At 37.5% G+C, this 72089-nt stretch overlaps 3 protein-coding genes and 1 non-coding gene across 4 annotated transcripts; 3 read left to right on the plus strand and 1 right to left on the minus strand.

The window, feature by feature from the left end:
- The first annotated feature begins 2971 nt into the window (after positions 1-2971).
- LOC133798809 (small nucleolar RNA R71) lies at positions 2972-3078 on the plus strand. Its single transcript, XR_009876028.1, has one exon. It is a non-coding gene; the product is annotated as a small nucleolar RNA R71 (small nucleolar RNA).
- A 6193-nt stretch (positions 3079-9271) lies between these two features.
- LOC133795468 (uncharacterized) lies at positions 9272-12358 on the plus strand. The gene is made up of 2 exons (XM_062232918.1): positions 9272-11726; positions 11832-12358. The coding sequence occupies exons 1-2, from the start codon at positions 9272-9274 to the stop codon at positions 12356-12358; spliced, it is 2982 nt and encodes a 993-aa protein (XP_062088902.1).
- Positions 12359-26153: 13795 nt separating this feature from the next.
- On the minus strand, positions 26154-30446 carry LOC133793825 (uncharacterized protein At5g08430-like). Its single transcript, XM_062231088.1, has 9 exons — positions 30252-30446; positions 29798-29877; positions 29331-29518; positions 28083-28923; positions 27790-27893; positions 27460-27519; positions 27112-27162; positions 26854-26924; positions 26154-26540 (listed from the first exon to the last, which is right to left on the minus strand). Exons 1-9 carry the CDS (start codon positions 30359-30361, stop codon positions 26387-26389), a joined length of 1659 nt encoding a protein of 552 aa, XP_062087072.1. The 5' UTR covers positions 30362-30446; the 3' UTR covers positions 26154-26386.
- Positions 30447-52724: 22278 nt separating this feature from the next.
- Positions 52725-53448, plus strand: LOC133795469 (uncharacterized). The gene is made up of 2 exons (XM_062232920.1): positions 52725-52844; positions 53023-53448. Exons 1-2 carry the CDS (start codon positions 52725-52727, stop codon positions 53446-53448), a joined length of 546 nt encoding a protein of 181 aa, XP_062088904.1.
- The last annotated feature ends 18641 nt before the right edge of the window (positions 53449-72089 follow it).

Consider the following 72089-nt stretch of genomic DNA (forward strand, 5'->3'; position numbering starts at 1 on the left):
TATTTTCCAATCAGGAGGTCGAATAATGGGTGCAGTAGTTAACAAATTTTTTAATTTTTCAAAGGCAACATGGCAATTATTATCAAAGACAAAAGCATTTTCTTTTCCAAGTAAATGGCATAAAGGCCGAGAAATTTTGCTAAAGTCTTTTATAAATCTTCTATAAAAACCGGCATGGCCTAAAAATGATCTAATTTCTTTCACAGTTTTAGGTGGAGGAAGTTTTGAAATAAGATCAGCTTTAGCTTTATCAACTTCTATGCCATTAGATGAGATTACATGACCTAAAACAATTCCTTTTTTAACCATAAAATGACATTTTTCCCAGTTAAGCACAAGGTTTTTCTCTTTGCAATGAATTAAAACAAGTGAAAGATGGTGCAAACATTCATCAAAAGAGGAACCAAACACAGAAAAATCATCCATAAATACTTCAAGAAATCTTTCAACCATGTCAGAAAAAATCGAAATCATACACCTTTGAAAAGTCGCAGGTGCATTACATAATCCAAAAGGCATGCGACGATAGGCAAAAGTCCCAAAAGGGCATGTAAAAGTAGTCTTTTCTTGATCTTCTGGGGCAATGGGGATTTGGTTATATCCCGAATACCCATCAAGAAAACAACAATATGCATGGCCAGCTAATCGTTCAAGCATTTGATCAATAAAAGGTAATGGAAAATGGTCTTTTCTAGTAACATTATTCAACTTCCTATAATCTATGCACACTCTCCACCCCGTTTGTACTCTAGTAGGGATTAATTCATTTTTCTCATTTTCAACAACCGTGATCCCAGACTTCTTAGGCACAACTTGAACTGGACTAACCCATTGACTATCAGAAATAGGATAAATGATACCTACGTCTAACAATTTTATGACCTCTTCTCTAACTACTTCTTTCATATTTGGATTTAACCTTCTTTGACATTCCCGAGAGGTTTTAGCATTCTCTTCTAGATGGATTCTATGCATACATATGGATGGGCTAATTCCTTTAATGTCTCCAATGGTCCAACCTATGGCTTCTTTATGTTTTCTAAGGACATCTAACAATTTACCTTCTTGTTCTTTGTCTAAAGCAGATTCTCCTAGAAAAACATATTTTAAATTTTCTGGTAAATGTTTAAGGTCTAACTTTGGAGACTCAGAAATTGATTGAACATGATCTAAGGGTAAAAAAGGTTCAACTTTGGTTTCATTTAAGGGTATAGGCTTTACCAAAGAATTCACATCATCATTAGAGTCATCAACATGCAAGTTCATACCAAAGTATTTTTCACAAAAGTCAAGTAAGTCAATTCCATCATCTTCACATATGCTATCTATCATGTTAACTTCATGTATTTCCTCACACTCAACAGATTTAGCAACATTAAAAACATTCAATTCAACAGTCATATTTCCAAAAGATAATTTCAAAACACCATTACGACAATTTATGATTGCATTAGATGTAGCTAAGAATGGTCTACCTAAAATGATAGGAATTTGAGCATGCATATTTTCCACAGGTTGAGTATCAAGAACAATGAAGTCAACAGGAAAATAAAATTTATCAACTTTTATCAAAACATCCTCTATAATGCCTCTAGGAATTTTCACAGAACGATCGGCTAATTGAAGAGTTATAGAGGTAGGTTTTAGCTCACCAAGACCAAGTTGCTTATAAACATAATAAGGCAATAAATTCACACTAGCACCCAAATCAAGTAAAGCTTTGTTAATAAAATGATCACCAATAATGCATGAAATTGTGGGACACCCAGGATCTTTATATTTAACAAGACTCTTATATTGAATAATGGAACTAGCTTGTTCAGTTAAAAACGCCTTTTTAGGAACATTAGTGTTTCTTTTAACAGTACAAAGATCCTTCAAAAATTTAGAGTAGGCAGGAATTTGTTTAATGGCATCTAAGAAAGGGATATTGATACTAACTTGTTTAAAAACTTCTAAGATGTCATTATATTGGCTGCCTTTTTTAATTGGAAGTAATCTTTGTGGGAATGGGGCTTTTGGAATGAAATGATGGATTGGAGTTTCTTTGTTTGATGAGTCATTGAGATTAGAACTAGGAGGCTGACTCTTTTCTTTTTCTTTTTCGTTTTCAACCTCGGGTATGTAATCGGGTTTGACAATTTTCTTTCCAGACCTAAGAGTTGAAATTGATTTGACTTCTCCATTATGACTTGACTTTCCTATCTCATATTGACCTTTTGGATTAGGGATAGGTTGACTAGAGAATGTTCCTTTTTCTCTATCAGCTAAAGCAGTGGCGAGTTGTCCTACTTGTGTCTCGAGTTTGGTAATAGATTGAGATTGATTTTGTAGGATTTGTTGGGTGGATTGCATAAATTGTTGTAAAGTATCTTCTAAGGAAGGTTTTCTTTGTTGCGGATATGGTTGATTTTGTGGGGCATGAGCTTGGTTTTGTGTGTTGTATTGGTGCCCTTGATTCATTTGGGGTTGGTTTTGTCTCCATGAAAAGTTTGGATGGTTTCTCCAATTTGGATTGTAGGTGGACGAAAATGGGCTATCATTTGGTTTCCCATAAGAATGAAGAGCATTGGCCTCCTCAGAAAAGGCTTCTTGGTAGGAAGGGCATGATTGGGCATTATGGCAAGGACTAGAACATATAGAACAAACATCTTTTCTAGGTTGAATTGGAGAGTTTATAGTTTGGCTTATGGCTAAAGCTTCTACTTTTCTCGCTAATTTGTCTAAGGATGTTCTTAAGTCTAATTCTTCTTTTACTTCATACCTTCCTCCTCTTTTTGGTGAATTAGTTGACCTAGACCTAGGATCAAAATAATTCCATTGTTGTGAATTGACAGATAAATCTTCAAGGGCGTCCCACGCCTCTTGTCCTTGAAATTTTAAAAAATTTCCAGTATGCATAGATTGAATCATTTGACGATTAGAGGGAGTCAAACCATCATAAAAATATTTTACAAGTCTCCATTTTTCAAAACCATGATGAGGACATTTTAATAATAAATCTTTAAATCTTTCCCAACATTCATAAAACTCTTCATTATCTTTTTGAAAAAACTCGGAGATTTCTCTCCTTAGGCTATCAGTTTTAGACATAGGAAAAAATTTCAGTAAGAATTTATTATAAAGTTGATCCCATGTAGTTATATACCCCGTGGGAAATGAATTTAACCAAGCTTTTGATTTATCTTTTAATGAAAAAGGGAACAATCTTAGTTTGACCGACTCATCAGAAATTTTTTGAAATTTAAATGTTAAGCAAATTTCTAAGAAATCTTTGACATGCATGTAAGGATCCTCTTTATCTAACCCATAAAAAGATGGCAATAATTGAATGATTGCGGGTTTAAGCTCAAAATGCGTAGCAGAAGTAGTAGGTAAAACAATGCATGAAGGAGCATTAGATGAAATAGGTGCAAAATATTCAAGCAAAGTTTTTTCAGGCACAACATTTTCATCAACAGGATTAGCAATAGGTTCCATGATGCTCAAATTTTTACTAACATTTTCAATTTCAAACAAAGATAAACGTCTTTTTACTAATCGTTTTTTAGAGTTACGTTCCCAATGATGCATACAATTTTCACAAGCAAGGCAACAATGAAAATCTCAAACAAGCAATTTTCTGATGTGGAAGATCAGTTAAAACCGCAACCACAGAGCATACTTAGAATTTTTAGAGATTTCACAACAATATAATTCTTATGGTTTACTTGTCCCCAGGCCTATTTGATTCCACTTACTTGCGCACTACTAACAACTCCCCGAGGTTAATTAGTAGAGGCGGATTGGGAATTTTGTTCAAATTTCCTTTAAGCAAAAATTGCTTATGGTGAAAGGACAAGATTTAGGTTTCTCTTTTTTTTCTTTTTTTTTTCAAGTATTTTTCACAATGTTACACTAAAATATTAAAGAAGACAAAGAAAAATAAGGCAAAAATTAAATAAGACTAAAATTTAGGCAAGAGTAGGGAGGCATAGCATGCCATCAACCATAACAAAATTAAGGTAAAAACGAGGAGGCACAAGTGCCATCAACTTAAACATAAGATAGAAGACTAGGAGGCAAAATTGCCATCAACTAGTAACTTGCGGAAATTAAATAAAATAAAAATTACAACAATATAAATAAAGAAAATTACAACAAATGTTAAGAGGCACAAGTGCCGTCAACTAACAAAGATATAAAAGAAATAAAATTACTACAAAATTATAAAAAAACTAGGAGGCACAAGTGCCATCGACTACAAAAATTAAAAGGATAGATAGGAGGCACAAGTGCCGTCAACTAAAAAAAAACAATAAATATAGAAATATAAGTATATATTTTTTTATGGGTGGTTGAACCGTCCCAAATTTTTTTTTTATATATATTTTTTTAGTTTTTATAGATATATATATTTTTTTAGTTTTTTTTTTTAAGTGCAAAAATTAAAATAACTAGTAGAAGAATTTACTAACCTTGAGATAATTTTCGTTTCTTATACTCGCAAGCGCACGAATCGTATTTATCGAATAGTTTTCGTGTAAGCACGAGATCTAACCCAAGGGAGTTGTCTAAAATAAAAAAGAAAACTATTTTAAGTCAAAAGTAATAAATTCTAACCTAGTTCCAAAGATTGATGAGTTTTAATATTATGAACATAAAATAAAAGATTGAAAAATAAAGCTATTTAAGAGAATAAAAATAAAGCAATAATGAGTTGAAAATAAGTATTAAAAGAAAAGATTATTAAGATACTAGAATCCACACAATGTAAGTTTAATAATATTTATTAGTATATTGATTCCCAAGTTTTAGTGATAGTTAAAATAATTTAAACTGTCATTTTCCAAAAAGATTTATAATTTTAAGCACAAATGTCTCATAAAAAGATAGGATTTTTATTCACTTTTCAAAATTATAATTTCAAAGAATTTAGTGTAAATCAATCTAATGAAGTAACAAATAAATCAATGAACATTATTTATAAGGCAAAATATAATATTTTTGTTCTAAGCATGGATGTGTACAATTTAATGACACATCTTACACAAAGAATATTATGTTTATGCACTAATGAGGAACAAAGTGTAAATATGTTCTAACAATCTAAAATACAAGATATTTAAGATGAAAGAAATATATGTAGAAGAAAAATCCATAAACTTTGTTGTATTACAAGGGAAATCAACATACAACATAAATATTACCTAGTTACAAGTTGCTTCATCATGATCTTAATAATCTTATGAAAAAGATTAGAAGCACATAACTAGCATAGAAATTACAACATAAAAGACATACATACTTGCAAAATGCTCTTGAAAAACCCAAATGGAAGAGAGAATGGTAGAGAGAAAATGAGAGAAAAAGATGGTAACCAAAAACATTAAGCACCCCAAAATGGTCTTCAAAACCCTTATTTATAGCCAAAATGAGATTATTAAAATAATCAATTTAAATTAAGTAAATTGATTAAATTAATAATAATATGGTAAATATGGGTAAATTGTAGGAGTGATGATGATTTTGGGGTAAAAAGTGTGTAGAAAATGGGTAAAAAGGTGGCATTTTTGTCATAGGGGACAAAATGCAATTTTATGGGCTCAAGAGGCTGATTGAAGGCAGGCGGCTGGGCTGTTTGTGCCAGGCGTGGAGCTGCTGGGCCGTACGGAAAAGGCAGCAGGCGTTGGTGGCAAGCCCACGGTTTGGGCTGGGCTGAAGGCAAGGCCCAAAGGATTAAAGGATGCTACACGTGAAGTGCATTGTTTGCATATATGAGGAGATGCTGAGTAAATGGCCAGGCGCTTGGTGCTGTAGCAAGCGGGATGCTGAGAGAAAAATGGGATAGGTGGCAGCAGCTGGTTGAAGGAGGGAAGGCTCAGCTGGACACGTGGCGCGCGCTGATTGGAGGTAGCAGTGGGCTTGGGCTTGCGGTGGCTGGGCTGGTGGGCTTCTATGCCATTTGATCATTTCTTTTCTTGAAAATGCCATTTTTTTTCCTTAATTTTCAATGCTTTTCAAGAGCATAAATACACCAAAATCCCTAACAAAAGAAACATAAATTAAATCAAATTCAAATATTTTCAAATTTAACATAAATCATATTAGTTCATTGAAAATATTAATTAAGACTTAATTTAATTGAACATTTAGTTTCACTAAAACAACATTTTTTTTATACCTCAAACTAAACAACATTAATTCAAATAATTAACTACAATATTTTAAAACAAAATAACTATAAAAACACACAAAAATCTATAAAATCAAAATAAGACTAATAAATTCAAAATTACTTAAAAACTTAATAAATTACTTAAAAACTCAAGAATTAAGCAACAATTAGCACATAAAAAGTGGTAAAATAACTCTATTTTGTAGAGTTATCTGTGGGAAAGTGGGCGTACAACCCACAATGATAGGTTAACACATTTGAATCATGGAGCGGAATGACTATTCTACCCTCCGACTGAAGTACGATGGGATTTGATCCCTTATATAAGGGTACGTAGGCAACTTGAGAGGGGGACCCGAACTCTCTACAGAGAAGACACCCTAAACTCAAGCTCAATCCCAAACTTTTCATTCACTCACCGCTCAGACCACCGTCTATTGTCTCCACAACCAACGCGAAAAGGTTACTCACAGCTGTTGGCGGTCCCGTCACAATTTTATCCTCAACAGTTTTGGCGCCCACCGTGGGGCCCCGACAGTAATTAACACCTTTTCGTTGCTCAACACTTTGCGAAAAGTATCGATGGAGACACCCTGTGATACCAATGCTCAAGATCTACAGGCGCAATATGATGCTTTGCTTAATCAGTCCAAAATTGCGAATGAAAGATTGAAGGAGTTGGAATCCGAGAACACTTCTATTCACCAAGAGAATGTTGATCTCCAAGGAATAGTAGAGGTTCTCCAAAGGGAAAACACTACTCCACCACTGGACGCACAGGCCTCCGGGCGAGGGATAGAACCTATCCGTTTGTTTGACAACACACCCCTGTCTGCTATGGGAGAACATCGCGTAAATGGCTCAGGGACCATCATACACCCCCAGGATGGAAACAGTGGCCTGCCTAAGCGCACAATTACTACTGTTCAGGCAACAGAGCATGGCCTTTTATCTATACATCCTACTTCCACCACTACAACGATGAGTGGAGAACTTCAAACAACGCAAGACCTCCTAAGAAACATGACATCAAACCCGAATGGGGTGACCACGACCAACCAAGAAGGACTTATCTCCACAGATGCTACTAATAAAGACATGGTGGTACCATGCCACTCGATTGATAAGGGCCTTAGTGTGACACCAGATTCTATGGACCCGGCAATAATGAAGAGGTTTGCGGAGCTAGAGTCCATGATCCAACGGATCCCTGGGTTGCCAACGCCCATAAAGAAAAGTGCCGCTAATAGCTTTGCAGATTCGCCGTTCGTGGACGCTATAGCCTTGGTGGAGATGCCCAAGAAATTCAGCTTTCCAATAATGAAGATGTACGACGGTACCACTGACCTAGACGACCATGTTGCTCAGTACAAGCAATGCATGTTGGTTGCTGCTATACCTCGAGACTTACGTGAGGCTTGCATGTGCAAAGGTTTTGGATCAAGCTTGGTGGGACCTGCACTTCAGTGGTATATAAATATACCCAACAACACCATATCTTCCTTTGCTCAATTGACGGATAGTTTTATTGAGCAATTCGCCAGCAGTCGCAAGCTAGAAAAACAGTCAGATGACCTTTATCAGGTTATACAGCGAAAAAGAGAGTCTTTGCGTGAATTTGTGGGTAGATTCAATAAAGAGAAGGTAGCCATTCCAAATTGCAATGAGGCAACTGCTACGTCCGCTTTTCGTAGAGGCTTGACTCTTGGATCAGACCTTTACAAGGAATTGACGAAATACCCATGCAAAACCATGGATGATGTACTTGCAAAAGCATGGGCACAAATTCGCTATGAAGAAGATGATAATCGTGTTCACTCACCCCCTCGCTACGAGCAGAGGGACTTTAAAAGGACCGCAAGGACTGAAAGGAGAAGCAGCGAAAGCAGAATAGATCCTTACCCACTTCCGAGCAAGTATTCATCCAGGAGAGACAACCAAAGATCTATGGATCGCTCAAACCAACGAATGGGAGAAAAGCTTAAACTTCCTGAGTACACTTTATCTGTACCTCCTCAAGAGGTAGTCTCAATAATGATAGGAATGGGAAGCACAGTGCGTTGGCCAAAAAAGATGAAGGCTCCAGCAGATAAGCGGGATAGGAGTAAGTGGTGTGAATTCCACTCTGACCATGGGCATCTCACTGATGAATGCATAGCACTCAGACTAGAGGTCAACGAATTGTTGAAGCGTGGACACCTGACTAATTATCTATCAGAAAAAGGAAGATTGACAATAGAAGGAAAAAAGAATCAGGAGCCAAGGTCTCAGAAGAGCCCTACCCCCAATAGACCACCAAACAAAAAGGTGGTGAATTGCATTACAGGAGGATCTGAGGTAAGTGGTATAACATATTCTGCTGCAAAAAGACATGCACGTTCGACGACAAGTGGGGAAGTTTTACACTCTACCAACACAAATATTGACCCAAACTTGGTGATAAGCTTTACCAGCACTGAAGCTACAGATCTGTTGAACCCCCATCATGATGCTTTAGTGATCTCAATTAATGTCGCCAATTGCCTTGTCAAAAGGGTGCTAATCGACAATGGAAGTTCCACAAATATCCTCTTCCTGAATGCATTGCAAGAGATGGGTATTGATGAGTCAAATATTACCAGCTGTTCCACAATGCTTGTTGGATTCAGTGGAGAGCACAAGAGTTCGATTGGGGAGATTGATCTTCCAGTCTACGCTGAAGGGGTGAACATTTGTGTCAAGTTCCTCGTACTCGAATGCGCTTCTGCTTATAATATTATTCTGGGAAGACCATGGATACACGACATGAGAGCTGTGCCATCTACCTATCACCAGATAATTCGTTTCCCAACCAAATGGGGTGTACGGGAAACCAATGGAGAATAAAAGATGTCACGATATTGCTACAGGCAAGCTCTCAAACACGGCAAAGCCACTTTATAGCAATTAGAGCAGCCTCGACCGGGATCGGAGGCTGACCATTCGTCAGTTGAAGAAATAGAAGAAATTCCAATCCACCCAGACTACCCTGATCACAAGGTGCAAATTGGTTCAAGGTTACAACCAGAAATTAGAAAGAAGCTCCTTGATTTTCTTGTGGCCCACCATGATCAATTTGCGTGGTCTCATGCAGACATGATCGGAGTCAGTGCAGATGTTATTACCCATAAGCTAAATGTAGATCCAGACAATCTTCCAGTGAAACAAAAAAGAAGAAAGTTTGCTCCCGAGAGAAACCGAATTATAAATGAAGAAATTCAGAAGTTGCTTGACATTGGTTTTGTTCGTGAAGTACACTGCCCACAGTGGTTGGCTAATATCGTTGTAGTCCCAAAAAAGAATGGAAAATGGCGAGTGTGCATCGATTTTATAGACTTAAATAAAGCTTGTCCGAAAGACTCATTCCCTTTACCACACATCGACATGATGGTAGATGCTACGGCTGGGCATGAATTGTTGAGCTTTATGGACGCGTTTTCAGGCTACAATCAGATTCTAATGCACCCAGAAGATCAAGAGAAAACTTCTTTCATTACTGAACGGGGAACCTACTGTTACAAAGTAATGCCCTTTGGGCTAAAAAATGCAGGGGCTACTTATCAAAGGCTCGTGAACAAGATATTCACTGAATACCTTGGAAAGTCAATGGAGGTTTACATTGACGACATGCTCGTCAAATCTCTCAGGGCTGAAGATCATGTTAATCACCTCCGACAATCATTCAAGGTTCTACAACAGAATGGAATGAAGTTGAACCCAACCAAGTGTACGTTCGGTGTACGTTCAGGTAAATTTTTGGGGTATCTGGTTACTCAAAGAGGAGTTGAGGCCAATCAAGACCAAATCAAATCCATTATGGACATCCCTTCTCCACGCACTAAAAAGGATGTCCAGAAGCTAACTGGTATAATAGCAGTGCTTAGCCGATTCATCTCCAGATCATCAGATAGGTGTCAAAAATTCTTTGACATCCTTCGAAAGAACAAAACGTTCCAGTGGACTCCTGAGTGCGATCGTGCATTACAAGAGCTAAAAGAATATTTGACGCAACCTCCTCTTCTGTCTAAGCCATTGGAAGGGGAGATTCTTTACTTATACTTGTCAGTGTCAGTAAGTGCAGTGCTAGTTAGAGAGGAGGAAAGGAAGCAAAAGCCAATTTACTACACAAGTAAGGCCCTACTTGATGCTGAGACAAGCTACACCCACTTGGAGAAATTGGCATTGGCCCTGGTAGTTGCTGCACGAAAGTTGCGTCCATACTTCCAATGCCACCCAATTGTAGTTCCCACTACTTTTCCAATGAAGTCAATTCTACATAAGCCCGAGCTCTCAGGTAGATTAGCAAAGTGGGCTGTGGAGCTTGGAGAACACGACATAACCTTTCAGCCTCGTACAACCATTAAGTCCCAAGTCTTGGCAGATTTTGTGGCTGATTTTTCCCCGTCCATTCAAAAGGAAGCAGAAGGAGAAGCCATGTGCTTGGACAAAGAAACATACAATGATGGGTGGACCATGCATGTTGATGGCTCGAGCACTACTCACGATAGTGGTTTGGGTGTGTCACTAAGATCACCTCAGGGGGATGTCTTTGAACAATCTTATAAATGTGGCTTCAAAGCCACCAATAACGAAAGTGAGTATGAGGTACTCATAGCTGTATTAGGATTGGCTATAAGCATGGGAATAGATAGCATCATCGTCTACAGTGATTCTCAGTTGGTAGTAAATCAAATGCAAGGAGACTACCAAGTTAGAGACTCAAAGTTAATTGCCTACATGACCAAGGCTAAGGAAATCCAACTCTCTTTCAAAAGATGTGATATCAAACAGATCCCTAGAGACCAAAATGTACAAGCTGATGCCCTTGCCAATCTAGGATCCTCTATAGAAGCAACAGAAGAGAAGAAGATCATGCTTGTTTACTTAGAGTGGCCTGCTGTTTGGAAAGGTCACCAAGAAGCCTTGGATGTGCAACAAACGAGATCATGGATGGATCCCATAATTGATTATTTGAGAGAGGACAAACTCCCTGAGAATAAGATGGAGGCTTGTAAACTTAGAGTTAAAGCAGCAAGATTTTCTATCATTGAAGGGACATTGTATCGAAGGTCCTATACAGGCGTTCTCCTTAGGTGTCTGACCCCAGAGGAGGCCAAGCACGTGTTGCAGGAATTGCATGAAGGAGAGTGTGGAAACCACTCCGGACCACGAAGCTTGGCTCATCGAGCACTCACTGTGGGTTACTATTGGCCAACCATGAGAGCAGACACAAAAGACTATGTCAGAACATGTGACAAATGTCAACGATATGCTCCCGTCCCGCATCAGCCATCAGAGCCCCTCCATCCCATTATATCTCCATGGCCTTTCATGAAATGGGGAATGGATATTGTGGGCAAGCTACCAATGGCACCTGGACAGAAGGTGTACCTGCTTATGGTGACAGATTATTTCACAAAGTGGGTAGAAGGAGAGTCTTTTTCGTGTATCAAAGACAAAGAAGTAATCAACTTTATCTGGAAGAATGTGATCTGTAGATTTGGAGTCCCAAAGGAAATTGTCACAGACAATGGTTCTCAATTTATCAACGGTGTGTTCAAAAGCTTTTGTGCGGACTAGAATATTCAACTTAACTTTTCAACACCGAGATACCCACAAGCCAACGGTCAAGCTGAATCCACTAACAAAACCGTAGTATCTACACTCAAGAAGCGACTAGAGGCGGCAAAAGGTAAGTGGGTTAAGGAATTTCCAGCTGTGCTATGGTCTTACCGTACAACAGAAAAGACTTCCACTGGTGAGACCCCTTTCTCTTTAACTTATGGTTTCAAAGCGGTCCTCCCAGTTGAAAGAGGTCTTGATACCTTGAGGAAATCTACAGCAAATGAGGAGACTAACTCTAATCAAATGGCAAAAGAGCTAGATTTACTTGACGAAAAAAGAGACAAGGCCAATTTAAGGATAGCATCGTACAAGCAAATGGTAGCTCGACATTACAACAAAAACTTGAGGACTCGTGCATATAAAGTTGGGGATTATGTCCTAAGGCGAACTTTTCAGAACACCAAAGAGGCTGGAGTAGGCAAGCTTGGATCCAACTGGGAAGGACCCTACCAAATTACTAAGGTGGTGGGGCAAGGAGCCTACAAGCTACAAGCAACTGATGGAAGGAATGTTACGAATAGTTGGAATGCATGTCATCTCCGACCTTATTTTTACTAGTTTAATTTTGCTTCCATTTGTACAAGGGGTAACCACTTCGTACTCTTTCCTGGCTAAGATTTTATCCTCAAGGGAGGTTTTGCTCAGAGAGGTTTTAACGAGACAAAGCTTAACCCACAGTGTTGCCCTGCACGAAACACTTTTTGAGATTTTGAGTTAAATTTTATTCATAATTCATTTTGTTGTTTGCATGTTTACATCTTTAGTATATTCAACTTTGTCTCATCTTGTTTATTTATAAGTACGTGAGCAAGAATAAACTTAGAAGCAAAGCCTCCAACATTTACTTCTAAGCTGGGGGCCAAGGATAATACAGTATTTGAAGATCATTGAGTTGCCTGTACAGACAACAAAGACTATATGTCGCTTGCACAGACCACAAAGATCTTCTTAATAATATTGTGTTTCCTACATACATGTTGCCTATACTGGCCACAATAATGTAGTGTTGTTGGTACAGACCATCAAAATCTGATGGTCCAAATATGGTGGTCGTATGAGATATTCTGTTACCTGTGCAGACCACGAAAGTCTAACGCTGCTAGTGCGGTACATCAAAATCTAGTGATCCTTCACGGTACTAAATTGTATATACAAATATCATCGATCATCAAAATGTAATGGCTTTTTGGGAACAATGCGTTGTCTACACAGACCATCAAAAGATTATGTCACGCGTACAGCCCATAAAAGTGTTTGTTGCTCGTACAAACTATCAAATTCTAATGGTCCAATAATTTTTTATACAAGCCTCAAAACTATCACCAAAGTGCTGGTTTCACTGAGTAGATGGTTTATACAGACCATCAAATGAGATGTAATTTATAATAAGCGTTTAGGTTCTTGTACGAGCCATAGTTATGTGTTGCTTGCACATACCATCCAAATATAACACTAATACAAGTAAAAGTTCACATAGTCACAAAATACTACCCATATATATGATGGTTCCACAACCTAGTAGATGGAGGAGTTTGTCAACATTTCAAAATGAAATAAACATAGTCTAAAAAGCAACAATAGCAAAATGAGAAGTAAAGTCAAAAAGGGTGCAAAGAAGCCCCGACAAAAGGCACATCGTAGTAGCGTGCAAACAACTCTACTCTCAAGCATCGACATCCATTTGCTCGTCAAGACCATCAGACTCGACTCCCCCAGCCTTGAGTTTCTCAAGTTCTTCATATTCAGCAATCACTTTGTCCACCTCCCATTGGTCCGCCTTGCCATCTCGAAACTCAACATAATGGTCATAACGAGTCTTAAGAATGGCGTGGTCAATAGTATCCATGCACTCTTGCCTTAGGTTCTCCACCTTTTGCTCTAACTCTATTTTGGCCCTCCGTAGCCCTTCAATTTCAAGTGATTTCTCCTTAGACTCATTTTTGAGTAAATCTGCTTCTTTCTTCATCCCGTCGAGCTTGGTCTAAAGATCACCAACCTTCTTAAGGGAAGTAGCATGTGCCTCCTTAAGTTCTTCAACTTTCTTTTTCTCAGCAGCTATTTCAGAAATGGCCTCCATAAGCCGACGAATTGATGAAGAAACTTCCTCTCTCAAGAACGCTTGAGCTTGAATGCTCTGTACAAGATCATTGAAATAATGAATGAAAGTAGATCTTTTGCAATCTTGAGATAAGCATGGATAAAACATGTATAATATACCTGAAATGTACGAGTGAGGGCAAAGTCAAAAGTATTACTAATACCCATGCTCTTCAGCTGTTTCTTATCTTCCGGAAATACAAACTTTGCAACATGTGGTAAGACAACTTCGGGGTCTGCATAGGCTGAAACATCGCCGGGAAGTTCAAACTTCAAGTCATCACACCAATCCTCTTCACTATACTTGCTCTGCTTTTTCTCAAGCTCGTGGCCCTCCAAGTCAACCACTTGTTTATGTGGAGAAGCAGATTCACCGAGTATAGAGAGGGGAGCCTCTTCTTCTAGATCAGACCGACAAGCTTTAGCCACTTTTGGTGGTTTGGCCTTGTCTTTAACTGTCTTTGCTTTGTTAGACTTCAATCTCTCGGCTAAGCGGGCAGCGGCATTGTTCGCAGAATTGATCACAAATTCTTTTGACATTTTTTCTGCAATTTGGTATAAATCCGGAGACAATGGATCAGTAAAAGCAAGGTTACCACCCAATTTCAATATCGAATATCTCCCTAGTAGGTGTTCACTGAATTTGGCAGGAGGAGGCACATGAGTACCTTTCTTTGAAGATTCTACAAACTCCCACAACCTCGTACAAGTAATATTCTTGTGGGAAAGAATTTTCCGCCAATGTCTTTTCTTTGCAGGGATAGATAAGATCCAATCAATAATATCCTGAGTATGAGGTCCGGGATCAACACGAGAGTTTTTCTTGAGACCTGCATAAAAAGAAGACAATGAGATTCAGTTTACAATATGCACAAAATAGAGCAAGGGATTAATACATACTCAAACACCATGATGTAGGAACTTTATGACCCTCGCAAAAGGCATCCTTTTCTGCCACAAACACATATAAGTCTTTCCAATCTAGATCGTTATGTAGACCCCCGACTAAATGAGCTTTGTTGGATCTTGAGACCACTTTGTACCTACCTTTCTCTTTATCATGCAACTTCAGGTAGTAAGTATGACAAAATTCTTTTAGCCCAATTGATTTTTTATGTACCTCACCCAACACCTCTAGACACATGATGATTTTCCAACCATTTGGCATCAATTGGGAATGGGCTAAACCAAAATGCTCAAAAAATTCTTGGACAAAAGGAGACATAGGAAACCTAAACCCAAGGAAGAATGCGTATTCATAAAAGGCGACATAGCCAGGAATATCCCAATCAATCCTCTCATGAGGTTTGGCTAGCCTCAAATCAATATGTTCAGGAATGTGATATTTTTCCCTAAACACAAGCAATGTTTCCTCATCAAGCCACAAGGGAGGAGATTGCAACAATAAGTTCTTTGTAAAGCCACTAGTGGCTTCCATGTCGAGTTCTAAATTTGGTGGTTGATTACATTGAGGAGCTCTCCTCAAACCATCACTACCATCCCCTTGCATAGCCAAGGTTACCAAACATAGATGGTTATTTGATGCAGAGACATCATCCATAAACCCATAAGAAATATCTAATCTTCTTCTCTTAGAAGAAGATGCAACAGTGATAGCCTTGGGGATGATAGAGTTTTCAAGGCTTTCAATTGACATAGTTATTGCATCCCAAATAGCAAAGAAAAGTAAAGAATGAGACTTTACCTTCAAAAACACAATCACATTATAGCTCAACCACCAACCACCACAAAATAAAATAAAAAAAGTGAAGAGAAACTTGAAAAAGTTTCAGTTTTGATAAAATAAATAAATAAACCCCAACGATAATAAGAAAAAAATATATCTATTTACCTCAATAATACTCCAGTCAGAATATTTTATAAACACTCTTTTGGGAGGTAGAGTCATTCAACGTTCAACTTGAAGAAGCAAAAGAAAATGATATTCTGGTGGCTTATGGAGAAGAAGAAATAGGCAGGAGAAACAAATGCAAAATGGTACATATATATTGAAAGGTTAGCTAATCAATATATAAATATTTTATTCCAAAATAGATATGAATATATATTATAGCATTGACATTTCAATGACATATTGAAAAGGAAGAAGTAAAAGCTTTTGACGTGCATGCTAAATGTATTTGAATATAATGTAAATATATTATGCAAGTTGTACTATTGGAGAAATGGAGGGAAATTGGTTTATGATTTATCATTTCACATATCAATCTGTCATTCGTACAGTACCATTCCTGTACCACCAGAGTATATTTTGGCTCAAAACTTAAGCCAATTTAATTTTTGTTTGAAATTCACTATTAAATATATATATATATATATAATATTAGTATATATATATATGATAAACTCTACTACTACCATCCTCATTCAACATCCGTACAGTACCGCTAATAAATTATATATATATATAAGTACCTTCTATTATATATATAACCCACATTACTACTATTAAATCCTATATTACTCATTCACACTAATATTATATATAATCTATTTATGGTGACTATCACCCTACAAAGTCTTTTTTGGCTAAATATAATTGTGGGCTTTACAGGCCACGGATATCAACATTGATATTTGTCTCTTAAGTCAAAATGGTCTCAATAGACCACATTATATGAACTCTATGTTTTGTTCTTAAATTATAGTGGTCTCTACAAGACACATGGTATATATATATATGAGCTATATTTTGCTTTTTAAATTATAGTTGCTCGTACAGGCCACGAAATGTGTAAAAGCACAGTTGGTCTTATGATACCAAAGTTGTCTCTACATGCCATATAGGTACTATTTTATAGGCCACAAAATTGGTAGACACACAATATTGGTCTTTTAAAATTAGAGTTGCCTCCACAGGCCACAAAATGTGAGAACACACAACTCGCATTATTCCAAAATTGATACGGTCTCTACAGACCATATGGTATATGGGTACTATTATTAACTCTTAAACCATACATTGCCTCTACAGACCACAACGTACAGAAACACATTGTATTATCAAAAATTGTCTCTATACACCAAATAGGGAACATTCTACAAGCTACGAGATGTGTAAACACAAAAGTTACATTCAAAAGATGATGTGGTCTCTACAGGCCACACCCTGCAAAAGATAATCATAATTTTAGCCAAATTTTTGTAAATGACACTCCAAACAAGATAAAGAAACTCATTGTAGTTTCTACAGACCGCATCTCGCTCATACATGATGATCATATATATATATACATAGTTCGTACATAACACATCTTGTACCTAACCATATACAAAATGAATAAATTCTTCTAAGTCTCTACAGACCGCGTCTTCATGATGAAAAAATTTGAGGTCACTGCACACCACATCTTGTAATAAAGGTATACAAGATGAATGAATTTCTCGTAGTCTTGACGGATGACAAAATCGGTGGTCAGACACCATCAAACTACTCTCCAAAGTAGCTATACTATTTTTTAGAGTGGAGGACAAATTGTATAGGCAAAAATCTCAATTGGGTCTTGGCCCAACTTAATGAGCCCATAAACTATGGATGTTGAACGCTAGGTTGTCCGTACAAGCCACTCCCTCCGTGGGATGCACAAGAGAACCCAGGGGCCCAAATATTAGAATAGGCTTTAGTCAAATTGCAATGCATATGGTCTGTACAACCAACCATACAAGCCCACTTGATTATGGGTTGTACAACCCACAATCATTCCTTAGACATACTTAGACCTCTGATATGGTCCAAGGGGTGGTAAGCCCAAGTGCATGAGGGCTCATATGAGTCACGTGGGCAGCCCATTAAAACCAAGTCTAGCCTCATAACGGTTATGCACACGACTTGTGGAGTACACTACTCCAAGACGGTTACAACTACTCCCACTCTTCTAGGACGCGGATTGATATCTGCGGGAAAGTGGGCGTACAGCCCACAATGATAGGTTAACACATTTGAATCATGGAGCGGAATGACTATTCTACCCTCCGACTGAACTACGATGGGATTTGATCCCTTATATAAGGGTACGTAGGCAACTTGAGAGGGGGACCCGAACTCTCTACAGAGAATACACCCTAAACTCAAGCTCAATCCCAAACTTTTCATTCACTCACTGCTTAGACCACCGTCTATTGTCTCCACAACCAACGCGAAAAGGTTACTCACGGTTGTTGGCGGTCCCGTCACATTTTTATCCTCAACAACTATCAATCATTTCCAGTCTCACTCAACAACTCCAGCTGCTATTTGGCATTCTAGATTAGGACATGTTCACTCTGACATTGCCAACCATGTTTTACTTCAATGTAATCAAGACTTCAAATATAATAAAAATTTGATTTGTTCTTCCTATCAATTTGCAAAGAATCACAAATTGCCTTTCCCTGTCTCTCAATCTCGAGCTACTGCTCCTCTAGACCTTGTTCATACTGATCTTTGGGAACCTTCCCCCATTCCAGCCATTGATGGTTCTCGATTTTTCATTCTATTTTTGGATGACCACTCTAGATTTTCAGGGCTATATCCTTTACATACCAAAGATAAAGCATTATCTGTCTTTAAACAATTTAAACTTCTTGTTGAGAATCAATTCAGTACCACTATCAAAGAATTACAATCTGACAATGGAGGTGAGTATCGTTCCTTTGTACACTTTCTGAATGCTTCTGGAATTCATCATCGTTTATCATGTCCCTACACCTCTGCTCAAAATGGCAGAGTTGAGAGAAAACACAGACATGTGGTAGAAACCGGCTTAGCTATGTTAGCGCGTGCCTCCCTTCCTTTGCATTGCTGGCTATATGCTTTTAATACTGCTATTTACATCATCAATAGACTACCTACTAAACTTCTCAATCTCAAATCTCCCTATCAAATTTTGTACAACAAAACCCCTGATTATTCTCTTTTTAGATCATTTGGGTGCTTATGTTTTCCCTGTTTAAGACCATACAATGATAACAAGCTTCAGTACAGATCTAAAGCTTGCATATTTTTGGGATACAGTACCAAACACAAAGGTTATGTCTGCCTTGACCCTCAATCTCACAGGATATACACCACACGACATGTGGTCTTTGATGAGAACACTTATCCCTATCACCTTCCACCTCCTTCAACAATTCCCTCTTCTTCCTCTCCTTATTCTCATACTCCTGCTATTCTTCTGTTGTGTAAAATCAATATGCAAGTGCATGTAATCTTAACAAGTAATAAAGAGTAAGTGAGATCGTTCCCACGAGGACTGTATACTAAGTACCAAAACTTAATTCCTATTTCTATTTGGCTAACAATAATTGAGTCACAAGAATTAACTAAAATTGTAAAACAAAAATCTAAAATTAACTTCAAGAACTAAAAATAAATAACGTTAAGAAAATTCAATGGATTAAAAACTAGGGCAATCAATTTGTAACGTCCCTAAGGTAGGGTACGTCTGCCACATACTCGTAATTCTAGGGTTTACGAGTATGTAAGGCACTTGACCAAAAGAATTAAATAAAATGATACGAAGAAATACAGAAAAATCTAAAACTTTTATATAAACTTATTAGAAGAAATTATTACACGTATGAATACTTTAAATTTAAGGCAGCCATATGAAAACTCTAAACCATTATTGCATTGCTACTGAGTCCGTGCTCCACAAGTTGTTCAACAGCTAAAGCCACACCTGGAAAAATGTTGGAAAATAACATAATGAGCTAACGCTCAGTAAGTAAATCTCATGCATATACATACACATGAATGTCGTGAGTTTGTAGTGCACATATACTAATATGCTGACTTATATACTTATGCATTTCATTTATTGCTCATGCACTTTCAAACTTTACTTTTATGCTCTTTCTTTTAGTTTAACGTTTTTATGGGCCCGATTTCACTTGTGCACACTGTTTGATTCGGCAAATGCCTGCAGGGCTTATAACAGATATCATATAGAATCCCATGGGTTCTCCTCCGGCTAGCCATCGTCTCAGCTAGGCTCATCATAACACTCATTTCATCGTTGCCATAGCTGCCATACTTATTACACATATGGAGGAGAAAGACGGGAACATGGCAAACATATCTAAATGGTCAACTTTGACCTAGCCCGCACTAGTGGGCGGCCACTATAAGCCTTAATAGACCTCCGTCTTCTTTACTGAACTTACTTGATTGCTTCATCGAAACAGTGGCACCCTTTTTAACATCTCATTATCACTTTGCTTAAGCCTTGTGTCATTAAAATGTTTAACTTTACATAAAACTTTTCAAGACATTTCATAACTTTTCTCATATTCATATGCATGGTCTTATATCACATAATAATGTATCACATAACTGTACATGCCATGCATACATGCTGATGCTGAAATGCCAATGTTCATGTTCATGATTCATGTTGATGGTATTCAATCAAGGCATTGTATCACATCTCATATAACTCAAAACATCTTTAGTTATAATACATGAAGCTTTGGGTTGGTGGCGTTGTTATACCTTAACGTAGAGCTATGGCTCAGGTCTAAGGTTTCCAGCCTAAAAACTTAAACGCTTCATATATCATAACATATAACAAATCATGAACATAGAGTAATCCACATATCCATCAACATAAGAACACATACTTGCACATAATTCATATCATTCTTAACCAAGTAAGACATCTTTCACATATCACAGAATTCATCAATTACATATCACACAACACCCTTATGGTGTTCATATAATCATTCTTCACATACTTATCATATGCATCATCATCATACCATACTTAACTCATCAGATGTACACAATCAATGTAGTCATGCATCTTACACTTAAGCACAAAAGGTGAGATTCACTTACCTTAGGTCCTTAGCTTATTTTAATATTGCTCAGCAAGAGTCAATCAATCAAATCCATACAAATCCTATTCAAGACACATCATTTATTAAATTCTATCAAAATCGTAAATATACACTATTGATAGTGTATATTAACAATACCAGAAACTATATAAATGATAATAATAATTATTATCAACGTAATGCAAATAACTCTTCATATAAAACAATGCTTTAAACCTTGCTCATAAGATAATGTACTCTTATGATAATAATAATAATAATCCCAACAAAAATAATAATTATCGTCTATAATTAAACTTATTTCGATATTAATAACGAAATACTTCAATAGCAATACGTATATGAATGTATATATTCAAATAATCATTTTATAAAAGAAATCATATTTTTAACATAAAGTTGCAATAATCAATATAATGATAATAATATAAATATAAATATTTATATTATTATTAATTAGTCATAATATCAATTCCAGTGATATAATAAATATACTTTCTCCAAAATTCACTGGTCTTACAAATATCAATAACTGTAAGAAACTAATATTTGATATTATTTTAATATTCAAATATTAATAAAAATATTAATATACAATAATAATGGTTAGATAATAGGTTTACTATAAATCATACTTTTCATATATATATATATATATATATATGAATCTGTATTCTTGATTTACTTAACAAAACAATAACAATAATAATTAAAATTAATTAATCATAATAATTTCCATATTAATATAGAATCAATTAAATATGTATTTTTATACTTTATTTAATATCTAATATTTTCTAGAAAATTGGACAGCACACCGGCTATAAAGTGGACAATCCCAAAATCAAAACCTGTATAAAAAATACATATAATCCCAGACAGCCAGTAAATTACAGAAAATATTCCATATATCAATAATATATAATTATATACTATAAATACATATAATAACAATTACTCTAATCCATCACAATTAAATCACAATATATAGGTTAAAGAAATTATACCAAAATGATCGGGTTCCACAACAAGTCAAACGATGATTTTCTGAGACTCAAAACGTACTTCAAAACCTCGAACGCTAAGTTTCGACCGTCGGTCTACGGTGGATCGCGGTGGCTCGTGGTGGGCCCACCACCCAACTATGGTAGATGTAGGAACAAGTTATTGGGTTTTGAAGCCCACAACACGAGGAGCACGATGGTGGTGACGGATCGACAAACGGATGCCCGAGGTGGCCGAATCGCAACTTTGAAGTCGCGGGGTGGCCGAACTTAAATCGAGTGGTTGAGGCGTTTAATCGGCGAGTGAGCTCTAGATTCCCGCGTGGGTCGATAGTTCGGAGGCCTCTGAATCCAACGGTCCGGCGCGTGGCTAAAAATGGTGGCCGGAAAGTACTCCTGCGTCGTCGGCAACAGTAATACGCAGAGGAGAGAGAGAGAGAGGGAGAGAGAGAGAGAGAGGGGTTTTCTGAGGAGAGAGAGAGAGGGGCTCGGGTAAAAAGAAAGGCTGAAGCCTTTTATTTTATTTATTTATTTATTAATTTTTTTTTAAATTACACTTGGACCCAAAATATTAAAATTCTTTTCAAATAAGTCCTTTAGCAAAACTTTCTTAATTTTATAAAAATCCCCAATTAAAATTATATGACATTCGGGTCCTATACTTGACTACTCAAGTTTCTCTCTCTTTAATCTCATTAAAAACATAAAATGATATTTTAAACACTATTTTTCCATTACTATTTCTTAAATTTGTAAACTTGTACATTTTATGTATTAAAACTCTGATTTATAATAAAAAATGTATAATGAAAATGTTGGATATTACACAATTTCATCAACCATCCTCTTTAATTCTAATTAACACAAATCTTACTATTCAATTTTTCTCTTGTGATAGCAGGTCAACAATAATAACTTATATTCGTACTAGGATATATAAGTCTCAATCTTATGCAAATTTTCTACATCTCTGTGATAAATAAACATAAAATAGGCATTAAGATTTACAACCCTAAAACTACACAGACCACACAGGTACTCTCGTCCTAATATGAAATCTATGTTTATTCAATTATAGCATATTCAATTCTCACTTTTCAGATTTCGAATCAAAATCATATATTTCATGTTAATGGTGATCAATCATTCACAAGCATTAGGTTCGAATTGAATAAATCACAAGATATTGAAATCATAAAACTTGTATTAATTTAAAATAAAGGTTCAAAATAAAGGTTCAGGAGAATCCATTAACACCCTAGAAAATTAGTTTAGTTCATGATCAAATCCATAATAACCATAGAAGAAATAAAAAAAAACATCCAAAATACAGAAATTCAGAGTAGAAAAGAAGAAAACTGTGATGAATTCTTCAATTCCACTTGCAACCCTCTACAATGTGCTTTTTTTTGCCGTCTCCTAGGTTAATCCCCTTTTAAAAACGTCATTAAGAAATCTTTTATAATCCCTAATTAATTATGTGAAAAAGGACAAAATTGCCCTTGAAAAATGCCCTAACTTCGGCTTCCGTACGGACTGGCGCCGCGGCGCTGCTGAATAGAGCCGCGGCTCTAGTGCATTTCGCGATCCAACATTCCTCTCTGACTCCTTGTAGCGCCGCGGCCCCAATTGATAGAGCTGCGGCTCAAATGACAACTTTATGTTTGCCTTCTCTGTAACTCTTAGGGCCGCGGCTCTACACCATAGAGCTGCGGCTCAAATTCCATTTTTCACCAAATCTTCAATTTGACCCCCGGTTTCACCTAGCTTTCCTTCCTTAGCCCGTTTAACACCGTTTCTTCAAAAATTAAGCGCTTTTCCTTCAATTTCAAACTATTTCCTTCATAACCACACTTAATCCTGAAAACACAATAAACATCGGCATAATATCGCACAAAACCAAATAAAAGATTAAAATTGCCTCTCAAAACACGCCATAAAAACATACCAAAACTAATCCTAACATCTTCCCACCTCTTTCACTCCCTCTCCCCCATCCTCTTCTACTTCATTTCCACCTTCTGCCCCTTCTTCCTCTCACTTACCTGTTCTTCCTCCTTCTCCTCCTCCCATTGAGCAATCACTTGTCATCTCTACAGAATTTGTTAATACTAGCATTACTAACCCTGTTGTGCAGAATCAAGTCATTTTGCCTGTGCAGGTACCTTCGGCTGATATAATTTCTGGCACCCATCTCAGCACCCTTGCCTCCTTCCAATGCGCATCCAATGATGACTCGTTCCAAGTGTGGCATTCACAAACCGAGGGCTTATGTTGCCTAACAGCTGCCATCTTCTCTTGTACCTCCTCGAACATACAAGACTGCTCTTCAATCTGCTCCCTGGCGTGATGCTATGGAAGCTGAGATTGCTGCCTTACACAGAAATGGTACCTGGACTCTAGTTGCTCCTCCTGCTCATGCTAATATCATCGATTGTAAGTGGCTATTCAAGTTAAAATACAACCCCAATGGCTCTGTTGATAGACACAAAGCAAGGTTAGTGGCACGGGGATTCACTCAAACTCAGGGAGTTGATTATTTTGACACCTTCTCTCCAGTTGTCAAGCCAGCTACTGTTAGAGTTCTTCTCACTTTGGCCCTGTCAAAAGGTTGGAAACTCAGACAAGTAGACATCCATAATGCATTTCTAAATGGAGAATTAACTGAACATGTCTATATGTCTCAGCCTCCGGGCTTTATCAATCAAGAAACTCCCTCCTATGTGTGTAAACTACGGAAAGCCCTCTATGGCCTAAAGCAAGCACCGCGGGCCTGGTTCTCAAAACTTAGTTATGCACTTCTCTCATGGGGATTCTCCAACTCCAAGTCAGATTCCTCTCTGTCTACTCTGCACACCTCCGTTGTTCACCTGTTTCTCATTGTCTATGTTGACGATATTATAATAACAGGAAGCTCCTCCCTCCATATTGATCAATTGGTTGCCAAATTACACCAAGCTTTCGCTATTCGGGACCTTGGTCAACTGCACTACTTCCTCGGCATAGAAGTAACTCATACCCCAAACCAAATCCACTTGTGTCAGCAGAAGTACATCACTGATATCTTAAATTCCACTGAGATGCTAGACTCCAAACCTGCTCCTACACGTGGTTCAGTAGGCAAACCACTCTCCAAAAATGATGGCAAACCTCTTGAAGATCCCACTGAGTATAGACGCATCATTGGCTCTCTTCAGTATGTCACTATGACTCGGCCAGACATAGCTTTTGCTGGCAACCAAGCCTGTCAATTTATGCAGCACCCTACAAATTCTCACATGTTGGCTGTCAAAAGGATCCTTAGATATCTAAATGGCACCAAGTCTCATGGCATTACACTTACTGCTGCTTCTTCTCTTCCCCTTGCTGCGTTTAGTGATGCTGGCTGGGCCTCCAATCCGGATGATAGGCGCAGCACTAGTGGATATTGTGTTTTCTTGGGTGACAGTCTTGTCTCCTGGTCATCTTCTAAACAGAAAGTAGTCTCCCGGAGTAGCACAGAGTCCGAATACCGTGCTCTTGCAAATGCTGCAGCTGACCTCACTTGGTTCCAGCAGTTATTTTCTGAACTTCGGCTTACAGTACCTTCTACTCCAATACTATGGTGTGATAACATGTCTGCTGCTCATCTAGCTTCAAACCCAGTTTTTCATGCCCGAACGACGCACATAGAGATAGACTTCCATTTTATTAGGGACATGGTCTCTCACAAACTCCTCATCATTTACTATGTTTCTTCTTCAGATCAGATTGTAGATATACTAACAAAACATCTGCTTGTAACTCAATTTTCTATTCTTTGTACCAAGTTAACGGTTCTTCACAGACCCATTAACTTGACGGGGGCTGTTAGAGGTTACACATAGATTAGTTTTGTTAGTTGTTATTTTTGGTTTTTCAGTTTTGGTTAGTTCTTATATCTCAGGGGCTTTCTTGTCTTTTTGTATTATGTTCATCTTCTATAAATAACAATTTCAGCTCTGATCATTTTCATAACGTGATCAAGAGCACTTTCTAAAACTTGTCTCAATTCTGTTCATATTTACATTTGTAAACTAATAAAACACAAAAATATTAAGAAAATAATAAATTATTATTTTTAATTTTTATTAAAAAAATACTGTTTTTTTTTTTTTTTTTAAATACATCCTTTGAATTTTTTTTTAAATATACAATCAATTAAGTATTTTATTCAGAAAAAAAAATCAAATATTTTAATAAATGGTCAATATTTTTGTAAAAAAATATGAAACCTCAATCATTTGTCCATATTGTTTTGTTTGTATTGTTCCATATAGATCATCTTGAATTTAGTTTTTTCTTATTTAGTGACATTGCAACTGGTCAGAAGATAATCACGTATATAATTTTATTTTTTTTAAATACTAGTTCTTCTAACCCTGCTGCATTATACTGTAATTTTGGATAGAATTTTCTCAAAGAGATATACAACTGATAAAATAGGAATCTTCACATTGCAAAGATAAAACCTGGGTAGGCCACAAACATGGATTGGATGGCATATACATAATTACAAGGGAAAAAGTCGTGGCTTCCAAAAAAGAATATTACCCCAAATACCATTTCAGTTTTGAAAACTAAAACATTTTCACCAATGGACCATAACTCAGCTTCCATTTTCTCAAAAGTACACAATTTTAGCCCCTGTATCATCAGTTTCCAGTTCTGCATTGTTCTCCAAAGCTTCAGCAATGACCTTGGGCACCTCTAGCAGTAATTTTTCCTGTTCGGATGGATTTTCGAGTCGTTCTCTTTGCTCTAAATACTCCAATAATGTTCAGAACCAAAAGGTCAAGGTTAAGGTCAACCTTTATTCTAGAAGAATGAATTAGCATCTTAAAACACATAAAATGAAACAATGGTAGTAACAAACTGTAAAACAGCATATACGAATTCGTGTTAAAAAATTATATTTTGTTAGTTTAGCTGAGCTGAGCTGTGTACAAAATATTTGTCTATTTAAACCATGATATATTTCCTCTTAATAGTGTAAGATACCTGGTGGGTATGGCTAATGCATGCAAGTCCAAAATAACAACTAAGGGCATATGTTACATGTTTGGAATGCAAGAATTAAACAAAGGATATTCTCTTCTCCGCCCCTTCTCATTTGCATGATTGATGCAATTCTTTAGGAAGATCAGCTCTCTCTTAATCCACTGCAGAGTAATTTACCATATACACAATCCCAGAGGGAGATCAAGCAGAAACATGAAGAAGCATATAAAGATTCTTATCTTTAGAAGAGTTAGTAGTCAAATTATGCAAAAGTTAAAGAAATTGTAGCTCAGATATTTGCATCTCCAGAGTTTTCTCAAACTAATGGTGTATTAGAAGAAAACATACTTGCTTAGTAATGTCTGCGTGCAGAATTTTGGCCTTCTCCTCAAGCTCAACCTGCAAAAGTTTAGACAATGCTTTTACTTGTTTCTCTTTGTTTGTTGGTCCATGTCCATACAAGGTTGGTTGGCCAATTTTTTATTTATTTAAGGGCAAGTAAAAATTTTAAAACAAAGGTTTTGACAGTAGATTTACAAAATGTGTTCAGTAAATTAGACAAGCCTTAGCCACTAAAACACATGAAGACAACTACCAGAAGAAATAGAATTATAACGAATGCAACATTACTAATTATCCCATCATTAAATATTTAAAAGTTTCTGCTATTGAAAGAGCTTGTACATCAGCACTTACAATAGTAAGCTTTTCGAGTGCACCTACTTTTATCTTTTCTCGCAAATCTTGGCATTCTTCCTGCAAACAATGTAGCTAATTTAGTTAAGTATTTCGGGTTAGAGCAAGTTAATGCAATAGGATAGAAGGCCAATGCACACACAGAAGGCTGTAACAACTTTTAAGTTCTTGTCAAGCTGATTAGAACATGAAAATCCAATGACAACTGTGCAGACCAATCACAGCAAAAGACTTCAATGAAATGACGAACAAAGCAAGCCATTTTTTAAAATCAAAATCCTTTTAATAAAATTCATCATTATTCAAACAAGGGATAAATAGTTTTGTTACCTCAGTGAAATCAGAATCTGAAAGCATACAAATACGAAAGTCTTCTATCGAATGCATACGAGAAAATTTTAGGAGGATTTCACCAGCAAAAGATCTTATTACACCTGAGATATAAAACAGTTTTATGAAACCAAACTTCAATTAAGATGGATGAACTGACACAGATACAACTTTTAGTACGAAAAATCATGTTTAGAATTAAATATAATGGACCCTAGTGTCCAATAGATCAGTCTAATATAACAATAATTAATGCAGTGCTTCAAGTGCATAATATTTCTTGTAGAAATTACCTGTTACAGGCAAAAGTTGGTGAGAATTCTTCTGTTGATAATCTCTGTGATCGGTTTTGACTCTAACAAAACTTCCAACTAATTTTTCTTCAAAATTTTCAGGCTGCTTTGATAACTCCTCCACTAAACTCCTCCTTAGATAGATCAGTTTGATATTATCAGAAACTATAGATGCAAAGCAGCTTCGCCTAACAGCTTCCTCTTCATAATATTTCCTATCAGGGCTAACAGTTCTCTGCTTTTTACATGACATAACAACATTTTGATATTTGTCTTGCAAATTTTCTTCATCTCCATCTATATACTCACTTGACTCTGATTTGTCCAAGTTCTTAGCAAAATGGGCATCCAAAAGGAAATATATTTTCTTCTTTATCAATGACTTCTTTCGGAAAACAGAATAGAGCCTTCCATCACAAAGAACCTTGCGTTTATCTTCTGGGTGGAAAAGACTCTTTTCTTGAATGTACACCTTGACGATCGCATCCACTTCATACTGGGACATTTGTTTGGTTGTATCTTTACCAATGGATTTTAGAAACTCAATAAGAGGTTTCGACCCCCATCCAATAAACTCTTGTTTCTTTGATATCTTGCTCTTGCATAATGGCTTCCGTTTTACTACATCTTTGTTGGATTCAACTACTATGAAATCATCATCTTCTTCACCCCAGTAAATTTTCGTTGAAACTGGACCCTGCTGTTGATTCTCATTTTTCTTTAGTCTCTTATCTGCAGCATGAATATCATCTGGAATCAAGCTTTCTTTCTCCTTAACTATGTCCCAATATTCTTTGAATAGGCCCTCACGTGTTTCTCTATCTTTGAAATCTATCTTAACCTGAAAAATCAAAAACAAAAAGTCAAATGAATGAAATAGCTCAAAACTGTGCTCGCATTTCAACCCCCAATAAAGAAGCTATGCTGCTCTAGCCTATGAACAAAAAAAAACACACTGATAAAGGGAAACTGTTGCAAGAGCAAACTAACTAAACAAACCATATCTGACGAAAAAAAAAAACTAAATAAATCATAAGTTCGAGTTTATAAGTTATAAACAAGTTGAGATAAATGTCAGAAACTTTAGTGACAAAAAGATTCTTGCAATCACTTCTAAAGGTAAGACAATATATATTATTCAAATATTTATTAAATGATAGCTGAAAAAAGTACAGCAATGGGAACGTTACAGGGAAAAAAGAGTGACCATGTATTTATTACAAAACTGTAGCATAATAATTTGCATACCCCATTAGAGTCATAAACCTCATCTTGCTCTGCAAGTAAAATAAGATTAAGACACTCCTTACAGAATCCATTATCATCCCTAACAAGTACAAACTCAGCAGAGCTAATGCACTTTGCACAAAAAGCATTTGGACAGCAAAAGCACTGGAACTTTGAGGTTTTATGGCACATTAAGCAGGAATGCCGACCTGAAAAACAAAAAGTAAAAAACATATTATAGATATTAACTAATGGAGGAAACTAATTCATTACTTTGGAAGAAATTATGAAGTTCATCTAAAATTTACTTGAATGTAATCAAATCATGTAAAATTAGGCAATCAGGTAAATTTACTAATCACTAGACCCAACAGATACATATAAATTGACACATCTACTACATGCAAGAATGATGCGTAGAACTTGAACAACAATGCAATAATCTTAACAGAGCGAGAAGCATAAAATATGATAATAGCATCACTTACCACAAAACCAGTGTTCTCCATTCTCTAAACAAGAATCATCTTTTCCAACACAGTAAGGATGATAAACTTTCAAACAGATCCTAAAATCACAAGAGAAGTGCATTACTTGACAAATCACACTTTGAAAATAAGATTTAAATAATAATAATAATAATAATAATAATAATATAGAATTAAAACAAAGCATGCACAGATAAGAATTATCGTTCCTTTGGGAATAAATTTCCCTTAAATCAAATAAATAAACAGAGGAGACAAAAAAAACGTCAGAGAATCTATCAGTAGAAAACAAACCCCCACACCACCAAACAAAAAAATGGTAATGACGATATTTTCTTCTGTTTGTTTTCCCATTTTAAGAAAGACCCACAAAATACAAAGGGGAATGGTCTTTTTTCCCAGGTAAAGAAGTGGCCCCATAAGTGAAATTGCATGTAAAGAGAGAATTAGTTACCCATAGTCGCATATGAGTAATTGGCCACCTTCTTTGCAGAGGAAGCACCAATCCTCTGCTTCAATCTCTTTATTAATTGTTAACTTTCGTTTTCTCATATATTTCTTCATCTTTACTTCTCAGCAACCAGTGATTTTCTCTTTCTCCCTCTTTTTTCTATTTCTTGTAGCTAAAGACTCAAAATCAGAATGACTGAAAAAGGAAACAGTGAGTGAGTGAAGAAGAGCTGACTATTTTTTGTATTTATTTTATTTTTTTTACTTGTCATCGGATGACCCCTTATAATTTAGAGTAAAAAAAAAACGAATTCTAATGGGAGATATTTACAATAAAATTATATAAAACTACGGGTATTGATGCATTAACCTAAATAATTATACATTTTAAATCAATTAAATTTTATTTAAACAAAAATTAATTACGTTCTAAGTTTATTTGAACAAAATTTGTAATTATAGTATAACATATATTGTTCCTATTTTCTCATAATGTTGTCTCTCATTTACATAAACAAAAGAAAATTAAAAGTATAGTTATCAAAGAGAGCCAACTCACGCTCAGTATTAGTAAAGGCATATGGCCGGTCAACTTTTATCATAATAAAAAAAAATGTCAAATAAATATTTTTATATCAGTAAACTTATATGTAATAAATTAAGGCCTACAAACTAATAGAAAGTATTAGTGTACTTTAAATATTGAGTTTATACTTTTTTTAGAATCTGGATTTTTTTTTATTACATGTTTGGACTTTGTATTTTGATAAATTATTTTTTGGACCCTATGTTTTGTAAAATGGTTAAAATAGAACCCTAAATCCGATTTTGGTCAATGTTTTTTCAACTAAAATCACAAACAATTTACTAAACTAACAATTCAGAACAAAAATAAAATCATTCTGCTTAAAAATTGTGTTATTATATTCAATTTTTTCTTCATCAAAATTGAGTTTAGGGTTCTATTTTAACTATTTTACAAAACATAGCGTCCAAAAAATCATTTGTCAAAACAAAGGATCCAAACAAATAATGAGAAAAAACACAGGGTCCAAAAAAGTATAAACCCTTAAATAATTTAGCAAGTTTATGAAAAATAACCTAATGATCAGCCACGAAAACATGATTTTTAATTCAAGAAAATTATTAGTATGCCATAGGATTGTTCGTGTGCAATGCGATTGTTTGCTAATTTATTGGATCACACTACAAATACAGTTTGAGCAATTTTTCAAACTGCACCGCAAAAATGCAATGTGGGTGATTTATACATATCGCCAAATAATTTAACAATTAAATATTATAATCAATAAATATTCATTATAAAGCTCATTACTAAATATTGTTTAACAAAACAATAAATATACAACAATGAAATTTAACAAAAACTTGTTGTGAAATTTAAGTTACGCAAGTATACGTAATCGCAATGTAGTAATATTGGGTACATTCGATTATCATCGTACGAAAACTGAATTAAATTACCAATAATTAATTTCTAATATCTATTTGGTTAACAAAAAATTGATTTTTTTTTTAGAATTTATAAGAGCATATACATAAACAAAAATAACAAAAGTTTAACACTGAAATTAAAGAAACAAAAGAAAATTAATTCAATAAATAACGAATTAGGGAGTTTAATCTCCTCTTCTATCCACTCTAGTATTTCATTAATGCTAGATTTCACAATTATTCTTTTTATTAATATAGCAAGTTTACAAAAGCATTTTATATTAAGCTTAAGATATGTAAAATTCGACCTAGATATAAATTTTCTATATTTCTATGATAAACTCACATATAAGAAGCATTAAGATCAAAAACTACATAAATTATATTGATCCTCTCGTTCAATATTGAAATCAATGTCAATCAATTATAGCATGTTTAAATCTCACCTTTCAGATTTTGACTCAAACTCATATGGATTATGTAAAAGATGGTCAATCAATCACATATAATAAATACAAATTGAAAGGATCTTAAAGATGAAGAAAGAAATATAAACTTTGTATTAAATCATAGAAGTTTCAAGAGATTCAATTAAAAACCCCAAGAATAAAACTAGATCATCAACATGGCAAATAAATCCATAATACTAGAGTTTATCCTAAAGAAAATTAAAGAAGAAGAAAATGAACTCTAGATTCAATCTCTGAAATTGCTCCCAAAATGTTCTCCTTGCCTCCTCTGATGAAAAACCCGCCTCAAAATCACACTAAGTCCTCCTTTATAAAAAAACATAATGATTTTTTGTGAAAAGACATTTTTACCCCACTCAAAATGCCTGTTTTCGACGTTCGTTCGAACAATAGCGCAGGGGCGCTTGGAAAATCATAAAAACATGCTCTCTGACTTCAATAGCGCATGGGCGCTATTTCACACGTCCTTGAACTGTGCTCTCTGACTTCGATAGCGCAGGGGCGCTAATTGTTCAGAATAAAACTTAAATTCGTTTCGAATAGCCTGCAGCGTCAAGTATTTTAATCATAACTCCCTCGATATAACTTTGAATCAAATGATCCAAAAAGATATGGAAAGCAAAGATAAATATATACAACTTTTATTTATAGAAGTATTTCCAAAAAGTGAAGAAATAATAGTCAAAATGCGGCTTAAAGTTTCAGACTTGCGTTACAGAGCATAAACTATGTGTGTTGAGCATCTTCAATGTAGTATTTTCCACACATAATGTCTTGAAACTTCACAATCAACACTAAATCCATCTTATTCGTGATATTTAACATGTTTCTTCTCATTTCACTTCATATTATGTACTTGACCATTAAAATCTGAAACAAGAAGAAAACAAGCGTAAGTCTACACAAAACAATCCTAAATAACTAAAAACATAACATAAACAATATCTAAAACAAACCTAAAATGAACTTAACAAATTCCCACAAACTTAACATTTACTCGCCCTTGAGTAAAGAAGAACTAAACAATACTTAAAACATAAGACAAACAAAAAACGACACATCAAGTTAACAACAACAAATCAAGCTTCAAAATTATAAATGTCATGTTCATATAGCTTTTAAAGACTCAACCATAACATCAATCCAGATTTTCAACCAAAATAGTTCTCCAACTTACCCAGGTCCATACAAAGAAAAGCTCTCCTAACCATGATCAATAAATAACTTGCATTTGAATTAATTTATACACACTGAATTCATATCACACAACCAATTTCATCATCTTATATGCTTGCATTACTTACTACTCTCCACTAATGTAAACAATATATGTTCAAGAATCAAGAGGACTTTTAAAGCATATAATGAACAGCTTAGGTAAAGGTAGATGAAATATCATTTTAGGCTCAAAAATACCATAAGCATACAAACCAAACAAAACAATCTTATAATAAAATTACAAACCCATAAACATTCCCAATTTTTCCATTCTTTCTTGTTTTGAGAGAAAATTCATACACATAATTTAATTTTTTTTCTGTTTTTTTCTAATGATATTACACTCCCCCAAACTTAGTTTTCTGTATTTTCAATTTGAGTGTAGTTCATTTTCCATATTTTTCTTTTCTTTTTCTCTCAATCTTTTTACTTTTCTATTGACAACCCTTTCAAATACATACCCCATTACAAATCAATCACCCAAATCATTTTTATATGCTCATGGTACGTTCAAATGAAAGGTAATTTTAAAGGGTTCAAATAGGCTCAACATTGGTGTCAAACAATAAAAAGAATCTCACTAATCTCAAAATGGGTAACTATGGATTAATTAATAAAGGTTGGATTGAAAGGCTCAAACTTTCCAAAGAAAATTGCCTAAATCATCTTCCTAAGCACGTATCATCCAGGATTTCGCCTCAAATAGCAAGCAAGTTCTAAGATATTTGTACAACTTTTCACAAACAAAATTCAGCGAGCATAAATACTTTTCAAACGCAAGGAATTTTTTCACAAATCATGATTAGGCTCTCAAATATTTATAAGAGCCCAAGTAAACCAAGAAAATATTCCAATCAACGCGGATTTAAATGGCTTTTGTTTTCGTCCAACTATACAAATAATTTATTCAATTATTCTCATCGGCTTATCATTATCAACTTGATTCAACAAACACGACTCTCTAAACATCCTAGACACAACATCACAATAAATAAAAGACTAACCAGATATAATACACAACTAAAACACAAACACAAACACAACCAAAACAAACTACTAAATATATACAAAACGAAAGTAAATCTCCTCCCCGAAACTTAATATGAACATTGTCCACAATGTTCAAAATAAAAGCAAAGTGAAGAAGACTTACCGTGTAACGCCCTAATTTCTCATAGATTACCGAGAATACAACGTTAGATCATAATTCATAAATATTGCTCTTTTATTGAATGAAAACTTGAAAATAATTACATGGATCCATGGTTTTACAAAAATAAAATAATTGTCTTTAACATAAAAATGAGCAACATTTAAGTAAAACTTTAAAATAACATGCTTTAATAAAAATAGGTCAGTTTGATCTTCCTCAACTATATGGTCCCCATGAGTACATCACGAAGCTTCTAAGTCTCACTCGTCACCGGCCTTTTTATCATCAATTTTCTGCACAACAACATCATAAGGAGTGAGCTTCTAAGCCCAGTAAGGAAAATACAAACAAGAGTTAGTCATATAATCATATCATAAATTTCAACAAGTCATTACAAAAACTTATTTATACTAACCATACAACATCATAAAATCCTAGGTCATATCATAGCCTAAGTCATAAGTCATAAGTCATAATCATAATCGTAACTTGGGTCATAAGTCATAATCATAATTGTAACTACAGGTCATAGATCATAATAACAAGTGAGATATAATAAAAAAGATAAGTGCTTATACAGGGGGTGGCAATTAGGCCCCGGACAAAAGTCTGTCATACACCGGACATCAACTTAGGCCCGTCATAAAATTGTGGTAACCAAGCCTACTGGATAATAGTCTGTCATACATCATTGGACACCTTAGATCCAGACACACTTATCCCTTTATTGTACTTGAAATGTTAGGTCATACAAACATAAACTAGATCATAAACTACATAAACTAGGTCATAATACTAAACTACCTAATTTTCCTTACCAAAAACTAGAATATTAGAGACAAGAGCGGGATTGAAAACTCCTAAAACCAAACATAAGAAACCATAAGTCCTCTAAAGAAAAGAAGATGAAAAGAAAATCTAAATCATCAAAATAGTAACTTACCGAAGACCTTAAGTTTCAAGAAACTCAAACACCTAACCAAAAGTCATTATAACAAATTAGTAATTGAAGAAAAAGAAAAGAATAAGACTAATGGAAATGGACTAAACCTGAAGATTAACGGTACCTTAGATAGCTTAGAACTTTGATCTATACCTCAAACACCGAAATCACACAAAATCTTACTTCCCAAGTGTTTATAAAAACTTTTAGATTTGAAAGCTTTAACCCAAAATCCTAGTGTTTCTCTCTAGAACGAACTTAGCAGCTTAGAGGCTTTGAACTGTACTTGAATGATGAATAAAATGGCTGAGTGAAGGGTCCTATTTATAAAGTTCAGGGAGTGAAACTAACTCCTTTTAAAATGAATAAATAAATGATTAAAAAAATTGAATAAATTTGAATTATCTGTTCAACAGACGCCCAGAACTTGGTCAAAGACGTTCAGGAACGAGTCAAAGTTGTTGAGGGCTGTTTCTAGTTCAGAATTCTACGAAAATTCAAAAACGGCCACTAGAGCCAATATATCGCCTACACCATAATCCCGAGGGTCCGTGGTTTCGTTCGTGCGAAGTCGACATATTTTCTGTATCAATCATAGGCGATATATCGACCCCTATAGCTGCGATATATCGACACACATTGATATTTTAAACACGTTTTTGCACACTTTCAACACACTTGAATTTGTTTAAACCACTTTGACTGAGTAAAAGGTGATCCTAACAGCTGAGGAAAGGTTCTAGACCTTCTAGATATATCCTTTATTAATTTATTCATCCAAAATGCTTAAATCCTTCATAATCATACATGTGACAAGCGTCACATTCTTAATTATTCTATCTAAACCTTGGATTATAATAAATAATATTTCTAGGACCAGCTATATTAATCAAATCTTATGTTATAATTAATATTTCTAAACTATATGCTAAACTTATAAAATCCATAACTATTTATACGAGTTTCCAACTAAAATCCATAACTAAGTAAAATTCTAGGACGCTACATACCGGGAAGCAAATGCACATCAAAAGGGTGGTGGCAGTGGAGGTGGCTGAGACTCTCTGACTTAGCCAGCGCAAGGGTGCTTTTTACGCAATGCCTAGGCACTTTCCCCTGGAGCAAAATTCTTCCTTTTTTTATGTTGATTTTTTTTCACGTTTTTCCCGGTTTAATAATAGAAGAAAAATTACAAAATAAAGATTGAACCTAAAAACTAAGCAAATAAAAACAACAAACAAATAATTCCCAAAAATTCAAATTGTTCAAAAATAAAAATAAAAACTAAGAAAAATTCAAAGTAACCATTGAGATGTCTCTAACTTCGATAGCGTAGGGGCGCTAATTGTATAGAATAAAACTGAAATTCGTTTCGAACAGACTGCAGCGTCAGCCCATCGTATTTTAATCATAACTCCCCCGATATAACTTCGAATCAAATGATTTAAAAATCTATTGAAAGCTAAGAGAAATATGTACAGGTTTTATTTCTAGAAGTGTTTCTAGAAAATGAAGAAATAATGGTCAAAATGCGGCTTAAAGTTTCCGACTTGCGTTATAGAGCATAAACTATGCGTGTTGAGCATCTTCAGTGTAGTATTTTCCACACATAATGTCTTGAAACTTCACAATCAATAATAAATCCATCTTATTCATCATATTTAAAATGTTTCTTCTCATTTCACTCCATATAATGTACTTGACCATTAAAACCTGAAACAAGAAGAAAATAAGCTTAAATTTGCACAAAACAATCCTAAATAACTAAAAACATAACATAAAACACTCTCTAAAACAAACCTCAAATGAACCTAACAATGGTGCATGCAGTGCGATTGTTTGCTAATTTATTGGATCGCACCACATATGCAATTTAAGCAATTTTCCAAACTGCACAGCAAATATACGGTGTGGGTGGTTTATACCTATCGCCAAATAATTTAACAATTTATTATAATTAATATAGATTCATTATAAAGCTCATAACTAAAGATTGTTTAACAAAACAATAAATATACAACAATGAAATTCTGTATTTTATACTTACCAAGTAATTAGAATTAAACAACTTGTTTAAATATGAAATATAGATTAAGTTGTTTACACAAATTTATGTGTTGTTACCACAACTGTGATGAATGTTAAAATAGAAACAGAAAGCAAGTAAAAATTGACACAATGGAATTTTTACGTGGTTCAGAAATCCTTTCATATAACCTACATCAATTGGGTCATGCCCAGAGAATAAATCAATTAGTAAAGAACAAAGTTATACAAAAGCATTGACTTAAACAACATAAGACTCATCTTAAACTATTGCCGCAATCTTGTTGTACTATTCTTTACGAATCTAGTTTTAATGAAACACTGAATCTCTTGAACTCCCTTCAAATATCAGTGAGTGATGTAACGCCCTGGTTACCCCAGAACAGTTACGGTGATCGGTGAACCGGAAATTTGACCCGCTACCCGAGTCATTTGGTTAAAAACGTGCTCTAAGTGTTATTAACAGGCTAAGGTGGAAAACCAATAAAAAGGAAATGATATATTTTATTAAGTATATAAACTGTTCATGAGCTCATCAAAACATTTACAAGTTGTTTGTAACACAAAATGGTCATTACTGTTTCAAATTTACAACCCCGCCGACCTAAACGGCAAAAATAGGGTAAACCCCCTAGCTCCTCTGAGAACTCCTTGGCCGTGGTGGTCAAGCGGCCGCATATGTACACATCACCACCTAAGCTCTCCACTCTAGGCTGGGTGAGCTTTTCTTTCCCTTTAATTCCCGGCAACGCTCTAACCATTAGAATCACCCAGAGACTCATCCCGAGCCCTGAACTTAAACCTGTTATGACTAGACTCTAAGGAAGACATAGTCTCCCACTTGGAAATCCACGTTCCTACGCTTGGGATCTGCATAAATTTTCTGCCTACTCTGAGAAGTGAGCATCCGAGCTCTAATCTTCTCAATGGCCTCACTGGTCCTCTGAACTGCCTCAGGACCTAAGTATCTCCTTTCACCTGTCTCATCCCAATGAATGGGAGATCTACACTTCCTACCATATAGCATCTCATAAGGTGCAACACCAATGGTAGACTGGTAACTGTTATTATAGGAGAACTCTATCAAAGGCAGATACTTACTCCATGATCCACCAAAGTCCAGTACACATGCCTGCAGCATGTCTTCTAATATCTGGATCGTCCTCTCAGATTGCCCATCTGTTTGAGGATGATAAGCTGTACTGAACTTCAATTGTGTACCCATGGCTGTCTGTAAACTCTTCCAGAACTTGGAAGTGAATGTAGGGTCCCGATCTGACACGATCGACCTAGGAGCTCCATGGAGGCGCACGATCTCTCTCACATAGAGATCCGCATACTGGTCAACCGTATAAGTAGTCCTCACTGGTAGAAAGTGAGCTGATTTGGTATAGCGATCCACTATCACCCAAATGGAATCATGCTGACCAACAGTCCTGGGCAAGCCCACCACAAAATCCATTGTGATGTCTTCCCACTTCCACTTCGGGATACCTAGAGGCTACAATAACCCTGCTGGCCTCTGATGCTCAGCCTTGATCTGCTGACAAGTCAAGCACTTAGCCACATACTCTATGTAGAGTCCAAGAACTTTACTTAGCTAAGATAGATAGTAGTATGATAGTATTTATAGCATTATCTTTGTTACTATGGATTTTTGGTTAAGATCGGGAATTATTTGGACACTCATAGTAGTACTTATAGATTTTCTAAGTTTAATCTATAGTTTAAGAATATTAAGTATAACCTAAGGTTTGATTAAAGTGACTGATATTAAGGATCATATTTATTATATTATAAGGTTTAGACATCAACCAATAGGATTTGAAGCACATGTTATGAATGGTAATTAAGGATTAAGTATTTTGGAGGATTAAATCTAATAAGGAGTAAAGTTTGAATGTTATAGGGTCAGTCAGCAGCTTTGAGTACGTTGAGGGCTTAGTCAAGGCTGTTTACTCCATTCAAACTTAGCTAAAAATGTGTAATTTCGTGTTTAAATATTCAGCGAGTGCCGATATATCGCAGCTATAGGGGGCGATATGTCGCAGCACGTAGATACGGAAAACACGAAACGATGCACGGTCGCCTCGGGCATACTGGCCCAGGCGATATATCGCCTACAGGGGGCGATATATCGCCTCCTTCAGCATATGTTCAATTGTTTTTGAATTCTTTTCCTTTCAGCCATTCAAACTTCTTCATAAGTCTAGCATCTTTTGAATGAGTCTTCAGCCTCTGCTGAACGATTATTCAAATGATTTTCACCTAAAAAGCCATTATTTTTATTCAAGTAAAATCAAGATCTTTTCATCTCCAAACTCTATAAATAGGACCTAGTACCCAGCCATTATTCACCATTTGCTCTAAGTTCAGAAGCTGCTAGTGTTAAGTGAGTGTGAGAGTGTAAACACCTGGTTTGGGGAAAAACTATAAGCTTAAACATCATAAGCTTATCAAACACTTTGGGAAGTGAGTTCTATAGTATTTCGGTGGAGGTTAGATTGATCTTGCAAATCTTTGAGGTAAACCCGAAACTTTGTTTCATTTATTTCATGTTATTTCCTTTCTCAAAACCTTCTACTCAGTCCCCTAACCTCATTCTTATTTTGGTTAGGGAATCCAAGTTCTTAAGCATAGAAGTTGGTAAGTATGTTTTTATGGTTTAGTTTTTCCATCTCTTTCATTTCATCTCTTTTCTTTAGACTCACTCTTGTTCATTATGGTTTTAGGAGTGTTCCAAAAAGTCCCAACTCAGTCCATTTTATCCCGGTAACTTTGGTAAGGAAAATAGGCTAGAATCTATATGTTTATGTTTATGTTATCATATGTGTTATGTTATGATATGTTATGAATGTGTTATGAATTTGTTATGCATGTGTTTGTTGTAGGCTTGGGCTTATGCCCTATTTGACTAACAAGACCCCAAAAAGATTGTGGGCATATGCCTATTTAGCTGGTAGGACCCCACTAATCTCATGGGCATAAGCTTGTTTAGTCTATGGGACCCCAAGTAATAATGGCCATTATAATAAGTGAATTATGTGTTATGATATGTCTTTACGTTATTATGAAATTATGTTTATGTTTATGACTATGTGTTAGATTTTTCCTTGCTGGGCATTAGGCTCATTCCTTTCTGTTTATGTGCAGGAAATAAGCTTTAGAGGTGGAAAGATTCGTGACGCTTAGAGGATGTGTATCGATGGTGAATGGAGTCAAGGGGCCGGGCGTTATTCGATTCGAGGATGTAGTCTTGTTTATGTTTTTATGGTTTTAAATGTATTTTCCGCATTTTCTATGTAACTCTTTTTAGTTTTTAAGTTGTTTTTGTTTTAAAGACAATGGGTACCCATATCCTACTTATTTTATGAAAGTAAACTTTGTTTCTACAAGTTTCTGATAAATTATGGTATTTTCGCAAAAATGTAAGTTTTATGTATAGTTTCGTTAATGGTCCAAAAAGTCTAGAGTAGTGGGTCATTACACTCTACTACATCTCTCTTCATCCCTGACCACTAGTACAATGATCTCACATCCTGATACATCTTTGTGGTGCCTGGATGCAAAGAGTAAGGTGTAGTATGAGATTCATCCAGAATCTCCCGCCTCAATGCAGTGTCCAACGAAACACATATCCGTACCTTATATCTCAATAACCCCAAATCAGACACTGTATAGTCTCTGGATGCTCCAGCCAAGACATCCTCTCTAATCTTGATCAGCTGTGGATCACCCAACTGACTCTCTTTAATTCTCTCTAGCAGCGTAGACTGTAGCGTAACATTGGCCAACTGGCCCACCAGCAACTCTATACCAGCTCTGGTCATATCATCAGCTAATTCTCTGGCTATCAGCCTAATACCATGAATATGTCCCGGACCCTTCCGGCTTAGAGCATCAGCTCCCACGTTGGCTTTCCCCGGGTGATACAGAATCTCACAATCGTAATCTTTCACTAATTCCAGCCAACGCCTTTGCCTCATGTTCAAGTCTTTCTGGGTAAAGAAATACTTCAGGCTTTTGTGGTCCGTATAAATTTCACACTTCTCTCCATAGAGATAATGCCTCCATATCTTTAAAGCAAAAACCACGGCTGCCAACTCTAAATCATGAGTGGGATATCTCTTTTCATACTCCTTCAATTGACGAGAATCATAAGCAATTACCTTCTCTGATTGCATCAGAACACAGCCCAAACCCTGATGAGAAGCATTGCAATAAATCACAAACTTCTCCTGATCTGTCGGAAGACTCAGAATCAGAGTTGTAATCAACCTTTGCTTCAGTTCCTGGAAGTTGTTCTCACACTTATCTGACCACACAAATTTCTGGCTCTTACGTGTCAGTTCAGTCAATGCAGTAGCTATATTTGAGAACCCTTCCACGAAACGTCTATAATAACCTGCCAATCCAAGGAAACTTCTAACCTCGGAAGCATTATTTGGCCTTGGCCAATCTCTGACCACTTTGTTCTTTGCTGGATCTACTTTAATCCCCTCCTTTCTGACAATGTGCCCAGGAAAGGATACTTGAGATAACCAGAACTCACATTTCTTGAACTTTGCAAACAGTCTGTGTTCCCTCAGTCTCTGTAGAGCCAACCTCAGATGCTGCTCATGCTCAGACTCAGACTGAGAATACACCAGAATATCATCAATGAAGACGATCACAAACTGGTCTAGATAATTCTTGAACACTCTATTCATCAAATCCATAAAAGCGGCAGGGGTATTAGTCAATCCAAAAGACATGACTAAGAACTCATAATGCCCATACCTGGTACGAAAAGCAGTTGTAACGCCCCAACTCCAGGGACCGCTACAGTGCACATTGCAAACAGTGCTAAACTCACTAGTCGAGTCGTTTGGCCATAAATGTGTAACTAAGTATGACTAGCGGTTTAGGGGTTAAAAACTTTGGTTAAGGATATAACGTTTCACTAGAACGTTTACTGTATACATTGGGATCCCAAAAATATAATTTCAGAGTTTATTACAAGAAAGTGTTTACAACAGGCCGTTCTAAGCGGAAAAACGGGGTTCAGCCCTAGTTCCACTTTCAAACCTCGCCCAAGTATTGGTCGAGTAGCTGCATATGTACACGTCATCACCTAAGCTCTCCAACTCAAGGATGGTCCAGCTTCCTTTTGCCTTTACCTGCATCACAAAGCACCCGTGAGCCGAAGCCCAGCAAGAAAACTCATATGCTCATAAACAGTCATATCATGATATCAAATCATATCTGGCATGCCTAGCAATCATAGCTCTATTCAGCATGCAAATGAATTCAAACAGATGCTGGGGTATCCAGGATAAGAAGTCCTGGCCTTCTGATTGGAGGACTATCAAGTCAATCCTAATAAGATATAGTGTCGCAACACTTGAGGTTCCGGTAAACCATACTGAGTGACCGACAAGCGAGTCACTAATTCAAGTGGAAGAGTGGCTGTTGGGTATGCCTCTAACCTTCAACAGGTTCTGGTAAACCATACTGAGTGACTGACAAGCAAGTCACTAATTCAAATGGAAGGCTGGCTGTTGGGTAAGCCTCTAACCTTCAACAGGTTCTGGTAAACCATGCTGAGTGACCAACAAGCAAGTCATTGGGGCCTCAGTGCCCAAAGCCATGCATATGATGATCAAAATGATCATACAGAGCTCATAACTCTGATCAGATGAGTGAATATCACTTTGAGGTCCTGGTAAACCATACTGAGTGACTGACCACCAAGTCACTAGGGGCCCAATGCCCATAGCCGTGTAACAACACCGTTACCTAGGCTTTCCCGCAATGGCTCCTATCAAATGAGTGACTGACAAGCATGTCACTAAGGGGACGGTACCCATAGCCATGTGACCTAACAGTCACGGGGCTCGCTGGCCCTGGCTCTAAATGACTAGCCTTTGGCTAGATAAACGCTTGTTTATATTCATCGAACTTGAGGTCGGTCCTGCATTAATGCTCTTTGAGTCATTCAATGCAGAAGGTCGATTAGGTTCAATCGACATAGCTTGCACTAAACACACTAGGGTTGTCGTGACTAGTGAGTTAGCACAATGTGACCAGTGCCCAATACCACTGCCGAACCTGACTAGTGAGTCACAGCTTCACAGTTGATACTAGCACCTTTGCCAAACCTGACTAATTAGCCAATACCATGCACAAGTAAGCAATGCTATCAATGTGTATCATATGCCAATTATCCAAGAACAGGGCATTCAACATGCTTACTAAACAGTTGCTAGCATAATTATGATCGTGCACAAACACAGAGACTCAAGCTCTGTCCATTCTCATATTCATCATTCATGGCATGCCCTAATCACATGTTTCTTGTGCATCACATGCATCACACTTAATCACCCAGCATGCCTCAATAACAACCATATGCAAATGGGCAAGATTGGCAAGCCTTCATTATGCTATCAATGTTCACATTCAACATCCAACATGCATCAATCACAGCCATGCATGTCACATATGGGGTGCAGTTTTCTTACCTTGGGTTCGAGCAAGAATTAATAAAAGATACGACCTTTGAGAACGATCAGTCCTTTGATCCTTTAACGGTCACCTGGTCATAACCAATTATGGGATTCCATCAATAAAATGAATAATAACAGGTTCCCAAACCAAAACCTAACCTCCGGGACCTCAAACACTACTCAACCGGGTAGTAGGTTCAACCCCGAGGCCTTAGGCTTGAATCCCCAAGCTAAAAACACTATTCTGGCCAAAATGACCTAAAGGGCCGTGGCCCTCCCCTGCTGCGCCGCGGCGCGCCCTCCAGACAGAGAGGGCCTCCCTGCCAGACGCCAAGGGCTGCGGCGCTCCACAACTGCGCCACGGCACTCAGCCCAGACTAGCCAAAACTCAGCACACGAACTCAATTTTTCCCCTGTGTTTTTCCTCTCAAACCAGCCCTTCAAATTAACTCATAACCTCTTCCAAACACTCATTTAAACCTCCAAACATCACCCATAACTCCCCCTCATCAAAACCCAACCAAACATACACAAGAACTCCCCTTGATTTCCACTTCCTACATAAAAAACCATAAGCTGAAAACCAAAAGGAAAATAGAGCACAACTTGAATTTAGTGACTAGAACTCACCTTAAAACCAGTTTTGAACCTCCCTCAATAGCTAAACCAAGTCCACAACCTCAGCCTTTGAGTTTCCTAGCTTGAAACCTCTTCTAGAGCTCAAGAACACCAAAGGATAAAATGGAGAGAATAGTGTACGGGAAGGAAGAGGGATGTCTCTGTTTTACTCTATTTTCTACAGCCTTCCAAACCCCAAAGCTGATATAAATCCTTAAGGTCAAAAGACCATAATGCCTCTAGGCCAATTTAAAAGCTTCTAAACACTCCCAAGGGTAAATTCGTCATTTCCAACCTATATCGTTAATTATAATTAACGCTCTTCGATTCCCGCTAATCTCAACATTCTCAAATGCCAATAAATCATACCCCATTACCCTTTAATTCTCGGTAATGCTCTAATCATTAAATTCACCCCGAGACTCACCCCGAGCCTCGAACTAAATCCCGTTATGACTAGACCGAAAACTTGCATCTCACGATCGTCTCATGCCGAATGGATCGAACCAATCCACATATAATGTGGTAAAATGATAATTCACCCATATGCATAAAATTACACAATCACGCCCCCAACGACCAAATTACCAAAATGCCCTTGCATTTAAAATATGAGCCCATATGCATGCATTCACCATCATATAATAATATAAATCACATAAACATGCATATAATCATTAAATACCATAATAAATCAATTATGGCCCTCCCGGCCTCCTAATCAAGGTCCTAAACCTTATTAGGAAATTTGGGGCATTATAGCAGTCTTCGGTATATATCCCTCCTTGACCCTCAACTGATGATAACCAGAACGAAGGTCGATCTTTGAGAATACCTTTTTACCTTGCAACTGATTGAATAGATCATCTATCCTTGGTAAAGGATACTTATTCTTAATTGTCAGCTTATTCAGTTCTCTGTAATCAATACATATTCTCAGAGAACCATCCTTCTTCTTTACAAACAGAACTGGCGCACCCCAAGGTGAGAAGCTAGGTCTGATAAAACTCAAATCTAACAGTTCTTGCAACTGCACTTTTAACTCTTTCAACTCAGCTGGGGCCATTCTGTAAGGCACTCTAGACACTGGCTCTGTCCCTGGTGCTAGTTCTATCACAAACTCAATTTCTTTGTGCGGTGGCAACCCTGGAAAATCTTCTTGAAACACATCCAGAAATTCACAAACAAGTCTAGTAACCTCTGGTCTCACTGGCATGACCTGAGTGGTATCAACCACACTGGCTAAGAACCCAATACAACCTCCTTGCAATAGATCCCTAGCCCTCAATACAGAAATCATAGGAATGTGAGGTCCATGCACAGCACCAACAAACACAAAAGGATCCTCACCTTCAGGCTCAAAGGTGACCATCTTCCTTCTGCAATCAATGGTTGCCTCATACTTTGCCAACCAATCCATACCCAGTATCATATCGAAGTTAGTCATAACCAGCTCTATTAAATCCACTGACAACTCTCTGCCCTCCACTGTCACTGGCAAAGATCTGACCCATCTCCTGGATACCACTAACTCTCCAGTGGGTAACAAAGTTCCAAACCCCACAGCATAAAAATCGCAGGGTCTACACAATCTATCAATGATACTACTAGCAACAAAAGAATGTGTAGCACCAGAATCAATCAATATATTATATGGGGTTCCAACACTAAGAAGTTGGCCTGTAACAACTGAGGGAGAAGCCTCAGCTTCTGCTTGAGTCAATGCGAACACTCGAGTTGGGGCTGAGCTGTTCGCTTTTCTGGGTTCTTCTTTTCTTGCCTTAGGGCAATCCTTTTTAAGATGACTCACTGCTCCACATGAGAGCAGGCCCTTGCCCTACACTCTCCCAGATGATGCCTCTTGCATCTAGGGCACTCAGGATAAGACTTCCAGGCTTCACTACCACCTGGACGACCCATTGAAATACCACGGGGCCGCCTATCGGGACCTGGAACTGGGAATGTATCAGGAACCTTCCTCTTCTGCTCACTGGGGCCTATACCCCTACCAGAACCCACAAATGGAGGACCTGGCCTCCTGAATTCCTTTCTGGCTACACTATCACGCCAGATCATGTTCTCTGCACTCTCAGCTGTGAGTGCCTTCTCGACCACCTGTGCATAGGTAGTAACCCCAGCCACAGTGGTGATACGTACATCACGGGCTAATCTGGGCTGTAGCCCCTGCAAAAATCTCTCTCTCCTGGTCCCATTAGTGGGCACCAGCTCCATGGCGAATTTCGCCAAACTATCAAATTTTAAGGCATATTCAGTGACTGACAAATTTCCCTGAAGTAGCCTAATAAATTCCTCAGCTTTAGCTGCCTTGATGGAATCATTGTAATATTTCTCGTTGAACAGAGTCTGAATCTCTTCCCAACTCAGGGCATTAACATTCTTGGTCTGGGTAATCACCTCCCACCAAATCCGGGCATCCTCCCGAAACATATAAGTAGCACAGGCCACCCTCTCATTACCAGTTACCCTCATGAAGTCAAGGATAGTGGTAATCATACTCATCCATTGTTCTGCTTTGGCATGATCTGCACTGCCCTCAAATACTGGAGGTTGTTGTTTCCTGAACCTTTCATAAAGAGGCTCCCATTTATTTCCAACCTCAGGTAGTTGCCCAGCTACTGGCACCGACACAGGAGGTGCCTTTGAACCACTGGCCACTGCAGGCACTTGTTGCTGTTTCAGGAGACGAAGCTCTTCTCCCTGTCTTAACACTGTTGCCTGCAGATCACTGATTATCTGCTGCCAGTTTACAGGAGCTGGCTATGGAATGTGAGACTGGTCATTTTCTTGACCCTGACTGTTATTATTATTCTGGCCCTGATCACTCTAGCCAGCTGAAGTATCTGTTTGTCCTGGATTCATTCTTATCTAAAACCTTTCTGAAATAATGATCAATACGGCCAGTCAGGTAGTAATAACTAAACCTCTTGCCGCCTTACGGTCCAAGAATAAGCAAACAATTATCATATTCCACAGTCATACAATATACAGGCAGATACATGTTTACAACATTTAGCACTCAGCATGTATCACATAATAATCCATAAACAACCATACTTATAAGTACCATATCTCTCTCATTTAAAGTTATAGTTGATAAAGTATTTTCAAGACATAGCTTAAGTACATCTAGGGTCGGCCCTAGCATAGGTGGGCTAGGCCTGTGCCAGGTGTAACGTGCCGGCCTTGATGGCACGTTACAAGCTAGGATGGCGCTCGGTCAGATGCGCACGCGAGGGTGCAGGCTGGTGAGCATGCTGATGCCTAGTTTGTACGACAGTGGCATTTTTGTAAATATCTTCAATATTGCCCAGAAATGGACGGGACTTGGTAGGTTCCATATTGAAGGGTCAATGAATGCAATGTTGTGATCGGATTTGAAAGATTCGAAGAATTGGTGAGCTGGAAGCCAAATATGTCTCCCAAGCAAAAATCATATATGTTCCTGGTAGAAGGCTAAAAGCTCAGAAGGCTCTTTGTAGGGGGAGCACCTGGTGTCAGCTCTCCACCACCCCCTGGCGCAGGTGCGTCAAGTGAGCTACTACTAGTTGGGAGGACTAGTAAGGCGAGCATATGAGGACCACGAGGGGACTCATATGTCTCCATGAGTAGGAGTACTCATGGACATTACCGGGCCGCCTCGGTAGTGCGTCGAAGTGTGCTGCTAGAGGTTTAAGGGTACGGTTCCCTTGGCTTGCCAGGATTCCGCTTGCATGGAACGTGGCCCAAACCTTCGAGAGATGTCGTGGTGCACCATGGCCATGAATCTCTACACGAGATGGCACGGGAAGTCATTCGTGGGACTTGTTAGCATGCAAGCATTGGAGGGTGCACTATGCTTGAGTAGGACAGAGGTCCAGTGTATGCTACTAGTCTGGCAGCCAGTCTCGAGGGCCTGCCAACATGCATGATGGTATGGTGCCTTGAGGATTGGACCATGGATGTATGGGAGTCCTTGGTCTGTGACATGAGCTAATCGGATAGTATCGAATGGGGCATGATGAGAGGTGTTGGCACGTCAGCTTGGTGTTGGCTCTTGGCCACACATGCTACCTTGACTTGCGAATGTCTAGGTGAGCATCGATGTTGGGATTTTCCTTGCCATAGTGAGAACCTATGGACAGTGTGAGTGTCTTGGCTAGATAGCCTTGATGCATGATTGCACTTATAGATGCTTGAGAGCATGACTCAGCGAGAGTTGTTCAAGAGATGGAAGTGTGCAGAGGCACACAGTTGCGCGAAAAATGTGCCCATTGTTATTCGAATGGCTGGAAGGCTGACCTTGGCTCAGAGGAGTCAAGGTGCCGCACGGGCATTTTCGCTGTCAAAATGTCAGCCCGTGACACCATGCCCCAAATTAAAAGGCCATTTTTTTTAAATGCCATAATTTTCCATAAAAAAAGGTCCTCAATTTTGAAAAATATCATATTTTGTATTAATCCCCCTACAATTCAGAGTCGACCTTGAGTACATATAGACTACGAGGACAAGGTTATGATGGAGCTAGTAATATGCAAGGAGAGTTTAATAAATTTAAAACACTTATTTTGAAGGTTCTCATGTGCATATTATATTCATTGATTTGCACATTTACTCCAATTAGATCTTGTAGCTATAGCAAAAAAGCATATATTGAGATTGGCTATTTTGTTTAGCTAAATAAATAAGAGAAGTGCCACCAACCGTCATTTTTTTAGATCTTTTACAAACACACTTACAACTTGACAAGTGGTGAGTCATATTTGCTTTTTACTCAACCAAAAAACCCATATTATTATACTTAATTTACCAAAAGCTCCATGTATATAAACTCATATGAATTTATATCAAGGGATATTTGCAACATAAGTACCTAAAGTTTGGGTAAAATACCCGGCATGGACTCAATCTTTTTTTTAGCGGGTAAAGTACCCAAACATCATAAAACTGTAATTCTGTCAATAGGTTCTTCGTTAGTGGGTCATAATGGACATGTGTAGGCTCCAAACCTATCGTGGGTTTGGAGCATAACTAAACTTTGGGGGGGTTTTAGTTTTAGGTTTTAAAAATTAAATAATAATAATTTAATAAATTAAATTTGAAAATATTTTTTTTCAAATTGTTCAGTTATGCCCCAAAGTTGCGTCAATAGGGTCTCCGTTAGTGGGTCATAATGGACATGTGTAGGCTCTAGATTATACCTAAGTTTAATTTTTAAAATCTAAAAAAAAAAAAATTTCAAATTTAATTTATTAAATTATTATAATTTAATTTTTAAAACCTAAAACTAAAACCCCCCAAATTTTAGTTATGCTCCAAACCCACGAAAAATACCCAAAGTCTTGAAAACCCCATTGACGAAGAAGACGAGCCAAGTTGACGAAGACGACGAGCCTTGCATTGACGAAGATAACAGACGGCAGAGGAGGAGGCATTTGCTCTTGTTCAACTTGCCGGAGAAGACGACTACAATGCCGTGAACGGAAGCATCGGTTCCAGGTCCCATTTATGGTAAGTTTTCTGACAAAAAATGGCTACGTGTTTGTTTCCGTTATGCTTGTGCTTGCACGAAATCATGAATGGGTTTTGGGACCACCAGGTTTTGCATTGGGTTCCATTTTTTATACATTTTTTTACTAAATTCTTAGTAAGTACATTAATAATAGTGTTTGATAGTTTTGGTTATAAAGTGATATTTTTTACTGTCCCACACACTGTTTTTGTGGAATCTTTGCATTGGGTTGGAGTTATGGTTGTCTTTTGTTTTAACATGTGCTGAATTTTAAAGTACATGGGGGATTATTAATGTAACACCCTACTTCCTTAGAGCCGTTACTAAGTGAGTTTAAAAACATGCTTTCAACTCGCTAATCGAGGTTTTAGGTCAAACAGTGTACTAAGCCATAAACAAAGGAAAAACTTTAGAATTACCTTCATAACATTGAAAATCATATAAGTTTTACACTTGGGATCCCAAAATACAATTTAGAAATATTTACAACATATAACTGAACCAAGTCGACTAGACGAAAAATCTAGGTTTATCTACAAGCACCTCCCGAAATCCTCTGGTTGTGGCAGCCAGGCTAGCCAAACATGTACATTTCGCCTCACGCCTGATGTAATCATGGTTGGTTGACCTTCTCCATACCCTTACCTGCACCACAGAGCATCTGTGAGCCGAAGCCCAGCAAGAAAACCCACAAACAGATAACATATGAAACACATATATCAAGTATATAAGCAGGCCACCAATGGGCTAAACACATACGGCCTAGCCGTCCCAGGCATTTACCAAGCCCTGGGTTCGCGAACCACGCCGTGAGGATATCCCAGGTATCCTTCTAGGGACTCTCCCTGGCAACTCGCACTCCACGTGCTCAACGCTACTTCCGGCCCCTTGCCGTTCTCGGCCTTGCACTCAACGTGCCCAACGCCGTTCCCGGCCCTTCGCCGTTCTCGATCTACACCGTCCCCGGCTCTTGCCGATCATTCACATAGTAATATACATAGTATAACAAGCAAGTACAAAATTCTATCATAATCAGTTAAAGAGATACGCCCCGTAGTTCTAACGTATTGGGCTCAGCCCTGCACACAAGCTCCATGGGAACAAGGGTTTTCTTACCTGAGTTCCGAGCTTTCTGAGCACCGATGCCCCGAGCACAGTTCTCTAACGTGAGCCTCGCCGAAACCCTAGTCACAACACATTAACAATGTACATCCATCAAATTCTAACCCAATAAATAACTTCGAGCCATAACCCTAACCTCCGGGACCTTTAATTCTATCAATCCGGGTGATAAAATCCATCCCGAGCCTTACCCATTGAGTTCCCAAGCCTAAATACCCTAAAAAAAAACACAATTTGGCACTAAGAGACGCGGCCCCTCCCACAAGCGACGTGGCTAGCCTCGAAACATAGGCTAGTACCACACTGACCCCCACACGGGCCGCGGCACGCATGAACTTCTTGGCCTCCCATGGCCGCGCACGCACATGGGCCGCGACCCTCACCACCGAACCCAGATTTTCTCACCATTTTTCTATACCTTTCCTCAATCCAATTCATCCTAAGCTTAGCTAACAATCCTAGGTAACCAGCACAATCATTTCAGCTCAATAACAGCACTAAAACCCCATTGAATCCTACTCCAAAACTCAGCTAAAGCACCCAAAGGTAGACCAAACTTGACTAACATGCAATCCACAAAACCAGCAGAAATTCAAGACCAAAACTTAATGATTAAAGCTTACCTTTGCTGAAATCAATCTCTGGGGTTGATCCTCAATCCTTAAGCTTCAAGCTCCTAAGATATCACAGCTGGAATCCTTCTAGTTCCTAGCCAATTCCTTTGAGTTTCCCTTTGAGTTTTCCTTAGAGAGTAAAGAAGAGAAGAAGATAAAAACTATCTCAGTTATGAAAGGGTGTGTATGTCGGTTTCCTCAAATCTTCTAAGAAAATTCCTCCTTTTTGTTTTATTCAGCTTAAGTCTATATGGTTACCTCAAGGCTCGGGGTACCAAAACGTCCCCGAGGGCAAAATGGTAAATTTACCCAATATTCCCGCCTAGACATTCTATCCACAAATATATCTCCAAATATTTATTTTCATGTCCCGATAACCCCATAACTCATCTAATACCCGAATTACCCCTCGACTCGCCCCGAGTCCGAATCTCAACCCTGTTGTGACTTTCAGGCTAACCGCTCCCTTGGACTGTCTCAGATCGTGCTGCACAGACATATTACATATATATAACATCTATCACATTTATACCCCTAATATCCAGATGGGGTCCACATGCATATTTAACTTAACTAAACAAGCATCATAATCATATATACACATACATCCACATATAAGCATATTAAATCATTCATCGCCCTCCAGGCACACTAATCAAGGCCCTAAGCCTGATTAGCAAATTCGGGTCATTACAATTAATGTTTGACTATTTTGGATGGCTAGGATTGAATTCAAAGATGTTCACACTAAATGTACAGCACAGGGGTAATTGGTTTAATCCAAATGGAAAGCTAAAATAGGAGGGAGGATAGGTGAATTGTTTTGATGGTTGTGTAATAGATGAGTTTGGAATGTTTGACATGGAGAGGTTTGTCAAGGAGCTTGGATATGAGCTTCCTTTTGGTTTTTGGTTCACACCAAAAGGTAAAGAGTGTGCTTGAGTTGATCAAAGACATGGAGGTAAAATATAGACATGTTGATGTCTATATACTTATGCCCAAGAAAGTCTTGAAACTTGGTTGGGATAGTAGTTTGGAACCGGCACCACATGTAACCCCCCCCCCCCATGTTGTTCCTCATCCCCAGCTGCATTGAAAAGATGTGTCATTAAGGAGCTGCCTGATGATGCTGATGTTAGGGTAGCTGTGGCTATAGTGCTAAAGCAGATGATTATGTCATGGATAAGAGGGAGTTTGAAAGGGTCATAAATGGTTATGAGGATGTAGAAGGAGAAGAGGGTGATGGTGAAGAGGAATTTGTTATGCATATGCTTGATGATTGGGGGGAAAGTGATTACAAGAATGATGAGTATGATTATGAAAGTGTAGATGATGATGAGGACAATGAAGATGTTGACAGTGATGAGGATGAAGAAGATGTGTTCATTCTGGAACGTGAGGAACGAAAACAATTCAGAGATGGGTCGGATTTGGCCAGATATGATTATGACTTGGGTGACATTACCCAAGTTGAAGCGGAGATGGCCGAAGCATCCCAGCCACACCCTGACAGCACAACTAAGGGTGCAACCAACTTTGTATGGGAAAAGAAAGTCAAGTGTTAAATGATGCTGATTTGGGCCACACACCAAGCCAAACTCAGGTCCATGAAGATGCTGATTTGGGCCAGACTCTAAGGGAAACCAACCAAGCCCATGAAAAGCTTGATTTGGGCCACACATCAAGCCAAACTCAGGTCCATGAAGAGCCTAACTTGGGCTAGTGTTCAAGGCAAACCTAGCATAGAGCGAGTACACAAGAGGAGGTCCAATCAAATGCTGATTTGGGCCAAGGAAACTCTACTGAAGACACAAATTTTGTTGAAGAAGAGTATGCCCTAGATGAAGAAGAAGATAGGCAATATGAAGAGAATATTACTGAGCCTAGCATATGATGGGATTCTGTGAACGAAGTGTGTGGGCAAGTCCAAGATAACAACTTAGATGGACGTTATGTGGATGAAGATGAACTACAGAGCCAAGACAGTGATGATGGTGAAGGTGGATCTAAGCAAAGTAGAAAGCAATTTTTCCCAAGAGAGGAATGGGCAGATTTCAAGTTTGTTCTTGGATTGGAGTTTGCTAATGTGGACCAACTTAGAGAGTCTTTAAGGGAATACTTCATAAGTACAGATCGAGAATTTGTATATGCTTTCAACAACCAAACAAAGCTAAAAGCAGTTTGTAGAGCACAAGGTTGTGGTTGGTGCCTATATGCTCGAGTACAGAATAGGGACAACACAACTTTCAGAGTGAACACATTAGTGGATGTTCATAATTGTGGCATTGTCTTTAACAAAAAACATATTGTAACGCCTTGGTTACTCCAAGACCGTTACTATGGACTTTAAATAGTGCTTAACTCGCTAAATGAGTCATTAGGTTATAAACGTGCATCTAGGTATCATTAATAGGCCAGGGTGAAAATCTCGATCAAAAGGAATTAATATATTTTATTTGAAACATTAAACTGTACATGGCCCATAAAAGTGTTTACAAGTTATTTACAATCCAAAATGGTCATTATAGTATAAAAATTAAAACCCGCCGACCTAAGCGGCAAAAATAGGGTTAACCCCTAGTTCCTCTGAGAAACACCTTGACCGTGGTGGTCAAGCAGCCACATATGTACACATCGCCACCTAAGCTCTCCACTCAAGGCTGGGTGAGCTTTTCTTTCCCTTTACCTACACCACATAGAACCCGTGAGCCAAGCCTCAGCAAGAAAACTTATTACTGCATGTATGTAATATCAATAAATGATTCTGGTAATCATTCTAGAGCTTGCAGCCCTAATCAGATATGTGACTAATGAGTCACACCATGAATAGGTGACTAATGAGTCACACTTTGTGTAGGTGACTAATGAATCACTCTGTATAGGTGACTAATGAGTCACGCTCTGTATAGGTGACTAATGAGTCACACTTTGGGGCTCTGCACCCTAAGCCACGTGACGTTTCAGTCACCTGAGCCTTTTGGCCCTAGCTCTAAGTAACTAGCCTTTAGACTAGACAAGCGCTTTAGTTTTCTTCGACCTTGGGGTCGCTCAAGCATTTAATGCTCATATTGATTAGATTTAATCATTTTGGCCTGTGTTAAACACATTGATGTCGTTCTTGACTCTTAAGTCAATACCATACGACCAGTGCTCAATACCACCGCTTAGGTCGGCTGGTTATAACTGTTTCATTGTAATTAACATTTTTAAATGTATTTTGGGATTCCATGTATGAAATAAACATTTTAATAAAACGATGGTACATTTGACCAAAATTTTTAACCCTAAACCGTTAATCACGTTTAGTTACACAGTGATGGACAAATGACTCGTTTAGCGAGTTTAACACTATTTAAAATACATAGTGTAACGGTCCCTGAGTAGTAGGACGTTACAATAACACAATTCCTCACTTTTCTCTCTCAATTACTCTATTGCATATTATTTGTCATAAATAAGTATTTGAGCAAAAACAAAGATAAAATCGTATAGGAATATAGGATAATTCTATAGTGCATACATTGCATACATTTTATGTTTCTTGGCTCGTGAATCGTTTTCAGCATGATTTTTTTCATGATCGTGTATATTGTAATTATTTAGAGCATCCTATAAATTTTTAGAAAATTCTGAATAATTTATCGTGCCGAAAATTAGCTTCAAACAGGTTGTTTTCCACGTGCATAAAAAAAATTAGTTACGAGTACAATAACATGTTTGAACATAGTTTTAGGCACTGTAAATTATTCAGAATTTCCTGAAAATTTGCAGTTTGCTTAAAATAATTACAATAAACATGGTCATAAAAAATTTGCACCGAAAACTGTTCACGAGCCAGAAATACAAAAGCTATACACCGGTGTAGAAGTATCCTATAAATATATAGGATAATTCTAAAAGGTATGCACCGATGCATACCCTTTGTGTTTTTTGGGTCGTGACCAGTTTTCGGTGCGATTTTTTTATGATCGTGTATATTGTAGTTATTTAGAGCATTCTGCAAATTTTTAGGAAATTCTGAATAATTTATAGTACCGAAAATTAGGTTCAAACAAACTGTTTTCCACGTACATAAAAAAAAATTAATCACGTGTGCAACAACCTGTTTGAACCTAGTTTTTGACACTATAAATTATTCGAAATTTTCGGAAAATTTGCAGGATGCTCTAAATAACTACAATAAATACGGTCATGAAAAAAATTGCACCGAAAACTATTCACGAACGAGAAACACATAAGGTATGAATCATAAAAGTATCCTAAATATATATACAATTTTTTTGGAAGATATGAATATCCTTTTAAAAAAGAAAAAGAAAAGGAAATATATGAATATCTTTTAAAAGAAGAAATAGAAAAGGAAAGATATGAATATAGAAATAGAATAGAAAAGTCTAAAATATACATTAACTTCTTAATTTTATTTTTTTTGGCAAAATAACTTCTTTATAATTTGTTTTTTAAATAACTTCTTTATATATCTAGAACTTAGGAGTAATATCGAAATACACATTGAATTATATCTAGAGTTTATATTTTTTACTAAAATAATGTAAAGTCAAGAAAAGGACAATAATAATAGTTTTCATATTATTGTTTTGTGCAATCTTTTTAGTCAATGAAATATTTGTTATATTGCATACAGCCAGAATTTATTCGAAATAATCTAGAATTATTAAGCTTTAAAATAAAACTCACTCCTAAATGTAATAGGATTAGTTATTTAATTTATTATTATTATTTCAAATAACTTTACTAAAATTTGGCTACACGAGAGATAACAGTTTCTCTGAGAAAGGGAAAATCACATTTTCAATTCAAACAAAAATTTGTATAATACTTTTACCTTTTGTTTGGTACAATTAGAGAGAAATAAAAATTTTAATACGTAAAAGAAAGTGTGTTTTCCTCATAGATTGTTGGGTAGGGAGAAAGGAAATAAAGTTAAATTATTTTACAATTACATTTGTACTTTTGATTGGTATTTTAAAATTAAATAAGTAAAGAGTATGTTGGTAATTAAGCTTCTCATTAGTTTAATAAAAACTTTTCCACCTACTTTTCTCTCTAAAATTGAAGAGGAAATTTATGTGTGGGACCCATTTCTTTTTTCCATTCATTTTTCTTTTTCATTTTTTTTCTTTACTACCAAACATTTTTTTTTTGTTTGCTTTTCTTTTTGCGGTGAAAGTATAAAAACATTATTTTTTTTTGTATTTTAGTACCAATCATTTAGTTTGACTTTTGCCCAATAAATAATCACGTGTCAACTAAATGTTAGTCCATGTTTAGTACATTTACCACCAAAATGAACAAAGTTTGATAATTTATCCGTAAATAAACACAAAGTTTATGTACTTAGACCAAAATTTCTCTTATTTATTTTTTAGAAGACAAAGTAAGTTTTAATATTTAATTTTTATTTTTAATATAAACTAATATTTTATTTTAAATAAAATAGATTCCTAATATATTTTTAATTTTAAAATTAATTAACATATAGTTTTTTATATTTTAAACTATATTTTATTTTTAAAATCACTATAGGATTTGAAAAATAGAAAAAGTAAAATAAAAATAAATGATGCGTGATTATGCTCAAACCGTGATATCCAACACTGATAGTTGTAGTATAAACTAAGGGTTCAAAACCTTATTATATTGTTTTTATTTTCTATTTTGTTTTTCATGGAATCATTTAGTTTCATAGCACAATTAAAATACATTTCAAAATGTAAAAAATATTTTAAGATGAAAAAATATATTAAAATCTAGTCTAATTAAATAAAATAAGTAATAAAAAGTAATATTAAATACTAAATTTATTTTTGTCTTCTAAAAAATAAATAAGCGGAATGCAGCGAAAATATCCAAACTTTGTGTTTATTTACAGTTAAAATACCTAAATTTTGTGTTTACTTATAGATAAATATCAAAACTTTGTTCTTTTGGTGGTGAAAGTACCAAAACGTGGACCAACCTTAACCTGACACATGACTATTAACTAATAAAAGATCAGACTTAACGGTTAGTACTTAAATGCAAGAAAAAGAAATGTGTTGGTACTTTCACCGTAAAAAAATGTTTTGGTGCTTAAGTGTAAAAAACGTAAAAGTTTTGATACTTTAGCCTCAAATAACCTATTTTTTCCTTTTCACTTTTCTCTCCAATTTTTTCTTTCCTCTCTCTTTTCCCCCCTTGCCAAACATAGCCTTAGTTTATTTTTGTTTAATAAGAAGGAAATGAAACAAATGATGGAAATAACAATGGATTGTCAATCTCATGGGCCCACAAAAAATAATGAGGAAATTATATTTTAAATGAGATTTTTAATAGAGTGTGCAAAAATCTGATTTTTTTTTTAAAGAATTTTCACTTTTATGGATTTATTTTCCAATATTTTGTATAAAAGTTGGTTTATGCCATATTTTTACTCTTAATCAAGTTTTTTTAATTTAGAAAGGTATGTTTGTAATTTAATTATTATTTTTTTAGATTTTTTTTTTATATAACTGATTTTATATTAATTTTTTCTTTGGTTGTTTTGCAATTTTTTAAATATGAATTGTGTTTATTATTATTTTTTATTTACTGTAAATATTTTTTTTTCTTTTTTTTTAGATTGTACGTGTCTTTTTTCAAATCTTGGTAAGGTAACTAGTTACTTAATTGATCTTTGACAGTTATATAAAAAAAAATCTAGAGCTAGGTTAAATAACATGTACCAGGAGTGGTAACAAGTTACCCTAAGAGGAGTAACCTTCTGCCATAAGATGGGTAACCAGTTACCATAAGATGGGTGACATGTTACTCACATTAAATATGAAAAGAAAACATCAAATTTGAAGGAAAAATAGGAATAACACTTCTTTAAAAAAAAGTAACTATGGTTTTAGTAACACAAGTAACCAGTTACCATAAAAAAACCTATAAATATACACACACATCAGAACGTGAAGGTAACCAGTTACTTCCAGAAATGTACACACAAAAAGAGAAAGGGTTTGTGTGGCTGGGGTTTGAGGGAAAGAGAAGAGTGGAATGCTAATTTTACAATAATACCCCTGTTTGACTGATGTGTTTTAGTTTTAAATTTAGCTTCTATATTTAGTTAGCTAGTAATTGTGTTTATCATACTTTATCGTTTTCTTTAACAAATTTTCCCATACAAATTAACAAAAGTATAATTCACATATTTTTGCACAATGATGGTATAAAAGCCATATTTTTTAAAAATTCCCAAAAATAACCTCTCCATATGTAGGTGGATTGATGACAAAAAATTGAGATTTTTTTTAATTAATTAAAATAACTAAAAATTTTAATAATTTTTTTAATCTATTTTAAAAAAAAAAAAAAAATGCTACTTCTTTCTTTCATTCTTATTATACCAAACAAATCTAAAGAAAGATGAAATCTATCATCCACCTCCATTTCTCCATACCTCATATTTAATCCATATTTACCTATTCCCATCATTCTTATCAAACAAATCAAGTATTTTTTCTTCTTCTTATAGTTTAAAGTACATATATGTATATTATCAATAATTTTGTTACAATTTTTAAAATTGTTAACATTTAAATAATATATCAATTACTGTAATGCCCTGAAATCCCTAATGCAGTTTAATGGCTGGATTAGTAGGCTGGGAGGGCCATAATTGTTTAATTATACCATTAAATGATTATATGCATGTTTATGTGAATTATATTATAATATGATTTTAAATGCATGCATGCGGGTCCACATTTGATTATTAAGGCATTTTGGTACTTTGGCCCGTTGAGGGCATATTTGTGTATTTTGGTGCATATTGTGATTTTTGGATGAGATCGCATTATTATGGAGATATATTCGAGCTATTCGGCATGAGACGGTCTTATGTTGCAAATTAGCAGTTTTGTCATAACGGGGTCAATTTTTGAGATATTGGATAATGAGAATGGTTATTTGATGATAAATTGGGAGTTATTAAGATCAGGAGGAAATTCTGGGAGGTGTTTTTGGGACCTCGAGCATTAGGTTTTATTTGAGGTTACTTAAGCCTGAAGTAGACCAACAGAAAGAACCATACGTTAAAACACCTTTCTCTCTCTTCCTGTTAGTTCTTTTTACCGTTCGTGGCAATTTCGAAGAAAGCTTGAGTTCTAGGAGTCAGAATCAAACGAGGATCGGGGCATAGCGATCCTAGGAAAGATTAGAAGCTTCTTGACCGAAGGATTTAATGAGAAACAACCCAATCAAAGGTAATTCAAGCTTTAAGTTTTGAGTTTTAGAGTTTCTAAGCTTTGATTTGGATTTTTGTGTATCAATGAGTTTTGATTCGTTTGAGTCTCAGGATTTGATAATTTTGGATCATTGGGAAGTTTGGGAACTTTGATTTTTGGATTTGGATATGTTTAGGTATGTTTTTGGAGGGTTTAGAATGTGGAAAAAGGAGTTATGGCAGGTTTCCCAGGTGGGGTCGCGACCCTGTTCTTGGGTGTCGCGGCCCAAGCTCGAAGAAAAAGGTGATGAAGTTTGTGTGTGCTAGGGGCCGCGGCACTAGGTATTGGGCGCCGCGGCGCCTGCTCCTGGTGTGGCTGGGGGCCGCGGCTCAAGGTTCTAGGGCCGCAACTCATGGGGGGATTTAAAGCCAATTGGGTGTTTTGATCATGGGAACTCATTTTTAGGCCTCGGGATCGTTCCTACTACCCGGATTAGTGGGATTCGATGTCCCGGAGGCTAGATCTTGGTTCGGGAACCTTTGTTATTCATTTCATTGATGGTGTCTCATATTTGGTTATGACTAGGTGACCGCTAAAGGACTTAAAGGTTGATCGTTCTCAAGGGTCGTTCTTTTATTCATTTTAGCTTGAATCTGAGGTAAGAAAACTGCACCCTGTGTATATGACATGCATGGTTGTTACAGAGGCATGTTGGTTGATAAATGTGGACATTGATTGCATATTAAATGCTTAGCAACTCCTGCTTACTTGTGTATGTCACTGACTAGTCAGGGACGGCACTGGTCGCATATTACTGACCTGAGAGTCAGAAACGGCATAAGCGTCATGAACGCAGGGCCGATAAAAGATTAGATCTAATCGATATTAGCATTGAATGACTCTAGGAGCATTAATGTTGGACCGACCCTAAGGTCGATGAAAATTATAAGCGCTTGACTAGTCTAGAACTAGTTACTCAGAGTTAGGGCCAAAGGTGTAACACCCTAACTTTATTTTATATAAAAACTATTCAAAACAAAGTGTATAAATAAACAGTAGGCGTCGCCGTATTTATTAAATGTAAAAGAAATTTAGACAAAATGGGATCCCAGTAAAAAAATAAAAAATAGTCTTAACATAATCATAGCAACAATCTTTATTGGAAATAAATAAATAAAGTTGGCTTGTCCGAGATCTCCCATCGATTATATGGTCCTCACAGGATACACACACTTCTGGATCGAGTCTCAGCTTATTGCGTCTGCCCTAAAGTTTCACTTTTTATCTGCACAGAAGACAAAGAAAGGAATGAGCAACTAAAGCCCAGTAAGGAAGTGCTTCACGCCTACAAACAAAAATTCTATCTTCATAAAAATAAATAAATAAATAAAGTCATAACATGAACTTTATAGCATACTAAATTTCATGCAATAAAATATCAACAACAATATCACATATCTCTACCACAGCAAACAACATATAAACAAGTTGAGGAAGCAAGAGATCTTGATTCTGTTGGGAATAAAATACCCCTGAGACCACACTTGGTCACTGTGGACATACACGGTCAAATACTGTGGACCTACACAGTCAAAAAAACTGTGATCTCGGTACAAAACTCAACAAATAAGATTAGATTTACATAGAACAAAGACTAGTTCTATCTAACTTCCTTACCTCAAAGAAATCAAAAACTGGCGCAAGTGATTGCAAAGATCAACCCTCGTCTTAATGTGATCAAAATACCCACAATTATTCCTTACTACTAATCTCTTGAACTCTAATGCAAAAATAGCACCATCAGTAACTTTCTTGAAATATTTTTATAAATCACCGAAAATAACAAAATTGTACCTTGAATATTCTACTAGGCCAAATTTGAAGCACCAAAATGTCACTTACGTTCTCTTCATTTCCTATCACTTTGAAAGCTCGTTTTATTTTGAAAGCTCTATATATAGACCAAGGATGTAACAACCTTAGAAAAATATCTATTTAAAATTCCCTAAAATATCTACCAACCTTATCCTCATTGTATCTCTCGGTCAACAAAGAGAATCACCAACAACTCTAAACTATCTGACTATGTAAATTTTAAATAAATTTAAGTCTAAATACTTACCACCATTTAAGGAATACACGTATAATAATCCATTAACTCAAATATCCCCTCAAAACAGATTACTCTAAAAATCCTGTAACATATATAAATTTATTTGACTAGAACCATTTTTCCCACCTATCTCGGGAGGCTTAGGAATTAGATAATATCCCCATTATTTTCTTATTAAAATATTCACCTAATAATATCGTAATACTTTAGCTACTTAAAACCATTATGATTAAAAAAATTCACCACTTAATTCCTTAAAATAATCGCACTCCACCATAACAGTACTATTATTTAATATTATTATAACTCAAAATAAATATCAATTTTTCTAAGAAGCTAATCCTATGGTATTCTATGCAATCATCTCACTTTTCCAACATTAATTAAAATAATACCATAACTAAAAGTATTATTTTAAATTACCACAATTTATGAACATTTCATAATAAAATAATTAATTAACTAGACTACTTGGGTTCTATAATCTTCCCTCCTTAAAGAAATTTCGTCCTCGAAATTTTTACTTACCAAAAAAAAAATTCTGGATAACGCTCTTTCATGTCCTCTTCCAACTCCCACATAGCTTCTTTAACCTAGCCATTTCTCCACAAGACCTTAACTAGAGGAATTCTCTTAGATCTCAACTCCTTGATTCCTTTTTCTATGATTTGCATTGGTTGCTCATCATAACTCAGGTCCTGCTTTAATCCCAATGGTTCATAATTAAGCACATGGGTTGGATCTGACACGTATTTCCTCAACATAGAAATATGGAACACGTTATGCGTTTCGACTAGAGCTGGTGGTAACGCCAAACGATAGGCTACTTTCCCCACTTTGTCCAATATCTCAAATGGACCTATAAATCAGGGACTTAACTTCCCTTTCTTTCCAAAATGCATAACGCCTTTCATAGGCGAAACCCTTAGAAATACTTGATCACCCACTGCAAACTCAACATTTCGTCGTTTATTGTCTGCATAACTCTTCTGTCTACTTTGGGAAGTTAACAACCGTTTTCTGATCTTTTCTACTACCTCACTTGCTTCATTAACCGCTTCTGGTCCCAATATTCTTCTTTCTCCTACCTCATCCCAATGCAAGGGCGATCTACACTTTTGTCCATATAACATCTCATAAGGAGTCATTCCAACGGTGGACTAGTAACTGTTATTGTAAGAAAATTCTATTAGCGGTAGATAACGACTCCAAGATCCCCCAAAATCCAAAACGCACGCTCTTAACATATCTTCTAATATTTGTATCGTGCGTTCTGATTGTCCGTCTGTCTGAGGATGAAATGCTGTGCTAAATTTTAACCTTGTACCCATTGCCTGCTGTAAGTTTTCCCAAAATTTAGATGTGAAAATAAAACCTCTATCCGACACTATGGACTCGGGCACCCCATGCAACCGTACTATTTATTTTACATATAACTCTGCATACTGGTCCGCAATATAAGTGGTTCGTACCGGTAAAAAGTGAGATGACTTTGTGAGTCTGTCAACCACCACCCAAATACAATCTTGCTGCCTTATTGTTCTAGGTAGTCCTACCACAAAATCGATCGCAATGTCTTCCCACTTCCACTCCGGTATTTCTAAAGGTTGCAATAGTCCAGCAGGTCTCTGATGCTTCGCCTTTACTTGCTGGCCCGTAAAACACCTTGCTACATATTCCGCTATATCCTTCTTCATTCCTGGCCACCAATACAGAGTTTTCAAATCATTGTACATCTTAGTAGACCCCGGGTACAAGGAATATGGCGTAGTATGCGCTTCTTCCATTATGCACTTCTTTAAACCTTCATCATTTGGCACACACACTCGAGATTTATATCGTAGTAGTCCTTCCTCAGATACAGAGAAGTCACCATTTGCTTTTTCTTGAGAAAGTGCCTCTTATTTAAGTAAGGCTTCATCTTCCTTCTGCTTTTCCTTCCCTTGCTCCAATAAATCCGATCATATTGTAAGATTTGCCATCCCCCCCCTCCCCCCGTTATTAGTTCTATCCCAGCCTTTACTATTTCTTGTTGGAGTGGTACTTCAATTGTTTCCAATGCCAACAAGCTCCCATGGCCTCGTCTGCTTAAGGCATCTGCTACCACGTTTGCCTTACCAGGGTGATACAATATCTCACAATCATAATCCTTGACTAATTCCAACCACCTCCTCTGTCTCATATTCAGTTCCTTCTGCGTGAAGAAATACTTGAGACTTTTGTGATCGGTGTTTATCTCGCATTTCTCTCCGTACAGATAATACCTCCATATCTTTAATGCAAAAACCACTGCTGCTATCTCCATGTCATGAGTAGGGTACCTTTGCTCGTATTCTTTCAACTGTCTTGAGGCATAAGCCACAAATCTGTCATTTTGCATCAGTACGCATCCCAACCTTTGTTTAGATGCATCACAATATACAATAAACTTGTCCTTGTTTGTGGGTACACATAAAATTGGCGCAGATATTAATTTGTTCTTTAATGTCTGGAAACTATCCTCACACTTATCTGTCCAAATGAATCTTTGTTGCTTCCGCGTCAAGTTTGTTAAGGGTGTAGCTATTTTTGAGAACCCTTCAAAAAATCTTCGATAATATCCTGCCAATCCTAAGAAACTTCTTACTTCAGTCGCAGTCCTAGGTCTTGGCCAATCCTTCACGGCTTCAACTTTAGCAGGATCCACTGTGTTGACCCAAGATTTGGCCAACCGACACGGAGTCGGAACGTGATTGATATGAACGAATGTATAGAGAAGAACGTAATGACAAAAGTAAAGAGAACACGGTAATTTATAGTGGTTCGGCCCCAGGATCTGGTAATGACCTACGTCCACTTAGACTGATATTGATATAAGAATTAGAAGGGTGATCAAAGAACCAGGGTTCGATGAGTTTCACTAACCTCTGAAGAACAATACAAGTTCGCTTGGAGAATTACTATAGTAATGAATGATTCCAAAGCCAAAGTCCCTTCCTTTGAGCTATCTCTTGCTATTTATAGGCTCAAGGAGGGTTACAAAAGATTGTTACAGATATTCTTTCCTGAATAATCGGATACCCAGAAGATTGTATGAGATAAATTTGGGATTCATAAAGACCTTCCCATAAATGTTGCCTTGTACACGGAATCATCGACCAGACTGGTCGCGGGTAAGACGGGCTTTCCCTGCTTCTACGGTGTCTTCTGGTCGATGCTCTAGCAGACGCTTCCTGATGTCAGCCACGTGTCCAGAGATTACTGGCCACGTCACCAATGCTGATTTATTGGATAACATTTTCCCCCCAAAGTTTATTTACTACGAATAGTAAATAAACTTTTGGACGAACGACTCTTCGGTAACCCCACCTGACGTGTCAGAATCCTTCGTGTGTTCTTGAAAAAAGCAACCCACTTCTGTCTAATCATGTCTTTTCGGTTCCCCAGAAACGAATTCGACGGCCATCCCGTTTCCCAATACTTTGAAAAAGGAAAACTAATGATTACACTTTTTTAATATCAGAGACAAACTTATATAAGATCGTTGAAGCCTCTTCTTTCTTTTTACGCACGCCATTGTCTTTGCAGAAAACCCTAAAAACCAGAGCTTTAAACTTCTCCGGAGACCGTTTTCCTGCACTTCCAAGACTCGGACCGTGGGCTCCTTAATCTCCGAAGAGCCTTCTTCCACCTTCACGATCACTCTTCTTGGTAAGTTTTCGAAACCCCATGCTTCTAATTTCTCGTGGTGCATGCTTTTGATGGTAGACCGTTTAAGTTTTACTGTTTCTGGTTTAAGGTGCTTGTAGACAGAATGTTTTGTAGGCAACGTAGAGTTACGAGTTAGTTTAAAACCCAGGATCATGCTTTTTAGGACGTAAAACTGAAGTAAAATTTCGATTTTTAAGCTAGTTGAAAAATAAATTTTTCCCGCCCTAAGGGGAGTTGAAAAAGCTTTTCCAGGAAAACTTTTTACTTTCACCCTTTGATCCGTTTTTCAAACTGTTCGTATGGAAAGATTTAGCTTTTTGCTAGAATGCTGTTGTATAAAAGCCTAACTTTTATACTCGACCAACGTTATTCTAAAAAGCCTTTTAAAGTTCTACATCCTCACCTCCCCATTCTTTTGTTTGCAGATTTTAATGCCAGATTTGTGAGGAGGTGAAAGACCCATCGACGACGACCTTCTCGCCCAGCTGCTCGAGGGAGAAGAGCAACCAGCTGACCGTGTCCACGAGATTCCTTTCTCGCGATCCTCTTCCAGACCCCATCCTTCCTCTCCAATGGCCCGCTCCAAGTCTACTGGCAAGAAAAGACCTGAGTCCGAAAGCAACACAAATTCTCCTGCCCAGCCTGATTCGCAGGCTAGGGTTCCCTCGACCAGTGGTCGAGAAAATCTCGTCCCTGACCCTAATATCCAAACTAGGGCCCGCCCTCAACATCGGAATCCGCCTGATGTTGAGTGGTATACTTCTCCAGCCAGTTTAGTGACCCCTCGAATGGTCGCTAACTGCTTCAGAAAATTCCCCCTCACGGGGGTTACTATTATACGCCCTACCGCAGACCAGAGGGCTAACCTCCTAGGAGGTGCGAACAGCACCTGGTCCCGGTATCACATTGAGGCGGGAGCTTACCTCCCTCTTCATCCCTTTTTTTGTGGGGGTGGCTAATTATTTTGGTGTCGCCCCCTTCCAAATAACTCCAAATGGATATAGGATGCTGGCTGCTCTTTATATAATGTATAAACTTAAAAAATGGCCAGAACCTTCGCCCCACGAGGTCAACTATCTTTTTGACCTCAAATCTAACCCACAGCACAACGGGACGGGTTTCTTCCACTTCTGCCACCAGGAGACCGGCCGGACGTTCTTGAGTGGCACTACCCATATATCAAATGTGGGGCATTACAATAAGGAGTATTTCCTTACTCCAGACATAACCAGCAACAATTTGGCCTTCGCAAGAGGAGGTAAGAGCTTGTCTTTGACTGGTCGATACTTTAACTTGAGGTGTCTCCTTTCATTTTTCTCAAACTGTACTCTGTTTTTCAGGCCCTTGGTTACGTCCGACCCCAACACCAGACATGGTGTCGAGGTCCAACACTCTGGCCAGGATGTCTGACGCAACAAAAAGTGTCAAGACCCTGATAACTGAAACAAACTTGAGGCTGTCTGGCCTCCTGGCTTCTCGCCATGAAAATAGAGGGTCCGTGGTGGACGAAGCCACTGCTGAGGGGGTTCCCGAGCAGCAACCTCCTGTGCCTCCTCCTTGGAGGAGGCCAACGGGGGTTACAATCAGGGAACCCACGGGTAGCCCTTCCGCAGAAAGGGCTTCTGCTCCCCGAGGCAAGGGGAAAGAAAAGGCCAAAGAGCCTATTGTTGACTTGGGAGAATCTTCTGACGATAATGGTAAAGTTATTTCGCTTTTAAATGGTTTGCCAATTCCCTGTCACTTGTTTGACGGGGATGGTAACTTTACATATGCTCCAAATCTAGGGCCATACTTCTTCATGCCAGATAATGAGTATATGACTAATAGAGTCAATAGTATAGCGACCAATAGTTGTAGCTCGGGTATTTACTTTGTTACCTTCTTTCAGTTGTCTAACATACTTTCACCTGCCTCATTTCTTGCTAACTTGCTATGCTTATCTTCATGCAGATATGTCAACTCCCAATATCTTTGACATGTACCAGGCCGAGGATGAAGAGGAGGTTCCTCAACTCCAACTGAAGCCCAAGAAGAGAACTGGTGAATCCAGCCGCGGCCCTCCAGCCAAGAAGGGTCGAACAGAAGACTTTCCCCAGGACGTGCCAACTGGGCAAAGTCCTGCGCCAACAGGGCAAACTTCTACCCCTCCTCCAGTTCCTTCCGAGCAGCAAAATGCTCCTGCCCCGCCGAATCCTCCAGCCGCACCTGCCAGAGAGCAGCTTTCTCGTGAAGAAGCTCATGGGGCCAGACTCATGAGCCGTGCCATTTGATCTTCCAGGGACCGCCTCGATCGCATCGGAAAAGGATACCGTGTTAGGGCCGCAATGGTCCAAGCTGAAGAGCTGCCAGTCGACCAGATCCTGAACAGGGCTCCGAACGAAATCTCCAGCGTAAGCACTTCTTTATTCTTCAAGCTTTAGTTTTTTAGTCCTCATGATAAGTTCTAACTCCCTTTTTTTTTTCTTTATTTACAGGCCTCGCTGTTTGCCACTACTGCTCGTACCCGAGCCCAGGCTTTCCTCGAGCAGGCCGAGGCAAAAGCCATCAAGAGGTATCAGGTGAAGGCGGCCGAGGAGCTTTCGGCTGCTGAGGCCAGGCATGCCAAGGAGTTGGAGGCAGTGGTCCGAGAGAGGGATGCGGCGGTGACTAAGCTGTCAGAGGCTGAAGCTGCGAAGGATGCAGCAGTCAAGTTGAGGCAGGAGTAGCGAGATTTCAACAAAGCCCATCTTCACGAAATTAAGCATCTGGGGGAGGTACTCAAGACCAAGGATGAGGCTATTCTCACTCTCGGGGGCAAGGTGAAGCAGTTGGAGCTTGACAACTCCAAAAATCTGGAAAAGTACAAAAGGACGACACTCCGATGTTTCTACAATTTCTGGAAACATAATCAGGGTGCTAACTTTAGTTACCTTTCAGAGGAAGTCAGAACCGCGGAGTTGGCTCGATGCGCTGCCCAACTAGCCGAAGAGGAGGCAAGAGCTGCAACCCCTGCCACTCCAAGCGTTGCTGGTGTAGAAGAAAAAGTTGTCGAGGACGTGACTAACCAGGATGCTGTTCAGGACCCTTCGGCCCCGAATGCCTCTTGAATTCTTCTCATTTATTTTTTCTTCTTTTTTGGATATACGACCCAAGGGTCGTGATGTAAAAACAATGGTTTCTCTTTTTTAAACTTTGCTGCACGGGCAGTAAATCTTTTTTCTTTTACTTGAACAGTTACATCCAAGCATCGATGCTTGCGGTGTAAAAGCTTAAATCTTGATGCTATAACATTTTTACTTATTATAACATTTGTCCGAATGACCGAACTTAGCATAGTACTTTGGCATGATTTAACAAAACCTAAATTTTGAAAAATACTCTAAGTACTGTAGCATGCTTTCACTTATTTTGTTCATGTGTTTACATACCTTGAGAGTATGCTTTGCTATCGGTGTGCCTTATATGCCCCCAAGTGATCGAGGAGCTTTTAGGTCCTTGGTCACTTGCCTTGACCATGACCTGTTCGAACATTCCTGTTCGTGTTAAAAAATAATACTTGTAATACAGCAAAACAACACACATAATGAACAAATACTTGCAAATGTAAATTCACAAAGGTTGGCAAGAATGACTGGCTGCGCACAGTCCCTTATAATCTCGTATTAAAAATGGACTAAACATGTCTTTACGAGTGATTCTTTAATAGAACCTTACATATACGAGCAGTTAGCCATACAACGTGGCTAACCCTCTTTGCAAAACTTGTAAAAAATTGAAAATCTTTACACAAGCCAGTCCTTTAAAAAGGACTGTTCATTGATAATACTTGCGCAGGTGTTCTCCATTCCAATAACGTGGTACGAGATCTCCGTTTAAGCGTGCAGGTTTGTATGTGCCTGGGTGAAGGACTTCTTCAATCTGGTAAGGTCCTTCCCAATTAGGTCCGAGCACTCCAGCAGTGGGGTCGCGGGTATTTAAGAAAACTCGTCGTAGGACTAAATCTCCGACGTTGAATTTTCTTTCTTTAACTTTGGAGTTAAAGTACCGGGCGACTTTTTGCTGGTAAGCAGCAACTCGAAGTTGAGATTTCTCTCGTATTTCGTCGATTGTGTCTAGTGATTCCATCATTAACTGGCTGTTCTGATCTTGGTCGTAAGTTAAGCGCCGATGTGAGGGGGGATCTAACTCGACAGGCAACATGACCTCATATCCATAAGCCAAGGAAAATGGGGTATGGCCCGTCGCTGTTCGATGGGATGTTCTATACGACCATAGGACTTCAGGCAGCTGCTCTGGCCATGTTCCTTTAGCTTCTTCAAGCCTTTTCTTCAGGGTGTCTTTGAGAGTTTCGTTCACGACTTCGACTTGCCCATTCGCTTGGGGGTGTACGACTGAAGAAAAGCTTTTAATAACTCCATGCCTTTCGCAGAAATTGGTGAATAAGTCGCTGTCAAACTGGGTCCCGTTGTCTGAAACTATCTTTCTGGGTAGACCATACCGGCATACAATGTTCTTGATGACGAAGTCAAGAACCTTCTTGGTCGTGATGGTTGCAAGTGGTTCAGCTTCGGCCCATTTGGTGAAGTAATCAACTGCCACAACTGCGTACTTTACTCCACCTTTCCCTGTAGGTAGGGATCCAATCAAATCTATTCCCCATACTACGAAAGGCCACGGGCTCTGCATCTGTTTTAGTTCATTCGGAGCTGCTCGCGGAATCTTGGAGAACCTTTGACATTTGTCGCATCTCCGCACATACTCCATCGAATCCTCATTCATTGTTGGCCAGAAGTAGCCTTGCCTTAGAATCTTTTTCGCCAAACTTTGCCCCCTAGTGTGATCCCCACAGAAGCCTTCGTGCACCTCCTTCATCAGTTCCTTAGCTTTTTCTGGTATAATGCACCTAAGTAGTGGCATCGAATATCCTCTTCGGTACATAACACCATCGACCAGTATGTATCTAGCGGCTCGCCTTTGCAGAGTTCTGGCTTTGTTTCTATCTGCTGGCAGTGTACCATTCGTCAGATACTCCAAGTAAGGTGCCATCCATGTATCTTCTAGACGTATCTCCATATTAGCCTCTGCCGCTTCTATGCTCGGATGATTCAGTCTTTCTACTGGAACTATGTTCAAGGTGTCTGCATCCTTCGCGCTTGCGAGTTTAGCTAAGGCGTCTGCATTTGAATTTTGGTCTCGCGGAATTTGCTGGAGGGTGTATTTTGTAAACTGGGCCAGCAAATCTTTCGTTTTATTCAGGTAGGCCATCATCTTTAGGCCTCGCGCTTGATATTCTCCCAGGACTTGATTCACGACTAGCTGTGAATCAATATAAATATCAAGCTTCTTTATGCTCATATCTTTGGCCATTCTTAATCCAGCGAGGAGTGCTTCGTATTCTGCTTCATTATTTGACGCGATGAAGTCGAACCTGATTGCGCAGTGAAATCGATGCCCTTCCGGCGTTATCAATATCACTCCCGCTCCTGCGTGGGATTCGTTGGATGAACCATCCGTGAATAGCTTCCACGAAGGAGTTTTGTCTTGAGGCATGGGCGCTTCAGGCTGTTCACACTGCTCACTGTCTGGGAGTTCGGTGAATTCCGCAACAAGATCAGCCAAGACTTGTCCTTTTATTGCTGCTCGCGGTGCATAAGTTATGTCGAACTGCCCTAGTTCGACTGCCCATTTTAACAATTGCCCAGCCGCCTCAGGTTTTTGGAGGACTTGCCGAAGGGGCTGGTCGGTTAGAACTGTGATAGGATGGGCTTGGAAGTAAGGACGCAACTTACTGGAGGCTAAAATTAAGCAATATGCTAACCTTTCGATTGGTGGGTACCTTAATTCTGCACCGATTAGCCTCTTGCTGACATAGTAAACTGCTTTCTGTACGCCTTCCTCTTCCCGTACCAGCACCGCACTAGCAGCAACTTCAGTGATCGCCAGATAAATAAACAAAGTTTCTCCTTCGATCGGTTTTGACAAGATGGGAGGTTGCGCCATATGAGCTTTCAAGGCTTGGAATGCTTGCTCGCAGTCTCCCATCCATTCAAACTTCTTATTGCCCCTGAGTAGATTGAAGAAAGGGACACATTTGTCAGTTGATTTGGAGATGAATCTACTCAGGGCAGCAATCCTTCAGGTCAAACTTTGTACATCTTTGATCCTCTCCGGCGACTTCATGTCGATCAGGGCTTTTATCTTGTCAGGGTTGGCT

Source organism: Humulus lupulus, chromosome 8, assembly GCF_963169125.1.
Source record: "Humulus lupulus chromosome 8, drHumLupu1.1, whole genome shotgun sequence".
In the NCBI taxonomy this organism is placed as follows: domain Eukaryota; kingdom Viridiplantae; phylum Streptophyta; class Magnoliopsida; order Rosales; family Cannabaceae; genus Humulus; species Humulus lupulus.

Excerpts from the sequence above, each read along its gene's own strand:
- LOC133793825 (XM_062231088.1), bottom strand. The coding sequence starts at position 30,361 with ATGAAGAAATATATGAGAAAACGAAAGTTAACAATTAATAAAGAGATT. Across the intron at positions 28,924-29,330 it reads AGGTTTATGACTCTAATGGG|GTTAAGATAGATTTCAAAGA; the intron begins GTATGCAAATTA and ends TTGATTTTTCAG. Across the intron at positions 27,894-28,082 it reads CCAACTTTTGCCTGTAACAG|GTGTAATAAGATCTTTTGCT; the intron begins GTAATTTCTACA and ends TTTATATCTCAG.
- LOC133795469 (XM_062232920.1), top strand. The coding sequence starts at position 52,725 with ATGAGTTTGGAATGTTTGACATGGAGAGGTTTGTCAAGGAGCTTGGAT. Across the intron at positions 52,845-53,022 it reads AGTTGATCAAAGACATGGAG|GGTAGCTGTGGCTATAGTGC; the intron begins GTAAAATATAGA and ends TGCTGATGTTAG.
- LOC133795468 (XM_062232918.1), top strand. The coding sequence starts at position 9,272 with ATGATCGGAGTCAGTGCAGATGTTATTACCCATAAGCTAAATGTAGAT. Across the intron at positions 11,727-11,831 it reads TGGTTCTCAATTTATCAACG|TATCTACACTCAAGAAGCGA; the intron begins GTGTGTTCAAAA and ends ACAAAACCGTAG.